General features: G+C 42.4%; 1 protein-coding gene across 4 annotated transcripts; it reads left to right on the plus strand.

Moving 5' to 3' along the window:
* The first annotated feature begins 3,984 nt into the window (after positions 1-3,984).
* MACROH2A1 (macroH2A.1 histone) lies at positions 3,985-51,222 on the plus strand. Of its 4 annotated transcripts, none has more exons than XM_075102890.1 (9): positions 3,985-4,144; positions 12,397-12,597; positions 26,034-26,140; positions 27,649-27,846; positions 30,405-30,515; positions 36,957-37,056; positions 42,568-42,657; positions 45,839-46,013; positions 50,472-51,222. In XM_075102890.1, the coding sequence occupies exons 2-9, from the start codon at positions 12,426-12,428 to the stop codon at positions 50,635-50,637; spliced, it is 1,119 nt and encodes a 372-aa protein (XP_074958991.1). In that variant the 5' UTR covers positions 3,985-4,144; positions 12,397-12,425; the 3' UTR covers positions 50,638-51,222. The 4 variants fall into 4 exon arrangements, with proteins under 4 accessions (XP_074958991.1, XP_074958993.1, XP_074958992.1 ...); XM_075102892.1 differs by lacking the exon at positions 36,957-37,056 and adding an exon at positions 38,553-38,643; XM_075102891.1 differs by having other exon boundaries at positions 30,408-30,515.
* Positions 51,223-71,718: the final 20,496 nt, after the last annotated feature.

Below are 71,718 nucleotides of genomic sequence, written 5' to 3' on the forward strand. Positions count from 1 at the left end.
AAAGAAGTAAATTATCTGTACTAACTTATCTCTCTCTACCAGCCTGGGAAATGAATCCCAGACATCCACTTCTTGTGCTCTGAAAGTGTTAATCTCACCATAACGTATTAGCACCAGTTGGCACTGCTGCTACACAACAACACGCCTGGCGATAATATAGAGTCAACAGTGCCTTGGGAATGTTGAGGCAGGAACAAATAATTGTTTCCCATGTTCAGGAGAGGAGGAATATCCTCACAGTTGTCATGCCTTGAATGTCAAAGCAAAGAATGACTATCTGAAAATGGAATTAATTCTGTTCATCTGCGGTAGATAAAGGCTGAGCGTAAAACAGCAGCTCACTATGACAAAGTCAGCTGTCAGTTTTTGAAGTGCGCTGGAAACGAAACTGCAGTTCTCTGTTTGTATAGATAATGAAGATAAAAAGAGATCATTACGATCAATGGCTCTGACCCTGCGCAAAACAGGTATCAAAACACCCCGTGGTTCCAGCATCAGTTTGTGGTCGATCTCCCTTGCAGAAGCTCCTGATCTGGATGGGCTGATTTTGAATAACGGGGAAGCTGCGTATCTGTGCGCTGGCTGGAAACCAGAGTGAAGTGAAAGAAAAGTAAAGACTGGTCCCACGCACACCCGAGTATTGTAGCGGGGAACTTCTCGATACGGTAACAACCACGGTGGATTACAGCAATCTGCTGGAAGGCCAGTGTCAGCCCTCTGGAAATCACAGTTAACGCTCCGCAGGGACAGATACTAGGTCTGTGGGTTGCATTATGAGCGTGATGAGCACCGAGTGGATTTGATACGAGGTCACTGTGCCCATCTGATGGAGAACACAAGAATGTCAACAGCATTACACACGTTACAGGTACATATATGTGACTGTCACCCGACTGTAAGGAGTTAACTGAAGCATGGATTAGCGGTATAGCCTGCAAAAAAGAGAGGAGGCTAAGCAGCTGAAGGAGGTTCAGATAGCCCCTCCAGAGAAGTAGGTCATGCCTGAGGAATCCGGACTTTCTTTTGACCATGTGAAGGTAGAAGGAAAACAGCAGGGATCTGCTGGCTGGGCACACCACATCCTGAAGAGGTATTTCAGCAAACTGAAGCAACCTAGGACAGGATTGCATCCTGAATATCCAATATAATAAACACACAATGACAAATAAACACACAATGACAAACGAGGTGACGCATTCAGAATTCAGATCGCTATCCCAAAGAGAAAACACTTATCTAAGTTTAAGACGATTACCATCAGCCACAACCCTTCCCACGCTGCTCTGCCCCCTCCCAAGTAATATTTCTTCTCCACCACCTATGCTGCATAAACAAGTTAGGTGTTTATATTCTCAATCACTCAGAACTATCTTCTGCAAATAGTACCCTGAGGTGGCTAAAATTGATTACAGAGTCAGGGTGTCAAAATGAAGTAAGAGTACAAGAATGTAAGAATATGAACTGTTTATATTAATCATAAAGACAGTGGAGCTCTGGAAAGGTGCTTTTTATCATTCTATATATAAATAAATACATCACTAAACTGGCAAAGGGAATAAAACCTAAGCCAAGGTTTGTTTTAGTGAGGTAGTTTATGGAGTGTAGTTTCACAGAGTTTTGTAGCAACGCTCCCTCCCAGACATTCGTGACACACTGTGTGCTTTCAAAATGGGCGCTCTTTGCAGCCCCAGTAGATGTTCAGTGTGATAAATTTGCGCTTTGGTGGGAGGTGAGACAGTCAACATTAACGTTAAAATGATCAACAGCAGTCGCCCTGCTAGCACGCTATTCCATGGACAAATTGTTCAGACCCTCCGCAAACTCTGGCCACCCTCGGTCCAGAAATTCTCACCAATTGTGTGTTGAAGGCTTTCTTCAAAAGCAGAAAATCCAGAGACTCCCTGTAAAAAGCAGACAACATGAATTATGAAGAATTATGAAGTAGAAGAGCATAGAAAGTGACCTATGCTGGTTCCCCAGATAACTCCTTCTATCTGCCCTTGCAGGTCAGCTCCCTTCACCTTGCAGCCTTGTATCAACCCCATTAGACGACGTTGTGGGTTCTTTAAATTCCACGTGGGCCTTTGCAGCTCATCATGTCAACAGAGATATTTGGGGGTTGTTTGGGGTTTTTTTAAATAAAATTTGTGTGGGTGACAGCAAAACGGAGTGGGAAGAGCCAGGCGTTGGAGGACCAGTTCTGCTCGGTGCTCTGCACAGCGCATGGGAAGGTTTGCTGCGTGGGTAGCACTACCCGCAAGGAAAAAGGGAGCGGAGCTCCGCTGTGGCGTGAACACGGAGGAAGCGAAGGTGGGAGGGAGATGGTGTGTGTGGATGGGAACACAGGGAAAGCAGAGCGTGTCCTCAGCTGTGTACCACAAGCCGTGGCAGATGGCCCAGTAAGTACTGTATCCACATCCTTGGGTGAGGGATATCAGGGACTGTAGGGTACTTTACCTAGCAGGGAGTCTTTGTTAGGCAAAACTGCGTGCCTGAATAGCATTCAGGTTACAATTAGCACCCGGGGAGCACAGCCACGCCAAGGATGTCTTTCACCGTGTGCTCTACAGAGAGCTAATGAGAAGTGTCATGGGAGACACAGAGTTTAGCTGCGTTAAAAACCAGACCACGCCTGGCCATTTATATGGATGAGAACACCACAATTATAATGCCTGAGCTTGGCTAGTGGAATTGCACACGACATTGATTTCGTAGGCCACGCGCACCGCAAGCAGCCCCGTGTGTACCATGTCTTCTCGCCCCTTATTTCAGAAACACTTTTTGAAGGGGTGTTTCTCAGCCCAGCCCACGTTTTATACAGGCCGTCCCCACTTCCCTGGTTTTCATTCTTCCTTTAAACCATTTTCTTCCTTCCTGCTTTCTGTTTTGTTTGACAAAGGTACTGTGGGTATGTGCTAATGCTGAGCAAAATAAGCAGCACTGGAGCTCAGGGTGGTGATGAGAAGAGCAGGAGAGAATCTCCTTGCCTCTACTAGCTGTTGGTAGTTGCAATGACACTATGCCACAGCCACCTGCCATAGCTCTAGCCATGAAAGAACAGCAAGGGTCAGTGGGGAAGAGGCCTTGGACTGGCATCCTGCTTTGGGCGCTGGAGACAGGGGGTGCTCTGTTCCAGTGGGAGGAGCAGAAGGGTCTGGGAGCATTGGTAAGTCAGAGGAGTCTTCCACAACATTCCTCTCCAGTTCCTCTAGTCCCACCATTGTAAACACAGAGGCAATCTGTTCCGACTTGTCTGTCCTGCAGCCAAGACCACCTGCGGCAGCTGCCCTCTTCTGCTGGGAGCTGGTCAGGAAGGCAACTCGAAGAAGGGAAGGGAGGAGAAGAGGAAGAGGGAGATGGAGACGGAAGGGGAGAGGTGCACCCTCCATCCGTCAGCTGGGTGGGTGAGCAGGGGGCAGCAGCAACCCGTCTCTCCCAACCCAGCAAGGTGTGCTCAAGGGCATCCACGTCTCCCATGTGGAAATTTCTCTGAAAGCTCCACCTGGGGCCTTTACAAAATGGCAGCAAGCCATTTCTGTGCACCACAAGGAGAGTGGAGTAAGCCTGCATGTCCCGCGCCAGCCATAACAATCCCATCGCTCGTCCTCTTCCCTCCCCAGCCGAGAAGCTGCATTCGGGGGGGAAAGCGGCCCTAACCCCCTGCTTTGCCCTCCCTCCCCGCTGAAGACTGAGGAGCGAAGGCGGCCGTACACAATGGCCTGGCGAGGAGCGGCGAGAGGAGGGCCGGCAGCAGCTGTGGAGGCGGCCGGTGCCAAGGCCCAGCCCCACGCAAGGACGGGGCTCTTCAACAACGCCTCGCCGTGGCGAGGGTCCCCGCCACAGCCGGGGGAAACAGCGGCAGCGGCGGGACCGGGCGGCGCTCCGCCACGGGAGGCCGCGGCGGCCGCCACGCCGCGCGCCGCCGTGAGGGGCGAGGGGCGGGGCCACGCGGGGGGCGGGGGGCGCGCGCGTGGGGCGGGGGGGAGGGATGTGACGTGCCGCGCGGGCGCGCGGGGCATTGTGGGAGTTCGCCGCCAGTCCGTCGAGCCGTTCCCCTCGGCCCCGCGGGCGGAGCGGAGCGGAGGCAGCGGGAGCGGGGCCGCCGCCGGCCCACGGGAGACATCTTGCCGCCGGGGGCCGCGCCGTGAGTCACCGCCGCGGGGGGCTCGCCGTGCGGGGAAAGCGGGGGAGTGGGGTCTGTGAGGGGGTCTGCCGCGGCGGGGTGGCACCGGCGGCCCCGAGCCGGCCGAGGAGGGGGTGTGAGGGAGGTGGGGTCCTGCTTTCCCCCCCCCCCACCACCCCTTTCCCTGAGGGAAAAGCGGGAGCGCGGGCCGCGCCGGGGCGGTCTGTCGGTTCTACCTCTTCTTGTGCCTCGGGTGAGGGCAGGACATCCACCCCGCGCCTCGGCGAAATGGTGGCAGCGGGGTGTTATTTCTATTGAATCTTTGTCGGGGCTGCAATGGGGAGGCTGAAGGAGTGCGGGGGGCGCCCCGCCGGCCCTCGCCCCGGACGGGGGGTCGAGGAAGGGCCGAGCCGCGGTTCCTCACGTCTCTCTGCCTTTACACCCACGCACGGGCTCCTTTTTCCTCTTTCCCACCTCGGGTCATCGGGCAGGAGAAGATAATTTAGGGAGACTGCAAAAAGCGCAAGTGAAAAGCAGCAGAACGCCTTTTCAGTGCGTTTCATTTTGGGATGAAGAAACCGTGGCGTAAAAGTTACCTGCCGCATGCGAATGTCTGAATTAAAAAAAAAAAAAAAAAAGCCAAACGACATTTTTAAAACCGTAAGCAAAGGCTTCCAAGAGCGGTAAAAATAAATATTCCGCTGGAAACGGGGGCCCCTTATTCTTTTAGAACTGTCACTTCTTGTATAGCCTGCAATATGTCTGCCTGCAGGATTTGAGCAACCTATACAGACTGTCTCTGGGTGTGGGTGTTTCTCGTAGGGGACTGCAAGCACTGCAGGACGCAGGTGAATGCAGGTTCCTAAGGCTCAGCACAAGGTATATGACAGGAGCGCCTGGATTTAGACCGAAGACTGACGTGTTTGTGTGTGTAGGAGACAGTAAGGGGAGCAAACTGTTTCTGTAACTTATATCTTCCTATAATCCTTTTGTTTTCTCTGTAATCTTTAAAAGTAAGTTGCAGCCAGTCCATGAATTTGCATCTGAAGCCGGCGGTTGGAACCAGCTGGTATGCAAGTGGGGTGGTGTAAAACTGAGGTTGCTTCATTTGTGTTGATGGAAGGAGACTGGTTGTTGAAATATATTTGGATGAGGCTTGTTATTTATCTCTTGACCATACAAACAAACGACCATTTTTTCCCCAGGACTGTGTGTGGCTGTCACTTAGCAACAGGTCTATAGGGAACTTTACAGATCCACTGCCTCCCCCACTCCTAAGAGCAGAAGAAATAAATGAGCTAAGGAGCAAGTGAGCAATTAATAAAGACAGACCCTGTGTCTCTAGGCACAACGCAGGGTTAAAAGATTTAGGTGGGAACAAGGCAATTACAGTTGCTTTGAAAAATATGTTTTAATGCAGTTGGGTACGAGACATTTTGTATCAAGTGATCCCTCAATAACTCCCTGGTGTGTTATGTGGTTTTGTTTTGGGTTTGTTTTTTTTTAAGTGTTCTGAAAGAAAGGAATCACACTGTTGTTTACTTGGTCGTGGTTGCAGGTTATTCTGCTGTGTTATGTACCATAACCTTTCACAGGGAAATCTAGGCCTTCTGGGTTCCTAAAGAGTTACTTTGTGTGTAAGGCATACCCTTCTGATTGCCAGTTAAAGCAAAATGTTGGCAGTGTAGATCAAGCCATAACTGATTTAAAACTAGTAGTAAGACCAAAATTTGGCCTAATGATAGTAATGTAGGAAGAATGCTTAAGCACTGCTTATAGATCAGCATTAGCAAAAAGAAAAATCCACTACTGCAAACTTCCTCTTAAAATAAATCAGCATGTTTAAATTTGTCCTTAGGAGTTGCCTAGTTCTGCAAGTAAAATTTCAATACACAGCAATGAGCTTTGATCAAAGATATTCTCTTGATAATATAGGTGATGTAGTCACATTCCTGAAGAGTGGTCGAAATACTGCACTTTTAAAGAAATTCAGAAGTATTTTTGTATAACTCTGCCAATCAGGATCAAGGCCTGTTGTCAGTTCCGCATAAAAGATAGTCCTGCCCTAACAAGGTTATAAAGCCGGGATGAAGGAGCAGGAATCTAGAACTGATGCCACAGGAGGAAAAAAGTGTCTCGGGAGAGGGAGTATTGACCCAGCGGGCAGTGCAGCGAGCATTAGTTTTTGTCAGCTCAGTGCTTCCTAGAGGTAAAATCGGAAAAGAAACATGCAGGATTTGTGGAAAGAGTGCAGTACTTGCTCACTTGTCAGGGAAAGAGGCTGTAGGCACAGAAAGAGGTTATAGTTCCTTACCCGGACCCGTCCTAAAGAGAGGATGGGCAGGATTCAGCTCGTGGTCCTTGCTCCAGAAGGAGGGATGCTAGAATTGCACCATTTGTGGCCCTCCAGTGGGTCGAGTTCTTGCACTCCTTTCCCTCAGCCGGATAGCGTCTATTTTAGATTTCGTTCTACATCGTGATTCTGCCTTGGAAGCATCCACGTGAATTCTTTATTGCGTTTTTGCTTTCTTCCAAAAATGTCAAGTGGCAAAGAAGTTTTTAAAACGTTCTTTAAAACAGTTTTTGTGAACATCAAATTCATAAATGGTCCAGTGACTTAAGGTTCTATGTCAGATTTTATGCTTCCTACCTGGTATAGAAAAAGCTATAATGTACAAATGGGCTTGATTCCATCCTAGTACTCCCAGCAGTGGTCAGTGAAGACAATTGTATTTATGTTTTCCTGACTATTGGTGGCAGGATGCCCAGCTAAAACTGTTGTCGTGCTCCCAGTGCTGTTCATAGTGGAGGTTTGCGCATTAAGGGGATACTTGTTTTGGGGTTTCAGACCCCTTGTGGGAGGGAGGGAGGGACTCCTCCCTCATGAATATGGTTATCCTGAATTGGTGAATATTGTGAATACGATCCACCTGAATTCAGGTGAATACAACTGTGCGACAGTACTTTGTTTTGCACCCAGATTTTGTGGAAATGTTGTTCCTCTTTTTCCCATCCTTTACATTGTAGCTACGGGACTTCTAGTCTTGCTAATCTTTAATAGGAAGTACATCTACTGGGCATTCCTAGGTGAGGAATGTTCTCTCAGTTTTCCAAGGGAAAATAAATGTATGTATGGTGGTACCTTTTCAGATGAGAAATTGATGTAGTGCTGGGACAGCTGTTTCACAACTGGTTTCACTCCTCTCTCTGTTTCAGACCACAAGGAGTTACTGCTTTGATAAAACATTTAAGCTAAAATTTGAAATCGCATCAGATCAAATGATAATGGAGTGATTGGCTCTTCTTTTATTACTGTCGTACCTAGAAACCACAGTCACAGACCGAGACACTGTTGTGCTAGGCAAGCGTTATTAGAGACCATTTTATACCGACTGTATAAGCGTGCATCTTAAAATATGCCAAACTAGCTTCTGATTAGCCAAGAACAGAGCAAGTTAGTTGTCAAAGCAAATTCAAATGCACCTTTTCAAAAAGAGTTCAGTGAGCGGCTATTATTATAGTACTTAAATAGATTTAACACAGAATGGCGGCACTTACATTGTTAATCTTTTGAAACAGTGGAAACAAAATAGCATTGCAGTTAATCTCTTGTGATACAAAAAGGAACTTTCCAGCTTCGTCTTTGTACTGGAAAGAAGAGAAAAATAATTACTAAATCTTAGTAATTATCCTATTGTAGTAATGGTCTCCTGGAGTCCACTACACTTACTGATGTGATCATGTAGATCTAAATTTAATCATCTGTTTGCTGAGCGCAGTTAATACACCTATGTAAGCCCGTGATCAGAACAGTCCCTGCCTGACAGCAGCAGCATTCATAGCAATTTAAGTCATTAAGAACCAGTACCTGAAAACTATTAGTAGCAAGGGGGTTTTATTACTACTGTTTGATGAAAGTATCAAATTGAGTGAGCTAATGAAGTACTGGTATTTGGAAATTAGGTATCACTTTACCAGGATGTGCAGGCTGTACTTTCAGAATTATGTGATGTTAAACCTTTCAGAAAAACAGATACCTGTACGCATTTTAGGAAGCTGGTATTTGAAAGTGTGGTTTAGTGGAATATCTGTCTTCACATGGAAAGATACAGCCAACCAGCGTTACGACAGCCAATTTCAAACAGAAAAATGTTAATCATGCTGACTTCATTGCTACACCTTCACATTATTTTGTTTATTAGAAACCGTATTTCTGGCTCGCAAAGACCTGACAGCAGAGGAGCCTTGTAGCTTGAATCTTTACTGTGAGCCAAATTAATATACCATCGAATTCTGACTTCTGTGAATTCTGAGATGTTAGAAAGCGGTATGAATCTTGCGATGGCCTTTAAGGGGTTTTGAAAAGGCAGTGAATCAGGTACTAAATTCTGCAACTAGGGCAATCCGTGTCCAAGCACAGCAGAGCCACTGAAGAATATAGCATTCAGTTTGAATCAAGTCAAAGGTGGACTTAGGTAAGTTGACTCCTCAGTGATATCCCCCGATTATCACAGTGATAACTTTGTGAACCGTCACATTGAAATGAAATCATTTTATTGCCAAATCGTTGAAGACTTTGCAAAGTATTTGGTAAAGTTTCTCAGTAATTCCATTGCAAAGGCAGGAGAGGGGAAAGAAAGGAAGGACTGGCACATTGACTGTGATTTTTTTTTTTTTTTTAAATTATCCTGCTCAAATCTTGTCTGAACTATGGCATGTGATAAGGTTCCCTTTGGTTGCCTCCTTCATCTGTTGTCTAGCAGTGACTCAGCAAACAGCTCTGGTTCATTAATGTTGGCAGCATTCCAGAGTTTCTGGTGTTACAAAGATAAACCATTTGAGAACATGTAAGCCACACGGTTTTCTTTGGTTTTTGATCTGTTGCCATGATCTTCACATTTAACTTCAATGCATTTTTTTTTTTTTGTGGCTGTTGCAAGTGAAATGTCTTTCCCTTCTCTTTTGCTGAGGAGAACTAGGAGTAGAGAAGCCACTTTTGACAGCTCGTTGGGCCATCCCTCAGCTCAAAGGCAGGGCAAACAGGTTCTGCAAAGTAATGAATCCATAATTAAGCCTGAAAAAGGTCTTCCATGGCAGGCTCTCTTTTCTCCCCTTCCAAATTACATGGTTGGCAAAATTGAAAGTGGTACTTGAAACTTAATTGGAATTTCCCTCCCTCCACCCCCAACATCTAAAGATACAGTGATTCACTACATGTTGTAGGAAAGGGATCCTTGAGACAGGAAGCTCTGAAATTTGTCTTTATCACATTTCACCTTTAATACTAAAAGTTCCAGAAGTGCTTGCTGTTTTCAATATGCAAGCCCCAAACCTTTCTGGTTCAGGCAAAATTTCTCCTCACAACTAAACTTAAGCTAGAAAGCTCTTCAACGTACAGTGTAAGGGGGTGAGGTTAATTGTCAAGATAGGTCCAGGGTTATCCTCAGTATTGATGAGAGAAATGTGACCAGGAGTATAAAATAAAGGGGGAAGTTAACATCTAGAATTTGCAGAAGTGATAAAATAAGCTTATTGTGAAAGAAACAAATACTCAATTTTCTATATGGGTAAGTGTTAGATAGGCGCAGATGACAGGAGATTACAAGGTATTAAGTAGAAATAGTATGTTAAAGGGAAGAACATCTTCTGAACGCCAGCTGAAAGAGGTTGGAAACTAACAGCAAAGTGTTTTGCTCAAGGGTGATATGGGGGAGGTTGATTTAGCATGACCGATGACAACTGGCAGTATGTAGCATCGCTTTGGATAGATGATATATATCCAGAGACAGCGACATACAGTACACATTTGTTTCGACATATGAAGGAACCACTTCCCTTATTTCTCTATGAATAGTCATTTTATTGGAACTAAAAATGAAAGGGCAGTGCCCTTTCTCTTTCTGTTACCAGCTACATCGTGGCCATCCATGTGTGTCTTCTATTTGGATTTTTAGTTTGGATGAGCTGTGTCTGCTCCAGGTCCTTCAAAGCCTCTTTGGCAGTAATTTGGTATTGCTCCGTGCTTTACTCATACTTTGATCCAAATGTTACAGCAGCTGATGGCTAGGTGACGCTCTCCCAAAGAAAAAAAACCCAGCATCAGGAAATAAGGATTTCTGTGTTCTCCTCCAGCTATTCTCACTATTCCACAAATTTGTAAGCCAAATGGTTAATAGAAGTTTACTGCTTAAGGCTTGCAGGTTTTGCCTAGAAACATTACGTTTTTCACCATTCACCTATCAGTTACAAACTGAAGGAATTATGGGGGAAGGTAGAAGCGCAGGTATTTCTCATGCCCGCTTCCCCTGGTGTCTGATTCAGTGAACGGCTTAACATGCGAGATTAGACATCTGTAGTGTTGATGAAAGTGGATTATGAGTTATGAAAATAAATTCTAGCAGAAAGTCCGTAGCCAACTCAGAGCCACACCCAGCCTTCCTGCTAACAAAGACAGAGCTAACTAGGTGAGAAAATGCAGTTAAATGGAAGGTTTTCGAAATGGGTTGTGAGCTCCAGTTAGGCAGTTTGTCAAGGCAAGAAAATGGGCTTTTGTCCTCTTTGCAGAATAATAGTTGTTACAGAACTGAGTTCACAGCGGAGGAAAGGAGAAGGAGCCCTTTTGATGGCTTCTCCCTTCCAAAGTTTCTGGCCTGTCTTTTGACATCAGTTTCATAAACCTAGTGTCTTTCATCTGAGCCACTAAAATGGGATTATTTTGTTTACCTTTAACAAGTAGTAAGCCCGTAGCATTTGTTTTAGTTAATGTGCCTTGCAAGTATAGACTCTTTGTGGAATGGAGTGTGGAAGTGGAAAGGAAATGTTTGATACTTGTGTTTCTTCATCCCAAGTCTTCATTTGATAGTTACGTAGCCTAAATCTCAGTGACTCATTGAGATTTAGAAGATTGCAGGGCGTGTCAGAACAGAACAGAAGCTGCAAAACTTAGAAGTGGGGTGGTTAACATGTTTTGCCTAATTCTGAGCTCACTCATTTGTCATGGGTTCAGACATACGGCAAATACAGTTAGGTTCATAGGGACAAGGAGGGAATTCAGAATAAGCGAGAGAAAAACAAAAAGGGAAGCAGAGAAATGGTGTGATGGGAAAACAGGCTTAAAGAGGTTTCATTGTGGAGTATATAAACACAGCAGCGAATTTGCATTTGTATTAAGTAGGATTTGTGCAGCAAGGAAAGAACTAGGATGCACAGAGGTATGTGTATCACTGATGCATATGGCTGGTTTCCCTAGAGTTCAGATGCGCGGGAGGGAGGGGGAGATGGGGACTCTCTCCTTCCCTCTGAGTTAATTTCAAAACCCAGTGCATTGCCTAAACCTTCAAAGATACCTCAAGAGCCTGTAAACCCTCCACCTCTTTGGATTTGTCAGCTTCTATTTACAGCCTGAGCAGAAATCAAAGAGAGAATAAAAAAGTATGTTTGACAGCTGTATCAGCAGTAGGTTTCTTCACTGAGATAAACTGAGATACAATTGTCAGATATCTGCTGGGTGTTCCGACCACTGTAAGGAAAGATGGCAGATTGAAGTTCATCAGATTCCTAGAGGGCATGCTGAAGCAGTACAGTCCTCAATGTGGAGATAGCTGGTTTCCGGTAGATTTAAATCTCAAGGGGTTCATTTCAGATCTTTCTAAAAATAGAATGTTTAGTGTACAGGAGATGTATTTTGCCATGCATAGGCCTTTGTTCTGTGTATTCACACATGCTTGAAAATCTACAAGGTGAATACACTTTTTGAAAGCTTTAGCGGATACAATTTTTCCTAGTTAGCAACATGGTTATTCAGAAGCAAAACAGCCCTACCACAGTTGTTCAAATGCTCACTCCAGAGTTTTTCCTGGAGAGCAGAGGGCTGTGTCAGTCTCCTTGCAGAAAGCATCCTCTGCTTTGATGCAGAAGCTCTATTTTCCATTAGGTAGTTGTCACTCTTTGCTCCATTACAGGAACTGGGTTTAATCTGTTAGGAATTTCAGAAAAGTAATTCCAAAGCAGATTTGTAGGAAATAATTTCTGTCTTATATATTTACTGTATAAAATTATGCCAAGATTACAATGGCACGTGAACATTCTGTGGAACATTACTTTAGGTTCTTGTTGTATATACTCTAAAAAGGCAACTTGTCTGTGTGTTTCAAGCACCCAAACGCATTGCCTACCCCAAAATAGCGATTTGTCTTGAAATGCAGTATATGGTATTATAACATCAGTCCTTATTGATAACCTTTTATCTTTTTTTTATTCCTCCTAATATACAGAGTGCTGTCCCAGACCCAGTGCAGACAAAATGTCCAGCAGGGGTGGAAAGAAGAAGTCGACCAAGACTTCCCGCTCCGCAAAGGCTGGAGTCATATTCCCTGTTGGAAGGATGCTACGTTACATTAAGAAAGGCCACCCGAAGTACAGAATTGGTGTTGGTGCTCCAGTGTACATGGCTGCTGTACTGGAATATCTGACTGGTAGGTTTTGCTGAACAATGTGAAATAGCAACAGTGAGAGTAGTAATACAAACTGAATCTGCACAGGGGAAAAAAAAAAAAACCTCTGATGTGTAGATGACTACAAAAGTTAAAGCTGAAGTGCTCTGCTGATCACACATCTAAGCCAAAATCAAGGTACCCCCACCCCTGCCTCTCAGCTTTGATGGCTTTTGTGCATTCCAGCACTGGATTTGCTTTGACCTCTTGTAAACACTCTTCTTCCCCATAGGCAGTCAGAAGGATTCCAGCTAACATCAATGCCTACAGCCTGGGCCTTCCGTGTTGCAGTCCTGCCTGCTCAGATTTTGTGCCTGATGGCTTTGTTTGGGTTCTGATTGTCTGTTAAGCGTATACATTCCTTTTAAATAGAGAGCTTGTCAGTGTTTACACAGGGCTGAGATCGCTTACAGCATTGTCTAAACATTTTTGTTGAATTTACAGATTATTTTTGAGACTACATATGCTGTTTGCAATTTGTTTAGCTGAGTCTGTGTATAAATGCACACCCTGTTCATCTGCCCTGGATCAACGTAGCTTATTTGCTTACATTGGTAGTCCTTTCTCTCTTATCACATCAGAATGAGAACACCTTAAATAATTATCTCATCCTCACAGTGCCTTCTTGGAGGACAAAGTATTGCTTTTCCACCATTTAGAAAGAAGCTTCAAAGGAAGAAAATGCTTTGCTCAAAGACATACACAACTAGACGTGCAAGTAAAGAACTTCACATAGCAGTTCTCCTCTCAAATGAGACTTAAAACATTGCAGGTTTGCCCCACAAACAAGATTACAAAAGTAGTCTTCTAATGGAAGGTTAACCCCAACTATAATAGTGTCAACTATACAGGCTTTTCACATTATTGGGTTGCTTAAAATTAAACACATCTTAAAAAATTGATAAGAATAAACCACCAGTTCAGTCACATTTGCGTGGCTGGATTGACTTGCAAGGGATCTAGCAAAAAGCACAAGTGCTAGGTGGATTAGTGTTTGGAGACAGATTCTGTGAGCGTGACCAAGGAAAAGCTTGAATTGGATCTCATTTATCATAGCAGTGTTTCTTTTTAAAAGTGCATCTGTTTACGTCGGCGTTCTGGCTGCAGCAGATACAAGCCTTTCAAGGGACAATAGTCTTCAAGCTGTAAGGGTGCGCTGAGTCTCTGAGGAAGAGATGCGCTTCATTCTTTCTTTGACTTAAACACAAAGTAGCAAAGCATGTGGTTTAACTTTGCTGGGAGTATTTACAACTGAAGTGACCTGACTGTTAAGACAATTTTAGATACATCTTATAATGGATATTGACATTGAAGAACCAAAACAGGCTGATTTTTTTTCTGTAAAGCTTCTTCCTCCCTTAAAGATTGGTAATGTTAGGAATAATTAGAGTGCTTGTTTTCTGTGAGGTATTAAGGTATTCATATTACATTACTGAATTTTATCATCCATCAAATATCCTTCTTTTTTTTGTGTTGGTTTTGGTTTTTTTTGTTGTTACTTGTTCCCATTCAGAGTTTTCTTTATTTGGGCCTTTTCTTTAAAAGAATGCTTTTAAACTTCATAGATGGGCTTAAAAAATTTAACATTTCCTTCAGCTAGGTTCCTGCTTACAGCAATAACAACTCAAATAAAATGCTTCTTAGGGTGAAGGGTGCTTTGAATGCTGCCCTTTTAAAGAAACAGAACATTACAGGTGAGCTTAAGGCACTGCTAATGAGCAGCACATGTTACTGGTTAACTGTTTGGTTTAGTGTGTACTGAGGCAGTGATGGTGTAGGCAGCTAAGAATAGGCTGGGGAAATAAAGGTGTTTCTTTAACTGCTGTGCATCCTGGGAAACTGTCTGAGGAGATTAACAACTAAAAAAAGCCCCCAAAAAGTTGTACATGTCGCTTCTCTAGGAGGAAGAAGAAAGGGAGGGAGGGGAAAGAGAGCTAAGGGGAAGTGTACCTTTTTTGTCCCTTTAAATATTTCTAAGCTGCTTTATCCCCCCGCTTCTGAAGAGGACGTAGTCCTACTACCCCGTATCTCAGGGTTTTTTTTCATTCTTATACACAGATGCATCTCAAAAGCACAGATACTCTTTTCTTTCCTTACTGAGTTAGTAATAGTTTTGTGTTTTATGACTGTTTCAGTTCGGTGGGGTTTTTTTCCCCTTCTCTTTCTGCAAGTTTTTCACACTCTATATAGTGTAATTTTTTTAGCCTTTAATGCTCAGTATGTTTTCTGAACTTCAGGTCATTCATTTTTTTTCAGTATAATTCAGAAACACTCCCTTGAAATGGGATGCTTGGAGATTTTTGGTTTGTGTTCTTTTTACCTCTTGGCAGTTGGTACTTCACAAAACCGGAGAAATCCTGACTTCTCTCCGGGAGAGTTTTTAAAGATGCTCATGTCAGCACATGATCTGAGACTCAATCAAAGCATTTCAACCATTTCAAAATAAAAGCAGGAAGATGACATAATAGGAAGGAGACATGTGAAGTGCCATGCTAATAAATTGGCGAAATCAGAAAAGCAATCCTGTGCATTCAGGAAGGAGAGGAAAAATGTAAAATATCAAAAGCAGTTGTAGGAAAGGAGAACTTCAGAAAAGACTAGGAGGGGAAATGGCAGAGATGTGACCTAACAGAGAAGAACCTACTAAGGTTTGAAAACTACTTCATGTGCGCAGAATATGGCACTGACTTTAATCCTTTAGAAAACGAGGTGCTTAATGCTGTTGGCCTTTGCTAAAGTGTAACTCTGATGTAAATCTGAAATGAGCCCCTAATGGGCTCAGATCTGGGATTTTGTTTTGGCTCAATTTGAGATACGAACTTCTGTAGTGCTTCAAGCTTTTCAGACTTGGAGTTCTCTTCTGGATCCATTTGTAGTTGTGACTTTATCCACTTTGTACTTCGAAGGTAACTTACTGTTACCATGTATGTATGGCTACTCATCAGAAGGTAAAATACACATTCTATAATTTCTTGTAGTGTATGGGCCCATTTGTAATTTAAGCCCTTCTCCAGTCTGTGCCTGACAAAGTGCTTTTTCAAACTACATTTTTATTGTTCTGTACTTTTGTATTAGCGTGTTGATACAGGGTACAGCTCCGCTAGCAGGAACACACACTGGTTTAGCACACAGGAATTAGTCTGGCTGCTTCAGCTGCTGTGAACTAAAAACAGTGCATCTTTGCTGTGCTGCTTTTTAGTCTCTTGGCTTCTGACAACTTCTACAGGGGCTGGCTGTAGTACGTCTCTGTGTTGTCTGTTCGAGTACCTTTAAGAATAATAACAAAACTACTGTATTATTAGACATACAATTTGTCTTCTGGTCTTCAGCTAATAAAGTGTTTTTCCTTATCTTATATGTCAATATACTTAACATAAATGGGTTGCAGAGCGAATATTCTCCTTCTCTTAGTCATTCACTAAAGGTTCTTGTTATGTACAAGTAATACTAGAAAATAATTCTCTCATCAGCACACCCAGTGTATGCGGTTTGGTTTCTTAAGCATACCACCTGCTTATACTTTCCTGCTTTTCATCTAAGGAAATAATGTGTAATGTCCGCTGTAAATGGGATGCAAGAGTGTGTTCATGGGTGAATGTGCAGAATGTACCTTTGAGTTTTCGGGGATATACTTCCTTTCTTTACTCTGGAGGAATAGTGTGGATGCTGAAGAACTATAATGCATCGTTCTTCTTTTCCTGCTTTGCAGTAGCAGTTCGTGCAGTGCTGCCTATGTTGCAGGGAGTAGGCAGCATATTTGATTAATTTCTGCTTATGCTGCAGAACTGATTTTAAGCATTATCAACCGCTTTAAGCTGGCAGGAAGTTCAGTGTTAGTAATTCCTTTTGTCTTCTTTCCTTATTTTGGCACTTGGTTTACAGTGGTTCATTGCCTATTTATCTTCCCTAACTGTACTTCAGAAAACTGCAATCTGCTGCTTAATTTCTCCGCAAAGTAGTACATCAAAATCGGCTTATGTTTAAAACAAACAAAGAACTTAGGTCAGTTAGGAGGATGGGCATGGATTCATTTGGGCATTGCAGCCACTCAGATGGAGTTGGATGTTTGCATTTGTCAGAACTGGTCCAGCCATACACATAATCGGATACGTTCCCTGCGGATGTATAGCTTACACAAGTTACAAAATAGTCCAAACTTTTTTACTAACTGAAAAAGATACTCCTTTGCCCTTAAAAAAACCAGAAATCTCTTGAGCATATTTAAAGGCAGCAAGAACCGGGCCTGCAAGTGATTTCTGTTCCCCCTGCCCCCCTTCGTCTTCTCTACATTGTAAATAATTTTCAATTGCTAAAATGTCATAGCAAATGAGGAGAAGGAGAAGTTTATAAAACAGCAGGAGAACAGGAATACAGAAGAAATGAGACTTTGATTTATACTTGTTCTGTACATACTGAAGTAAAGGTAGGAGAAAATGTTAAATGTCTGTTTTCTCCATTACATTTTTTCTCAACTAGATTTTTATTGCCCATTGTGTACTGTTGATCATGTTTTTTTTTTTTTAATGTAAAATAAGCACCTTTTGAATCCCACGGTTAGAATTGCATCTGAGGCATTCTGGTGCTTACCTGAGTTTTTGTTTTCAGGCTTTGTGATGTCACCAGAATCCCTTAATGGAGGTTCATGTGCTGGAGCTCAGTTCGTTGCGTTTTCATCTTGATTAATTTTCGATGTGGAAAACTTTCTTAAGCCAGCTGCTGATTGGCTGCACAATGAAAGTCCTTCCTGAATGCAGTAAGTTTAACTGCCCACTTCAGATGCTCACTTTCTGACGTGCAAGCTGATCAACTTGAACTGCTGTTCACCTCTTGTGTTCTGCTTGCTGCTGAAAATTTTACAGGGTCACAGAGGATAACAATTATTTGCCCTGTTTATCAAAGCAGATGTACTGCTGAACTTCAGCTTGGAAGCAGAGGGGAGCTCAGAGGGCTGCACTAAAAAAGAGTTACGTTAAAGGCAGATTCAGGTTCCAGGCGTTCTGAGACTACCATAAATAACAGTCCTTCGGGAATAATGACATTTAAGAAGATAATTAATTGACAGTATCTTTTCGATACCATTTAAACATGCATTCGCTACCAAGATATATTTCTTCTATTTAAACCAGCAGCTTTAGAAACACGAATCCCTACTACAGTGTTGTGCCACAAACTGTGTCCCAAAAGAGGTTTAAAATAAATTAGGGGCTTGTAGGACCTTGTGCCTTGCTTGAGCAAGCATGAAACTACCTCTTCAGATCCAGTGTGGTTTTAATATGGATTAATACTGGACCTAAAACACAGCAGGGCTGTTTATGGCAATAGCCTCACAAGCAGAGACCTTTGAAAATATCAGCGTAGCGAAGCTCCTTTATAACAGTCCTCTCTTACGTAAGACTTGTGTCATGTTGGTCATGTTTGTAAGAGCAGTGAGATTGTCAGAATTTAAAATTGCTATATTTGTAACAAGTGCCTCTTCAGCTATAAAACTTGGCGTTGTTACTAATTGAATGATGAATTTTCTTTCTAAACATATAAATGCATCAATCTGCTTCAAATGTATATAAATGAAGACTTTTCTTTCACTGGTAAGCCCTTCCTTGGCTCCAACCCTGTAAACACTTACATATGTGACTCTCTCATCTTGCAGTCCCATAAAGTTCAATGGATCTCCAAGTTACAAAAGCTAAGTCAATACAAAATTACTTCCCTGATTAGGGTCCTGATGTATTCTTCAAGCTACACAGATCAGGTGTGGTGAAAAGCAATAAAAGCTAAAGCATGTTCTCATAACACCAGCCCTAACAGTGAATACCAATATGTCAATATAGGCACTTATTTCAGAGGGGTAAATGCATCAGAATTTGCATTGTGACGTGCACGTTATTGCCTTAATGTACAAAGTGCTGGGCTGGGTTGGTTTGTTTCTTACATCACGGTCAGCAAATTATTTTTCTTCCTTGAAAATGTTAAATTTTCATTGTATTTTTATATTCTTAGATACAAGAATTAAACACTTTTCTTCTAGTAACAGGCGTTAAATCTGTTTATTTGGCTAAGCTGCAACAAAGTAATGACTTCTGTGAATTGCTGTTCAATGTAATATTGGTATCACCCTCTGTTTTGAAGTGTTTTAAGTGAAGTGTAAAACAAAAATATGGTTGGTTTTTGCTACACAGGTTTTTTTTTCCCTACCCTTACCTTTGTCTTAAATTGTATCTCTTATTGAGAAGGACAAAAGAATCTATAAAGCTGAAGTCTTTTCTTCTTTGGCCCTTTATTCTTGGAACTGACAGTGGTAGCACAAATAGCTAGAAAGCAGGAAGATGTCCTACCTTTCTAGAGTAGCGTGCAGTTTCTTTCCTCATCATTAAGTATTGTAAGCATGATTTTTTTTTCCCCTTTTCTTTTTTCCATAAGGATTATTTAAGAATGCCTGAGTTGAGATCATGCTAAGTGTTTGGTCTTCAGTCTTTTTTCCACGCTACGTTTATCCCTGAATTTCTTCTGAGGATGAAATTCTATGTGGATTCTTAGGTGCAGTCAGATGAAATCCTCCATCCTCAATGTAAACTTCCTTGGGGAAAAATAAATTTAGGGGGAATACAATGAAATACAATATTTAAAACAAACAGGAGGTACTTTTCCTCCAAATTGCAAAAATGCCTGTAATGTAGCGTGCCTTGTTGTTGCAGATGTTATGGATACCAAAAACGGATACCAAACCATTCTGAATGGTTTCAGAAAACAATTAGACACATCCATAGAAATAAAATCCATTGGCGGACTAAACAGGGTGGCATTTCTAAGTTGGGAAACTATTCAGCTGCACATAGCTGAAAGCAGAGGGAATGTTCTAGAAAAATAGTACTTTAAGTTTGCCTGTTCATTTAATCCTCCTGAGCATCTGCTCTTGGGCACTGGCTGGGGACAGTCAGGCTAGATGTGTTTTTTTCTTCCAATGAAGGTAGAGCGAGTCTGTACATTCACCCAAAGTAATAGAATTTTTACATGCTTTGTTCTCCAGACGACTATATAGTCATTCCTATACTGCTTCTGTAAAGTAATGAGGAAAAACATTTGTAAATATTTTTTCTTCTAAATAACGACAGTTGTGTTTATCTGCAGATACTTGTATTTATTATGGCTTCCTTTGCTAACTTGATACAGAAAGACTTGGTGTGGGGGAAAGACTCTGAGACAACAGCAATTTAATGAGTCATAATATTTTCAGTAATAAACATTGAGTCCCACTTCCCTTCCTGTCTGAGGCAGTATCTAATAAAACCATTATCGCCATCTGCCAGATCACGTTGAAACGAGTGTGCTACAAAAATAAGTGTGCAACATGTATGGATTGCATCGGCTTTGGTCATTGTTTAGTGAAGTCTTTGGCACTGAGTTGTATTTCTTGTTCCTTTTTGTAGCGGCACGAGTACGGACACCCTTGATGCACATACCCATTTCCTCTTTCAGGCTCACTTCAGTAAAATCCAAAATTTCAATATGAAGTCCTCGCCTCTTTTTGTTAATAACGTTATAAATTTTCACTGAGTTTCAGTAGACGATTGGCATCTGCCACTTCTTTAATGTTTGGAAATGCAAGTTCCTAACATGTGCCTGCAAAGGTCAAAGACTAAACTAGGACCAAGTCTTAAGGCATGAGTGGTCTCCTGTACTATGTAACAGCCAGACCAAAGAGTATGTGCTGCACTTGATCAGGTAACGTCTGGCAGCAGTTACATTAATCATGTTCGAGTGCATTTCTAAAACATATGTAAACTGTTAGGAGTAACAGCAAAGTGTAAAGTGCTGTGTAGAGGAAGCTCCACTGAAAAAGAAAAAAGGTTAATTTGAGTGAGATCAGGATTCTTTAAGTCAGTGGAGAAGAAATGGGCTATCGCTTTTTAAATTAGTGCTCGGCGTGTGACGGTTGTAATAAATAACATTTGGGTTGAAATTTGCTTTCAGATTGCCCTGAAAAGTAGGCTCACATACCTTGAACAGATCAAGGGTTAACAAAAAATTTTAAAAGTTAGGAAGTTAAATAACATGGGATCTCTTACAAAAAAGATAATGGATGGTATTAAAGTGTAGACAAAAGCTGAAAAGAAGTGTGAGTCAGATCAGAAGGCTCTAAGTGGAAGTGGCTTTTGTGGCCTGAACTTGAGTTTGTATAAACAGCAGTCTGTCATCTGCCTCACAGAAATGCAAAACTTGGAGTAACTTGGCCACGTTAAGAGTTTCTCCTGTAAGGGGCCTAGTTGTGATACAGCTCAGACACTAAAGACTGAAAGGTTTGGGTTTTTTATCGCATCCTAAGAGAATGATTGCCCTCTTGAGGGTTGAGGTTTCATCAAGGCTAGTTCGAAGCAGTAAAATTTCTTGACTCGACTTTCACTGCATCAAATTTCCATGACTTTGAACCAAGGCTGAGAACTGTTTTACTGGAATGCACGAGGGGGAAAGTGGTGTTAAATGATTCTACCTTCGCTCTCACAACTGCAGATTCCAGGGGGATTGGGTGGAATACACAGAGAGAAGAATGCAGGAAACTCTTTTAACAGTCTTAGCTGATTGGGGTTGATTGGGTTAAAACCTTCCGGAATCATGTAAAATGATTCTGAAGTCAATAAAATGCTGATGGAAGGATGATTAATTTAAAGTACAATAAACAGACTCCTTGTCATGTAGTTGGCTCTGTAGCAAATACATGTTTTCTCAGTGGAATTGTATCAACATTCATTTTTCTTCGATGTCTCAATTTTCTTTTGAGGAGGGGCTTCAAAATTTTTTAGAAATATCTGGCTTGTTCCTGTTGGAACTTGCGTGTTCAGAAATTGGCCTCATGTCAACACATCACCTGTTAGTTGTTAAGAGTTTAATTTTCAAAGCTATGATTTCATTTCCCTGAAGAGAAGGTGGACAAAGGGGTTCGATGCAACGGCAGTGTTTTAGCTTGAGCTGTAAACCAAAAAGAAAAAAAAAACCAAACCAAAACCCCCAACATTTTGGGGATGAACTCAGACCAAATTGAATTGAGTATTTACATTTAGAAAGTATTATATCCTGAAATGCATTACAAGCTAAAGGCCTTGTGATTTAGGCTTTAAAGGAGTTTTATTCAGTAATGACCAGTAATATTTTGTTTGAAAAGTAGGATCAATGAACCAGAGCATTCTCCAGCAGTGGGAGAAGAATGCATTTGCTTTTGTTTCCATCCAGGTCTGCAGTTGCTACTGTGTCTGCTTTGTTTTGCTCTCATAGTAATTTGTTTCATTTTAACCTTGTGTTAAAATTAACCTTGTGTTCTTGTTCCAAAATTTGCAAGTGTTGTGAAACACCAGAGCAACAGATTCAAGGCAGAGCAGTCCCACTGTGAAACGGGGAAATGCAAATAATGAAATTGGGAACTTAGTGAGATGGCCAAGAGAAGACCAGAGATCGGAGTCTCTGCAAGTTAAGGATGCGGAACTGGCCCTGAAAACTTGCTTCAGGATGAGGTTTCTGTGGAGAATTCGAACACTTCTTGGTTGCGTTTGAGTAGGAAATGCCTTGAGAACAACTTTTCCTGTGGTCTTATCTCAGGCTTAAGTACAAAGATATACAACCTGTTTTCTTTTCTCCTTTAAAAATATTTAACTGAACTTTTAAAAACCTCAGCAGAAGAAAAGCAGTTTTGGTTCAAGTGCTGAGAACAGGCTTAGACCAGTTTTCACTACCCGTATCCATTTGCCTAGTTCTAAATATTACAAAGGATTTTTTTCAGTGGATATAAATGAGAACTACCTTTACGGTAAATTTTAAGATAAAATTTCTTAACTTTTAGGACTTTCTCTTCCCACTTTAACCTTCTACTTTAATGATGACTGAAAAGAAGGAAACTATTAATCATAACTATGCCTTTTAAATCAAAGTAATTCTTTTTTTCTTTCCTAATTACATACTTCTCTCAGCTTTTTTTCACTGGATTGTTTTATATCTGCAGTTAAAGTAATACATGTTGTTTTGCTTTTTTTTTTGTTGGAAATTATTCAAAAGCACAGAAATAGGAATTTATGCAAATACAAAGAGTATCTCTTTATATTAACCTCAGATTTCTATATGTAGTAATTGAAGAATTATACCTTCAAAAGTTTATAATACTGAATAAATTGTATATTTTCCTCATTTTAAAAAATCAGATATTTTGGTGTTCAGTACTTCTGTGAAGTGTGTCTCAGAGTTGCCTTTTGCCTGAGTGGTGGTAGTGTAATTATTCTCTAGGGGGGAAATGCCTTGAGTAAATATATGAAAGGAATGGAATAGACATTATGCAACTTACATCCTTTCTGTGAGGCCTCATTTTTGTAAAGTGTTCTTGTTCTGGTCTTCTGGTGGGATAAATACAAGCTGAGTGAATCCTGATGTCATGGAAGCTCTTAACACTTTCTTTTGCCTCAACACTTACAAGCAGAGCTTTCTCTTTTGACCCTGTTTGGTTGCAGGAGTTGATTTTTGAATGTCTATTTTTTCCCACCATCAGAAGATTATCGTTAATGAAGCAGAACTCTTCAATGACTCAAACCTTTGAGCCTGGTAGAATGGCACTTCCAAAGATGGGTCTGACCTAAGAATTCACATCTAATCTGAATTTTAAATGCCTTTTCCCACCTACGACTCTTTCCAGCTCCACACCTAAATCCAGAGTGATTATTCTGGCAAGTTGAGTCAGCCTCCCTTATAGAGAGAGCTAGATTTCCATCTAATTTAAAATTGGTTTAAAACATGGATGAAACACCATTTAAATCTTTAGTATTAAAGTAGCACAAAACAGATGTGAAAGTAAAGCTGGCTGCAAGCAAAATCCAGGCAAGTAATCCGGATCCCATCCGGATCCAGAAGGTCTTCATTTCTAGCATTTGTAAGTGCTCTGGTCTGTTGGGTTTGGATTAGGTTTGTCTCTGTCAGTGCTAAATCAAAAAATTGTTGCCTATATTGGCTTCAGCTCGAATACCTCCTAATTTTCTGTTTTTAAATAGGGGAGAGTCCCCCTTTGACCAGACTTGTGTGCATAGCTGATTTTTGCCATTCTCTGTGCTGTGGGTCTCTGCGTGCACAAGCAATGCGTGGTTATTATCGAAGAGCTGAGAAGGCGGCCAGAAGAAAAATTCCACCCTCCTCCTCCTCCTCCTCTCTCCCTCTCCCCAAGATCCTCTTTTGCGGTCCTCAACGCCAGTGCAAAGCGTTCTGTTCCTGAAAAGGAAGTGGGGTACCTCAACTTCCCTAAAGGACCATTAGAAAACTGTAATTTCAAAATGAGTTTCCTGTCCAAGGAAGAGGGCTTAGCACTTAGAAGAACAGTTCTCCACTGTACAAGGCAGACATTTGAGTTTTATGAGGAACAAATAAAACATTCCTCTATGCTTTACAGGCATAACACTTTCTAAGACTCTTTAGTTACAAAATGACCTGTCTGCATAGTTACACTGATCGGTTGCAGAGAATAACACGGCCCAACTGTTTAGCAGTGCCTGATGCAGTAAAGAAGCGGAGGTGGGGAAGCAGAGGCAAACCTAAAAGTAGTCTGCTGTTTGCAGCAAATCCTTCCCAAGCTTTTCAGCCAGTAATAAAGTCTGAGATACAAACAAAACAATTCCTGATCTAGAGGGGTGGAGATGCTGGCATTGTTACAGTGAGACAGAATCTTGCTGAGGTCAGCGGGGATGCGCAGGGTGTAACCGAGAGCGCAGCTTGTCTGTTGGAGGTGATGCAGGTCTTCTGTCACAACAGGCAGCTGTATGCAGTCCTGAACGCGAGCTAAACCTCACGTGTGAGCTGTGGCTTTTGAGAAGTATGTGAAAAGGATTATGCCAGCTTAACTGAGTTCTTTGGAGGTGTGGAAAGCATAGTCAGGTTGACCTTACCCCGCTAATCCTTCTTTAAAAATAAATTAAAGCAATTGTTGTCAGCATGAAACCTTGAGTTACTTTTGGGGGCTTAGACTTAATATTCTATCTTGCCCTATAATAAAGTTAATTGTGCGCTTTGAAGAACACAAACAGTGAAAGCCTACCAAAATCCTCGATGAAGCTTAACTGTAGAACATCCAGAAGCAGCTGTAAGTTTTCCAGTAAGTGTCAGAACTAGCTTATTAGGGGACTTACGGTGAAAAATAATTGAAGAATCATGTTAAATTCAGCTTAATGAAAAGCCATAGTATTACTTAAGATTTACTATGTGTTATGGTAAAGGCATGTGGTCACGTGAGCTTTGATTTTAGTCTCTTTCATTTCCAGATTAATGTCTTAATTCAGTTCAGTTTGCCTCTGAAGCCAGCTTATGGGAGAGTTTTCGCGGTATAGTCAGTTGTTAAATGCGAAATCAGTCTCATACCCTATCCTAGTGTTAAATGTTAATACGTTAGTGTGTAATAGATGTTAAAAAGGCATTTTCATTTTCTTTTTTTCTCTTTTTCTCCACACATTACCAGGTTTGCAAAAGGAAATATACCAGAAGCAATAGTGAAACAGTCTGTACAGAGGGAACTGAAAGGTTATGTATAATGGCAACAGCAAGAGCACATAATTGCAAAGTCAGATAAAACGTGCTTTGTCATTTTCTTAATTGTTCCCCGGGCTTTAATTGCATTCTTTGCCTGAGGCTTGTTGAGTTGAAGACGGATAGGTTAGCAGGTAAACGCTCTAGCCTTTCACTTCCTAAGTCCTTGCAAGGGAGCAAGTTAATCTTTCCTAATTCCGATAAGAGCCATCTTATGCACAGCTCTTAAACGTATTTTGTTGGGACTGGAAGTTTCTTCTAAGGAGATAATTTAGTGGGAGCAAACAAACATGATTCATCAATTACTTTTTGTGGACAGAAACAACTTCTCAAAGAGAGGAAAAAAAATCATTAAGTCAGTGTAGCAGCAGAGTTTGTATTTTTAGTGTCCTGACTTGGATGTGTGCTTACATGCTTCTGTAATGTTAAAAATGAGAAGTTGAGCATAGCGTCTTTTCCAGTAATAAAAAAGTAGAAGTGTTGCAAGCCAGAACTCACATTTATGACAGGTTTGAGGGAAAAAACACTGTAGCATTTGTACATCTAGTACTCCATCACCTGACAGGAGATTGATCCTAGGAGGTGAACACAGATTAGCCTTGAGAAGAACACTGAAAAGTCGAGAATCTAGGGGAACTGCTTTACAAGGACAAAAACGTAAATAATGCTTAGACCAGAGGACTTCAAGTGTGCATTTGCCCTTCAGTGATTAGAGATATAAAAAGAAAATTATAATTTTAGGGTTAGATGTCTGCTGAGAGTATTCAGCGGTTAGGAACAACATGTTATAGCTCAGATCTCTTTTTGCATGGATGCTAAATAACACATTGATTTTTCTTAATGATCACAATGTAATTAAAAGGGGCTTACTTCTTCCCCAGCGGAAATTCTTGAATTGGCTGGAAATGCAGCAAGAGACAATAAGAAGGGTCGAGTCACTCCTAGACACATCCTGTTGGCTGTAGCAAATGATGAAGAATTAAATCAGGTAAGAAAAAGCTCCATCGTGTGAGGGCCAGGATTTCCTTTAGGGCTTTTAAAATTGTCTTTCTGTAGAGCTGAATTGTAACTCAGGAGCTTGGCTTATTGAGTAGCCCGCCAGGAAACGGCTCGTTCGCTCACTAGCACGCTGCCTGTGTAACTAACTAGAGCACTCAGCTTAATTTGGTGTTTCAGGACTCTTAAAATGTGTTAAAAATGCAAAGGAGATGTCATATGACATTTGCTCGCACTGCTGCAACTGCTTCTGTTAGAGTGGGGCATTGTCATAAACTCTACAGAGACATGGGGAAAATCTGGTAGATGCTTTTGTTTGTTTGTTTTCCCCACGAAGCAGCTTAGGACTCAGCGGGACCTGTCCTGTTCCCATTGACATCTGTCATTTTGACCACAGAATTAAGAGGGTCTGGAAATCTTGCAAGTCTGTCCCCTTTGCAGATTTAGACATGTCTTTAACTTAGCCAAAAAATATTTGGGCATCATTATTATTACAGCGTTGTGGTGTCAGCCAGAGGCGCTGGCTAGCATTAATGTCCCTTTGTGCGATGTGCTGTAAAAACACATCTGAAAAGATACTTTTCCAAACCTGTGTGTCATGATGGAGCAGGAAAAAAAAATAATCCCCAAATCAACCTCCTTCTGGCTTTGTCTGAAATTTGATCCTACTTTCCATTCATCATCCCTTTGTGAGTGTGAAGCCTCCCTGAGTTGTGGTTGGGGAGCAGCAAACACGAATCAGAAGGTGGGAGTACCTGAGGGACTTTGATGTCACCGTTTGTGTCCTCCCGAGTGGTGAATTAGTCCCAGTTAGATGTATAAAAAGTTACAAGTGGTTTTAAATACAGAACATGATATATTTCACCTCTGCTTTTAAAGGCTTGAATGAACTGCACACTTTTGAATAGTGATCTGCTTTTCTTCAACTACATAAAGATTTTTTTGAAGAAAGACTTCCAGGTATAGAGATTTGTATAAATGTTACCCTCATTTGAAGTTTCTTTTTCTTAAAAAAAGAAAAAAAAAAATCTGTTTTAAAAAATGCCTTTTCAAGAAAATTCAACAACTGGGACATATATTACGTTCTCCACAGTGTGGTACCCATTGCAGTCCTGTACCACAGACTTTGGGGTCCCATCCCTCATGCAAGCTGCCCTGCAAAGCTCTCATGTCCGTGGCCGGGGCCGTCCTGTTTTCCAGTAGCTGGGTAACAGTCTTCATGGCACGGCTTCGCGGAAACAGAACTTGTGTGAGCCCGAGAGATTGGAAGTAACGAGCATATATGCAAGAAGAATACGTAGTCCCTTTATAGTTAACATTTAGTACATGATCAACTTCATTTCATACATTTCCTGTCTCTCTTTAAAGATAATGGTTTGAGAAACATACAAGAACCAGTTAAAACCCAAGGCAATGTACAAAGTTTGCAGTAAGTGCCGTTGTCTGTTCATTGGTGAGTAAATGCTGAAATGTGTCGTTTACAACTTTTATTTTGATTAGCTATTGAAAGGGGTCACCATAGCCAGTGGTGGAGTGTTACCCAATATTCACCCAGAGCTGTTGGCAAAGAAGCGGGGATCAAAAGGAAAACTGGAAGCCATCATCACTCCTCCTCCAGCAAAGAAGGCAAAGTCTCCATCACAGAAAAAAACTGTATCAAAGAAAACAGGCGGCAAGAAAGGGGCAAGGAAATCCAAGGTAGAGTAATCTGTTTATTTTAAACCCAAACAAGCTTGCTAGCGGTAGCCAGAGGGAGCGTCGCGCAGGGCAGGCTTTCTGTTCCACGTGTTGCTAACAATAGTGATTGCAGTAGCGGCACAAGCAAAGGCTGGAGGAGGAGCGCTGCCCTCTCCCTAGCGCGGCTGGAGGTCTGAAGGCCCTCGCAAGTGGCAGAGTCTGCAGGGCAGGCAGGCAAGCTGTAAATGCTCTGTTCTAACAGCTGTTAGGCGGGCACAGGCTGGAGGCACCACGAGGCAGAAGGGGGTGGAGGGGGGCTATGCTGGTTATGCCTTGCTGGTGAGCAAGGGAGACCTTATGTAGCAACTGTTGGGGTAGCTTTGCTGTGACTGTGCAGGTGCCTGCATTGGGCTAGGCACAGTAAACTTGCTTGTACTTTGTTCAAGGATTGATATTTGTCTGCAGGAAACGGGGAATCTGGCTATTTTTTTCAGAAGTGAAGTCACCCTAAAGCAGCATCTTGCAAATTTAAGTATTGCAGAAAAACAGCCTAAGTCACTTGCGCTGGACTAATGTCCCCAGCCATTAGCATGTCAGAGTCCTGTTTCCAAGTGTTGTATTTTTCTGTTCTGTGCTGGGGTTTTTTAATAGGTTTTGGTTTGTTCCAGCTTAGTATAAGATTCCTCTTCGTTGATTTGATGAAATCCAAAGAGTGTGAAATACTCTTTCTGAAATAGGATGCAATTTTGCTAGACCAGGTAACTGAGCCTCTTGCAGCATCAGAGAAACTGTGTTATGGCGACATAGAATTTCTTTGGCTGAGTTAAAGACCCACAAACGTCACCCTCTGTTCTTAGTATGTTATAGATGAGACACTTCCACGTGTAGATTTGTTCTTTTACATTCCTAGTAATTAATTAAACTCATTTGAAATGAAGTGTGGAGGTGAGGGGAAGAATGAGAGGACCAAGATATGATTTTTCTTATACTGGGAAACTAAGAATAACATTGGTTTTTAAGTTAAAGAGAACATTCTTTCATTCCTTTTTTTAAATTTCACTTTGTAGGAGTAGGGAGTCTTTCTAATGGTGTGTGTAACCAAGGATCTTTTTTTTTTTTAATTCAAAACAACTACGGTCAAGCAATAGGTTATGAAAGTAGGAAGAAAAGTGCATTAATTTCACGTGAACTGGGCAATGCACGTGAAAAGTCACCTTCTGGGTCAAACAAAGCTTCTGTATTCATTCTGCATGTCTGTTATTGTTTATTTGGTCACTCTTCTGATTATTTCACTTGTTTTTCAAACTGTTGAATATAGTTTTCTCTCTTAGAACACCTAGTAGCTGGCATTTCAAGTGCAGTGCTTCTAATAACCATGCACTAATAATTTCCCTAAATCTGGAATTTTTCTTCCCCTACTTGATTACAAAAGCAGGAAGTCTGTTGTGGGGTTCTGTTTTTCTTCCACACAATAAACTGTATTGTCTGCTTACTCTGTTGGTATTTGGCTAACAGTAAACTCCTGGGGAATTGAAATAGGACCCATGAAAATCTAATTTTCAAAACATTTGTGTAAAGTAAAGCGTGGTTACAGCTTCTAGAAGCACCAGTATACCCTTGCATCAAAGCCATTATAGTTGCTCAGCCACAGATTTAGTTTATATACTTTGGAAAGGGACAATAGGAGAACAGTGGCTTGCTTAATATTCCCGGTGTGCTTTTTAGCTTCAGCATAGGAATTGCTGAGGCACCAAATATTTATATCAGATCATGAGTAATGATTTCATTGGAAAGATGAAATGATTTTTTGGCACCAAATGGGTTTATAACCACAGCAGTCAATTCACTGTCTTCATGAAGCAACCTTTTCAAAATGTTCCCAATTCTCATTTTCATTCATTCCTGAAACCTATCATTTTACTTCAGTAATACAGTTGAAAAAAAAAAGAAGGAATGGTGATTGAGGGGAACTCCTTCTCCCCCTACAGTTTTACTGGAGATAAAGGAAGGTGATCATGTTAAACAAGACAGAGAAAATTGTTCAGCCCATTTCCTACTACTAGGCAGGTGGAAAGTAGATGTGTTGTTCTGACACTGGCTCTAAGGACAGCCAGATTTTACAGCAGTATTTCTAAAAAAGAAGTTTGTGAAATATGGGAGCACCTCCCTCCGAAGAGGCAAAATTTGAACTCTCACAAGTCCATTTTTACCTTAGAATGAATGTCTGCCCGCACATATAGATACGTACATTATCTTTTTGCACACAAGCTATTAGAAACCCTTTAAAAGTTGGGGTATTTTTTCCTGCAGCATTTAAGACAGCTGTCATCTGAATTGTGCATGGTCATAGGCAAGGACAGGCTTGTGTAGATACACAGACGTTGAGGTCATTTTTCCTATTGATTCCTTCAGCTGTAATCAGTCACTTCAGTTAGGCTAAAGGATAAAATCCTAACGCCAGTGTTTGCACTAGCATTTTATTGCCTGGTAAGCATTTATGGCATGTCATATATCTTCCTGTTATTCGATGGTGGTGTTCTCTCAGCCTTGAGTTAACTAATTAACTGTATTTTTGGAAGAAGAAGCAGGGAGAAGTGAGCAAATCAGCCAGTGCTGACAGTACAACAGAGGGAACTCCGGCAGATGGCTTCACAGTCCTGTCCACCAAAAGTCTGTTCCTTGGCCAGAAGGTATGCTCCTGCATTGTTATAAATGAATACCTATTTTCCAGTGCTGCTTAGGGAATACCCCCTCCCACCACCCCCCTTTCCCCACACCGTCTAGGTACAATGGACATTTCCCCACTGAGCACTTGAGGAGGCGTATGATACTAGTTTTTGAGCAAAGAAGTTCTCTGAAACAACTTCTAGAACTTTTTAAAAATACGTAAATGAGTCTTCATATGGCTACATAATTAAATACTCATATAGAAAGAAAGCCTGTGTGCTTGTAATCTATCTTGCCTTATTCATAAACAGCATAATCGTTACAGCTAAGCTTCTGCCAAAGATGAAATTATTCTAAGAATAAAACATTTTTTTCCAGTGGGCAGCCCACTTCATTGCTCGTGTAAATGATTTACAGGTTTTTATCAAAACCTATTTTAGACATTTGTTCCTAATAGTGGTTTTATGTTTTGTTCTGCTTTGTTACTTACAAAAGTCAATGCTGTGTAATAATGAATGATGCTTTTATGAAAAGCTAGAAGTCAACGATCCTTTTTTCCCTGTGAATATGCTTTGGGACATGGGGTGGCTTAATACAAATACATACCTGCTTAGAGAGAGGATCCACTTAAAGAGACAATTCATTAAATTAATTCGGTCTTTTATTTTGAAACCTGCCTTTAGTTCGTGATACAAAATTTTGTTAAGTAAAACTGCATCTTTCTTCTATCATTCAGTAATCAGATCATTGTGTTCTAAGTCATAAGAGATGAGCCATTGTCCATTGTGGAATGTATCTCCTCTGACTCATTTTTATTTCATACTGAGGTTGTTCTCCATTTATCCTTCCACAGTTTGTTTGCAAACTTTAAAATGCATGAGAGTAACTTTATTTTTCGCAAAACTTTTAATTTTCCACATTTAATTTTACAGCTAGAGCTATATTGTTGGTTTGGTAGGGTTTTTTGTTATTTGACTACTACCAGGGGGGTGGTTTTGAACATATTTTAAAAAGTATTTTGATGACTAAATTAGAATCCAAAGTTTATAAACTACATTACTGTTTCAATAAAGCAAGTAATGTCAGATTTTCAGACCTGATTTTGAACTCCTTTTAGTTACCGTGGGAAGCCTGTAATAAGACCTAGTGTTGTGGTCCAACAAACTGACCCAGCAGATCAGTGAGGCTTTGCTGTGGGGCTCAGTGGAAGAGAATCAGGAACTCCAGGACTGCTTTAAGCTGTGGTGAGCAAAGCCAGTGTCTGTTGCAGAGCTTTCCAGTGAGTACCTTGTACTGGGAAATGGACTTTCTGGCTTTCTCATTCACTTGGAGTGCAGCCCCCTGAAAAATTACTGGTGGGACATGTCCATCCCCATCCTGGTTACCCTGCTGACGAGAGGGGCCAGGTGTTAGCCTTTATCTGTAACACAGTACACAAAATTAAAAGCAGATTAAAAGGAAAACGAAAACCCCATTTGTCTGCTGTGAGGGAACACTCCAAATGAAATGGATTCTTTGTGAGGGGTAGAGAATGCAGAAGTGCTGTCGATGGGTCTAGCACAGATTATATTTTGCTTTTGATTCCCAGTGGAACTGTCTTCAGAGGCAGTAAATGGTTAGTGTAAAAATCTAAGAGAAGTAGGCTATGTCTAACAAACATAAGACTTTTCTGTATCCTGTTATGGGTGAGTTAAAAATGAAATTCTTACCTCATTTGAGCTGATAATATATTAATGTCTTTGTTCTGATTTACCCCCAAAATAGCACATTTAGACCAACCTAAATTCTATTAAGCATTTGTGTTAAGACTGATAACGTGGAAAGCTTAAAATGCAAAACACCTTTGCACTGTTGTGATCAAAGAGATTTTATTTAGCATAAAAACAACAAAAAACCATATTATGCTGCCTTATTCCTAGAAATATTTTCAGACCATTCCCCAGAAGTTATTTTCAAAACATATATTTTTTCAAAATTATCAAATAATTTTAACTTTCTTGTGATTAAAAAAAGGCAAATATAAAACTTTAGATCATGGAATCGGCGGGACTGGAATGTGCCCTCTCCCGTAAGCTCGAGGTGTGTTTTGCATGGGCCAGGATGCTCCTGGTGCGACAGGATGTCTGCTGCTGCGTGCAGGTTTAGCAGCCTGCGATCTCATTGGTGGTGGTGGTTGTTAGTTATTTAGGTGACACACGGAAGCCTCAAATAATTGCTATTTATTTTGGAAATTTACAAATTAAATGCACCAATTATCTATAAAAACTCCAGCGACTATGAATCAGTTAAATGCTTCTGCTTAGCCATTTCTACATGCAATTGCTGTTTAAAAAGATATTGATTTTTAAAAAAATATTTATTGAAGTTTAAGTCTGAATATTAACAGAAAAAAACCCTGTTTTGTTATAGTTGTCTTAAATTAGTACCACATGGTATTCATAATCATAATGCACTAAGAATTTTCTTCAGTAGCGATGCTGGACAGTCGCGTTGCTGGACAGTCCGATTCCTTAGACTTCTGCATGTTGCTTTTTTTCAAAGAGTGTGAGAGCAGAAGGTGTTTGCCTGTGCGGAGGAGGGCCTTTCTTCCATTCAGCACAGCCTCACTCTCCTTAAACAGCATTTCAAGGGAAGTAGGAATCTGCTGGTCTCTTGGGTAGGGAGGACGGTGTGCTTAGGTGGTTCAGCTGGAGGCCTGGAAACTGTGACTCCTGGCTTCTGGCTTTGGCTGATTCAGAGACACTGGACATCACCCCTTTTCTCTCTGTTGCCTTCCCCATTTGTGAAATGGAGATAAAGTTACACTCTTCACGTGGATGGTAGGAAAGCTTAATATGTTAAAATATTTTGAGCTTTTCCATTTGAAAATCAAAAATATTAGTGTTAATCACAGTTGTTTGATTTTTCTTGGATTTGTACATACAGGTTTTCAATATACTTTCATGTTCTGTGTGTTCTTAATAAACTACAGTGCAAACACAGAAACCTGAGACCGAAAAACACAAACAAAAAATTGGTGTCTTTTGAATCTCCTGTGACATCCTTGAACCACCTTTACAAGTCTCCTTGGTCTGCAAAACCACTACCTGCTACGTCAGGAAATAATTTACTAGATGCAGAGAGGAAGAAAATAATCCTGTTTTTAGTATCATGTAACTCATGTTTAACAGGAAAAATCTTTTTCTTGGCTCCATGTTTGCAGAAGCAAAAGGGAAGGGTTTTATTTGCAAGAACGGTTCTTCATCCTTCTAATATTCCCAGATTCAATTACCGAAAACACAAATGAGAACGTTGCAAACCTGGGTATTGTTCAGTTTTCAGAGTCCTGTAATTGCATTGAATCTTTAGGTAACGGCTGACACTCAGCTAGAAATTCGTAGAGGTCAGGAAGTGACCAAGAACCCTTCAGAACCCAAGAACCCTGCAGAAGTGTATTAGTGCTACACTAATTAAGTATTAAAATCTAGTTAATATGTCAATGATTGCACATCCTACGAGTGACATCCCAGTGGAAACGTGGTATTCAGCACATTAACTAGTTTGGCTTTTCCTGGGGCAATTATGGAGTAGGTAGAGGCAAAGTTGTAAGGCCTCAAGCCTAAGCGTTAGGATTTGGACTTTCAGAGAGACCTCAGCTTGTTTGCAACAGGCGTCTTCAGTTCTCTGTATGAAACTCATACTAGAAAAAGTTCCAAGACTTTAAAGGTAATTTTGTCTGAAATAAGAAATGCAAGGCTTGGCTCAGAAAATACTCATGGATGTGCTAAGTGCCATCTGCATTTTATCTAACTAACATTTAATTTAAATGTTACCTGAAGTTATGTCCATTCTTTGTTGCACATGTATATGCAAGTTGTGCCTGTTTGTTTTTTTAAAGTGGCCCTTTACGGGATCACTTCTTCTAATACATGCTTCATACTATTGGGTAGTAAAATTGAGCAATTACTCATTGGAGGATTTAACTCTACGGGAAAACTTCTGGGTTTTTTTTTAATTGTTTTTGGCTATCAGATAGCTAACAGTGCACTGAACAGCAAATCCAAAGTTTAGCGGAATAATACTTAGCTCCCAACACATGCTGTCATTGGTGGCATCTTTTTAAGCATTTTGTTGTTGCTGTTAAATTGAAACTTTAATTACCAGCTGGTTGCTCTGTAAATTCCATATATGAGTAGGCACAGAGATAGATTAAGGTCTGAAACCAAAATGGTCTGCAGCCAATAGATCTGGGGTAAAAGACTCTGGGATCAGAGTCACCTATCAAATGACCAAAATATGCTTAGGATCATACTAAAATCCCCACAAAACAGTCTTTTGGTGTGTGCATGTGTTTTGTTGGTTTTTTAATTTCAAAATTCATAAAGTTTCTTTAACATTTTGGTTTGATTTGATTTCACTTTTTTTTTTTTAAACAGCAGTTGCTTGTAGTCAAACTCAAGACTCAAACTCAAGTATGAATAACTCACCACGTGGGAAGTATTAAAGGATTCGAAGCTATTTGGAAAGCAAGCCTTCTTAGATTTTATTACAAATTCCCAAACAGACCCGTACTTAAAACAGGGCTGAATTACGCTCATTTTTAGCCAAAATCACCTATTTTGGGGGGGAACATGATTTACTCAAGCAACATATGCAAATTATACGAATTGCAGGCTTTTCAAAAGAGAACAAGGTCAATTCATATAATCAGGTGAATGAAATGGAAATAGGTTTTCATAAAAATTAGGTATATGGATGTCGGCCTCCTTAAATGACACTTGTATCAGTGACGTGGATCGGCTCATATTCCCTATTAATAAACTGACATAGGCAAGGTGAAGATTGGAAGCGTTAAGTTTACAGAGTGCGGATTACAAACCAAGAGACAAAATTAAGTTATCGACGAGATAAATTGCCATGCCTGATTGTATATGTTATGCTTCATAGGTTGAACCCAGCTGGTTCTGAATTAGAAGGAAAGCCAGGCTCAACAGCAGCTGGCTTCAGGACTTGCCTAAATGAATGAGAACTTTCTCTTTCATAGCTGCTTTCTGTATTGCCTAATCAGCTACTGAAACGATCATTTTAAATGCATCTTGCAGATAAAAGCCTAATTTATGATGTAGATAATGTATTTCCCCATACAAAAGAGTCTGGAAAATTGTGTGCACTTTTAAAAAATACTAGTTTTGAAGTACTTAAAATACTTAAGTTTTCGCAGTAGTAAACGTGGTGCCTGCGACATCTGACTTCCCCACACGGGCTACGAAGCCGCGTTACAAAGCCCTGGTTATAAGCCTCCTCCCATTCCTGTCAGCGTGCTGCAGTTTTGACTTTTGCTGAGTTCGGCACCCGCATCAAATTGCCTCAGGTTACGGAGTTGTTTCTGTGGTGCGGGTCCCATACTCTGCCGGGACACCTGAGCTGTCAGTAGTAAGGAAACGGTGCTACCCCTTCACACCACTAAGCACTTCCAAAAAAACCTCCTCACTAGAACGGCGTGGCAGGATCGGTTTGTTACTGGTCTTTTCATTGACTTCTGATTTGAGATACTAGTTTGTAAGTCTTGCTCCAAATGCGTTGCTGGAAGTTGAAATGTGCACTTCCTCATGTTCCCTTAATTCTTTTTATTCTTTTAAGAGCACTTAGTGCAGATGGGAGGCTAATCTCTAGATACCTGTGCTAACTTCCTCACCTTACTGTATGCCCCTGAGAAAACCCTTCAGATTTTGTAGCGACTCAGACAGCAGTTGAGAAGCGTGCTTTAAATGTGTTAATGAGAGGAGTTAATGGGCATTGGTGGGTGGGGTTAAAATCTCTATGTTCATAAATGTCAAAAGGAAGTACAGCAAATAAAGTAAAACCTAGAAGCAAGTCGCACGTAACAGTGCCTGCTTACGGTACTTCAGCAGCCGTTCACAAAGGCAGCAGAGCTGCGCAAGTGAGAAGTGAAGTGCCTGCGATGCAGAATGGGGTGACCGCTAGTAAGGAAAGGACAGGAAAGGTGGCCCCTGCTAGGATGGAGGAGTCGCTGCAGACAAGCGTGTGCTTTCTCAAAGATATGCTCTGGTTTGCTGGCTTAAAGAAGGAGGAGCAGCATCTTTTATCCAGTTTCGGTGCTGACCGGCCATGGCACACTCCTGTAATCGATGCTTAAGAAATGGTTAGGGTGTCCCTCACCTATGCTTCGAGGAGAAACAAATGCCCTCTTACAATACCAAAATAAGAATCCCAAATAGCGGTCAGCATAAAGCCAAAATAGAGCTTGTTAGTAGGTACATTCGTGCCCTTCCAGTGTGAACAATGTTTGAGTCTTGTGTTTGAATTTTTTTTGATAATAACCCCCCTTTATGACCTGCCTTTTATTTTGCATATTTGTTTGCAGTGATGCTATCTCCATCTGTGTTGCAAAGCTCACTTTTCTGCAGCTTCTCTGTGATTTCCCAGCTGTCCTGTTATTTCCCACCTCATGCTTTTCTTTTCAGCTGAACCTTATTCACAGTGAAATCAGTAATTTAGCCGGCTTCGAGGTGGAGGCCATTATCAATCCTACCAATGCTGACATTGACCTTAAAGATGACCTAGGTAAATGGGGCATGGGTTGACACAACTAACGGTCACATGGAAATTATGGAACCCAGAATTTACTCTCTAGGGCTTCATCCATTTAATAAGAGCAGAAATTCAAATCTCGCAGGTTCTGTTTTGTTGAAGAACTACATTCAAAAGACATTTTCACCAAATCTGAATACTTGCAGCTATTGCTAGTCTTCACATTGGTTTCAGTTAAAACAAATCATTTAAATTCTTTTCCATAATGATCATATGTGACTGTTAGCTATTTTGGGGGGTTTCTTATTTGGATACTTTGAGGACTAAAATACTTTTTTGTCAGGTTGTTTTCAAAATAAGCAGTTTCTCCATTCTAACTGCAATCTCGTGTTTTTTCTGATACTCAGAGTAGGCATTAAATTTTGAAAGAGAGGCGATTAAATAATTAGCTATCCCCCAGTCTTTCCTACCTTGATTTCACGTTTAATTCAGTCAAATAATTGGTTTCCATTATGCTTCAATTACTCCCTGTCACTTTCACATTCAGCTGAAAACAAATACTGATATTGTACCAACAATGAATGTGTAGGTACTATCACGGATGGTGCCTCGCTTTTATAGCTTCTGTCTTGTTCCAGATTAGAGGGGAAAAAATTATACAAAAAAAATCCTTCAACAGAAGTCTGTTCTTCAGCATCAGTAAAAGAAAAATTAACTTTATGCATTCTGTACTGCATTCCCTTCTTATTTGAGTACACCTGCTGCTGTCTTTTTGATAAACTTCCTTAATGGAATACAGCCCATAATTCTTCTACTACTGCATTTCCCGTGGGAATGTACACAAGTAATTTAACCAGAAAAAGATTTAAGAAGGCTAATTTTTAAATCAGCCTTTCTCAGAACTATGTATATTTTTACAAGTGTCTCAGCCATTCCAACACAGAAAATATGCCTTATCTTTAAAATACAAGAACGATGATTTATATTTTTAAAGCAAAATCAGTACAACCCTGTCTGCAAAGACACGGTTTCCTCCCTATGAAGGAGGCTGTCATTTTTAGAAACCGAATGATGCATCGCTATACCTATGAAGATTAGTGCCTGTCAGCTTATTGATGCTGACAAAATGGAGAAACTAATTATTTTGTTTGGCTTGATGATCCTGAATTTCTTTTTTTAAACAGATTCCATATTTTAGTGTCATGCTCTGTGGGGAACTGGTTGTTCTAGGTTTCTGCAAAGTGAAATGGGGTGTTAGCTGGTTTTAAAACTTTGGAAATGATCTCATGTGATTGCTCTGACTTGCCATTTTAACATTTATTTGATCATGTCATACTCAATATTCCTCCTCCTGTTCCCTACACCCCTTTCTCTACATACACCTGCACACACAACTCAGCATACTCCTTTGGCGCAAGGTTTGGAGATGTAAAGGTAGGAAAATATGGACGTTGGTACATGTGTAAATGTAGAGCCTGTGCTGGGTCTCTGTCCAACGTGGTTGATATACATCTGTTTACCTGTTGTAGTTGCAAGTTGTACAGGCTGACATTGCCACGATCGACAGTGATGCTGTCGTTCACCCGACAAACTCTGACTTCTACACCGGTGGTGAAGTAGGTAATGGAAAGTTCAGTGCTGCGGAGTTTGTATGTGTGTGCATGGTCAATCAGCAGCCACAAGCTTGTTGTAGCTATGCAGATTTGCATTCATTTCTCACTTCCAGCAGTCCTGACTGATAACGAAAAGAAATGAATAATTGCAAACTCAGTAGGCATTTTTGATTTTTATCGCCAAATCAGACTTTCAGAAGTAACAATGGAATGCACCACCAAAATTTGAAGTGCAGGAACAGGACGTTCAATGCAGGCATGAGACCACGGAGAACGAATTGCCGCATTGTTTGTTTGACATGTTAAATGCCTGTTTTGAATATAGCTTGAGCCTTGATCTTTAGATTTCTAACCAGTTCCAGTACACCCTCTCCATGCCAAGTTTCAGATGTTCACATCTGACATGCTGGGTCTAGCCCATCTGTGTTTTCCAAACTCTAAAGATTGGTTAGTTTTTTCCTATTTTACCTTACGGGCCAATTACCGTCACAGCCCAGCTCAACGGTCCTCATGCCCACAAGCACATGGCTAGTGATGCCCCGTATGTTTTCCAGGCGATCGGTCATCTAAGCTACACCATTGAGAGAAGGCATGATAGAAAACAGGACAGACATCTTAATTCAGTGTCTTAAGTGTCCCCCGAGTAACTCTTATCTCAGTAACACCCCTCTCTGCGCACAGTATTTTGAAGGATTTTGTGAAAGGGTAGCAGTGCTTTAACTGAACTGCCGTGGTAATTTGAGAAGGCAAATCAGAATTTGGGCTGAACACAGAAGTTGCTGGTAGGGGTGGTGACCCACCACGCTTAAAAGTCTCGTGATGCCAACCTCTGTTCTGCATCTCGCCTTAACCTCATCGTCGCTATGCGAGTGGTCTCCCTCCGTGCCCGAGGCCCTGTTTCGGTACTGGCTCGGAGGGACACGCGTCCCGCTGCAGAGCTGGCGTGACCTACAACACCTGCTTTTTCGGAAGGGGCTACTTGCTCAGTAACACGCAGGCAAGTGTAGCTCTGTATAGCCTGTTGGAGCAGGAACAGCTGTGACTTGGCTGGCTAAACATTATGCAGAGACATTAAAACAAAAGTGTCATAAGACCCTGTATCTGAAGAATATGCTTCTAAAGTCTGTCAGACTCATTTAGCTAATGTGCTTGTCTCCTACCCTTTGACAAAGAAATGCTTTGCTACCCTACAAAGAAAATTGTGTCTCGAAGCTGCACTGCTCATTCCTTAGTGTAGGTTCCTGTTGCCTCTGACTGCTGTAAGAAAGAATAGAAGTGCACAAATGCTTAGCTTCCGATGATTAACTTTTACCCATCTAAATTTTTGGTTTTATTTATTTTTGTTGGGTTTTTTTTTTTTTTTTCCCTAACAATTTAAATGTACTGGGGGCTTACCCGGAGAATTTTAGAGCCTAAATTTCTGCTAACGCTGTTTTCAACACTGATACCAATGCCTGCTTGGAAAGCATGAGATAATGATCTTATTCTCATGGGAGTGACACATATTTATGCCTGTGAGCAAATAAGCTACTAACCTTGGAGCTGTGAAGCAAGACTTCCATCAAGAAACTTGCTAACGTAGTGGAAAATGGTTAAATACAGTATGTCCTTTCCCAGATGAAGCTAATATACAACATAGCTCTGAAATATAATTTCAATCTAAACCCTCACTATTAATCAGAAGAACATAATTGAGGGGTAAATGCAGAAAACCTCACTGATTCGTACCGAATACTACTTTTGCTCTTCTTTGTACCAGATCTGCAAGAGGAGAGCTCAGTGAAATAAACCGACGGGGTTGTTCTTCGCTCTTAATTATAAATTAATTCCCAGTAGAACGGAAAAAGCTGATCCTTCTGGATTGAATTAAACCAAACTAGGCTAAATTCCATTAAATCTACAACAGCTTTGCAATGGCAAAGAAATGACCTACTTAATAGATCTTTTCTGTTCCTGGGTTCTGCACAAGGCTTAATTATGTTTTCCCTTGAAACAAGAGAAATTAAGGATTATGAATGTCATGGGTTTTAGGACTGATCCGAGTACATGACTCGAGGCAAATAAAAGTTGAATACATACAAATATAAATAGGAATGATATGGCAATACATACAACAAGAATATAACTAGGATGGAAGACTCTTTCTTTCCTTCCCCATCCCTTCTCTGTCAGGATGATTTCGTAAGAGCGTGGTGCCAGCCACGACTGCTAGACTGCTTCGGCAACGGGCACGGTGTGTCCCGCTGTCTGGCACGTCACTGCCTTCGGAGGGCGGCGCGTTCCAAGCACCTCAGTGCTGGGGCAGGTCTCCTTTCCTGGCACGCTCTCCTAAAACACCTTGCTGCTACCAGTAAAGCCGTTACGGTCTTTTCTAAGAGATTTGTAAGATGGTGCCTTCCACTCAGTTGCACAGGGACAGGTAACTTTGAGTTTCAGAAAATTCTTAGTGAGGAGTTTGTCGGCATAAACTTAGACCGAAGTGTTTACATAAAAAAGCTTAAATAAGCACAAAGAGCAAATTACGCTCTGACCTACGCAGTCTGACCTTGCAGTCCGGCTTTTGGCAAGCGCCCATTGTGAATTGGTTATGAAAAAGGCAAAAGAAAAGGCATATATTTTTTAATTGTCCTCAGCTTTTGTACCCCAAAAGCAATAAACTGCTAATAGCAAAATAGAGGCGGGGTCACAGAGTCAGTTTTAGAATGAACAATCAAATGCATTGTTTTCAACTTCTAATCTTCATTTTGGAAGATATTTAGCAATGGTGTCAAAACAAAAGCATCTTGTAGCCCTCTTAGTCCTTAGAGCTCTGGCCCTGTTTAGTAAACTGAGTCTTGGAGGAGGGGCTCTGCTTCCTTGAGCATACAGTATGTGCACTTCCATCAGAAAATGCGTTTTTTCTTTCTTCATCGGTGAAAGTAAGGGGTTTCACCAAATAAATGTCTAGATCATTAGAGATCCTAGTTCTGAATTTTTGGAAATCAGTTTTCAAAGTAATATCTCAAATCAGAGCTTTTATGATATCACTGCTTTTTACTTATCTACCTTTATAATTAAAATGCACAGTGAGAAATTATGTGGGATGCTTATGTAGTTAGGAAAATGCTTTCTTGGGCTGTTTTTTTTTTTAATATATATATTAATATTTAAAACTAGAGCTGCAAAATAAGATCTAAACCATTTAGTGATGGACTGCCTTTGTAAACAGCATACCTTTTGGTTGCCCTGAAACACCGCACAGCTCTTCTCCTCCCAGAATGACTTTGTCCAGCTCCTTAGCTGTAGTTAGAGAAGTTCATTGGAGGAATATGTTCCTTAGAGATTCTCCTTATTTCTGAGGCTCTTCCTCTTGGTTAAAGGTGGCTCAACAAGCTGGGCAGTTACCAAGTAAAGCAGCCCGCTGCACTCACGAGACTGTTTCATTCCTGGTGCCACCTGTTGGGGTCAGGGACCAAGATCAGGTGAGTTTCAAATTCTTATTGTGGCAAATGGCTCTTTAAAACAATTTGTAAGAGAGAGGGGAAATGAATCTTAGGGGAAGGAATTGTGGACCTTCAACCGCTCTTGAGCTAGCGCATTCTTCTGGAACATTTCACACTAACGGATGCTCATGATAAGGAAGGAGGTAGGGATGTCATGTCAGATGCTTTGACTTTAAAATCGGAGTCTGAGAATGTTAGCAAGGAATACCGATGTGAGCTTTTTGGGTTGTTAGGGTTGTCTTTTTTGGTTTTTTCTTTTTGTTGTTGTTGTTGTTGTTTTTAATGACTAGCTAATTCTGAAGTCCCAAAAGGTTTAGATCTTACTTTGCAGTCCCCAAAAAATGTTTGGGCAGAAAACTCTAGAATGATGTAATAAAAAAAAATGACGAGTCACATGTCTGCTGTGGAAACCTGGCATCAGAGGAGTAAAATAACAATTCTCTGTTCAGGGAGCACTTTGGAAAAGAAAGGCGGCAAGGAGTTTGTGGAAGCTGTCATTGAGCTTCGCAAAAAGAACGGGCCGTTGGACATAGCTGGAGGTGAGGTTCTGCGCTTCGGAAACCTGCAAACAAAGCACTGCGGGCACCGGCTGCGGCCTTCGTTGCAGGCGGCCGGCCGAGCTCCTTTGAGCACAACGCTTGGGTTCATGCTGTCTGCAGACGGCTTTTATGGGTTATGTGATATTTATATTCTCCAAAGATGAAATACGCACGTTGCATCTTAAGTAACCTTTACCAAAGCATCTGGGAAACGGTGTAGCGATGTAATATTGCAAGCAAAATCGGTCTGTTTGCAGGTACGCGCATACACGAGGAACGTTGATTATTAAGGGCACGGTTCAGAAAAGCAATTAACTGGATGCCTATTTTTCAGAGTAGTTGAGTCCAGCTCTGTTAAACATCTGCTTTGCTGAAGTGCCGCTGACTTTCACTGAACTTAAGCACATGCTTAAAGTTAAGCATCTGCTTGGGGACTTTGTTTAATCAGTGCCAAAATCTTCACTATAAAAGCTTACGACTTTTTGATGCCTAGTTATCAAAATTTATGTAATATCTGAGAAAAATCTACTATATGAGTAATAAAGTTTGGTAATGACGATATATAATTTTACACCATCTGTGAAATTGCTGATACATGTTGTTCATATAGAAGGCTGATTCTGCCATCTGTGTTTATCCTATAAAAATAAATACAGTGTGCACAGTTTTGTAAACGAATTCTGACTGAAGCTGAAGGGGAGATGTAAGACTTCAGCTCTGACAGGAAAAATTACAACTGTTTACTTCTGGTGCTTAATAGGGTGGGTTTTTTTATCCTCTTGCTTTTTAAAATTTTTAATAAGTTTTTCTTGGAATTCTTGATCTGCAAAAATATGTACAATCAATTTCTCACTTTTTTTTTTTCCTCTCTGCTTATTTCCGTGCTGTATTCTTTATCAGCCCAGACCACACTGCTTACAGCTAGATTGCAAGTTGGAGAGAAAAGGTGTTTTTCTCAGCCATGGGTGCATCCCTCAGATTTGAGGGCTGCTTGGCAGCCTTTACCCCGTGGGGAGCTCTGCGCTACACTGGCAGAAACTGGCTGCTAGGGACTTGTTGGAGGACTGTAGCGAAGAATTGGTACACATCAATTTCTCAATCATATCAAAATCCGGCTTTCAGATTTCTCAATTGTGCGGGTATCCCTTTAACCTACCAGTAGCCAGGATCCTTGCCTGGAATATAACAGTAACTAGCACTGTCCCTGGGTCTGTCTTTTTCTACAGCAAAAGCATAACTTCCCCTTTCCGAGCATTTGTGTTTGAAGTAAGGGACAGCCACTCTTGGTAATTAACAGTTGTCCTCAACAGAATTTTAATGAGTTAATTAATGACTACCCTAGAAAACACTCCTTGAGAAGTATTAAAGTTGGTGATGGGTATCAATACAGTATTTTATTCTTTCAGGATGAAGATATTATCCACATTTCACATCTGACTAGAGATATGTCAGCTGCTTTTAATAGATTTTTGTTGGATTTATGATGTATTCTGAATCTGCCAACATTTGAGTTGCACATTATGACAAATTAGCATTGCCTAACACTGAGGTTATTCCACATGTTGGGAACCTACAAACCCAGAAGAACATAAATGCTTGTGCTTCCATTGTCCTTCAAAACGTACTCTTCTGATCAGCCTCCGGTCAGAATGCCCTGTGACAAAGTCGATTTTCTCTTTCCTGCAGCAGCTACAGGATAGTATCCATATGTGATGGTTCTGCTCCAAGAGTTATTTCTACTATACTTAAATAACAAAATACCTCATAAATATTGCAGAATGGGGTAGAGGATTTCTGGCCTCTAAGAACCTTTACAAACCCAATTCTTTAATTACTTTTTTTTAATTACTGGATTTTTATTATTGTTTTTGATGAGATAAGCTGCCATTTTATACCTACACTTTTGTGGCTGCGTATGGTTATACCCCAGAGCGTGCGTGTTAGGGGGCTGACTCTATGAAGCTTCAGTGTATGCTCTCATGAGATTTTGACTAGTTGTTCTTCTTCCCTCAGCTTGTGGTTAGGGTGGTTTTCTTCCCTCTTTTTTTTTTTTTTTTTTTTTTTTTTAAAAAAAAAAAACCCAAACCAAGGTTACAAGTTTTTAATTGCAACCACAGACCTGTGGGTTCAGAAATGGCAGGGATCCTCTTACCCATTTTCTGGCAGGCAGAGCACAGTCTCTTGTTGCTCTGTGATGGGAAGTGGTGAACCCAGAATTCTCCTGCTGAGAGAAGGCCTCTTGCCTGGAGAATCCTTGGCTGCCAGTAGTTTGTAGGCAGGCCACATCCTCTCAGGCTCCCCACGGCCGTGGTAGTATCGTGGTCATAACATACATTTAACATGGTAAAAATGCTTCTCTGTTTCTTTGTACATACAAGGCCTTGCCTGTGGGTATATAAACGGTGTGAATCAAACATTGTAAATCTATAGATGCATCCTGGCCACCAAGAATGGGTGAAAGTGATAAAGTCAACCTGGCGTTGTTTAAGTGGTACTGGATGACCCCCACACAAAAGAGCTCGAATGAGGCCAGTCTTGAAATTGCACAAAACGTCACCTTCGCAGTTACTCAGAAACAAAGCTGGAAATACAGCAAAAATCTTAATTCACCTCTTTTCTATCCTTCCTTACCCGTTTGCAGAGCACTAACAGCTCTGAACTGATCCAGTCTGGGCTGCGGCGTGATCAGAAGGTAGCTAAACAAACTGTGTATTTAGCAGGAGTAGCTGACATAACTCCAGAGTCGTAACTCCACATGACTGTCTAGCATCCTGCTACTTACTGTAGCTCTGCGATAAACTGAACCAGGGCAAGAGCATCCCTTGAACGGGTTTGCGTTCGAACAGATCACTTGCCTTTCTCCTTACGCATTACGCAAGTTTGCACAGTCCCCAGTATAAATGTGTTTCCTTTGATGTCAGCCGTGAATTCTTACTCTCTCTGAAATAAGCTCTATTATAGCTGTGATTTATAAATTACCACAGCAAAGTGCAGCTGGAAATGGAAAATACAAAGTCTCTGTAATCATGTTGTTATATTTTAAGGCTGTGTGATTTGTAATCTAAACCATTCACGGGGGCTAAAGGAATGTCTGTCAATTGTTTGCTATTTTAATCACATGTGCACTTTTTTAATCCTAAGGAAAGGAAAGCAATTATGTTTCACTTTCGGTTCTTGCTAGCTGTTGTCAGCGCTGGCCATGGATTGCCCGCGAAATTTGTGATCCACTGTAATAGCCCAGGTTGGGGCTCAGACAAATGCGAGGAGCTGCTGGAAAAGACAGTGAAGAACTGCTTGGCTCTGGCCGATGAAAAGAAGCTGAAATCCATTGCGTTCCCTTCAATTGGCAGTGGCAGGTAAGGCGCTCAGACAAACCCAACGCCAAACAGGTCATGTTTTCCAAGTGCTGTCTCATATGTTCGGGTCCCTGCCCATGTACCAAACCCATCGCTACAATGCTGACTTTATTCTGGTTCGTTTAGATCAGTTCCCTGAATGAAATGTTTCTTCTAGGTTTGTTCAAGCTGGGCATGGAGCCTGCAGTATTCTCCTGAACATAGTTCAACTTTGGCAGGTCTAGTAGTGATCCCTGCAGGATCTTAAAGTGTGCAAATAGTTAAAGAGCATAAACCAAACTTTTTAAGAGGATATTAAAAGACGTTTTCAGACTATCAACTTGTTCATATAAATTGGGGATGTGGAGGAGAACAGGAAGAGGAGGGATACCTAGTTTTAGTTCATAATTAAATTTACTGAATACATGTCTTAGAATGGCCAGAGGACATGGCTTAGCGTTCGTTTAAGTAGCAAACCTGAAGTGGAATTCTCGGGATTTGCAGAGTCACTTAAAGCTTTCACCCAAAATCGTAAGCTGAATTCCATGCAGTTTACATCATGGGACTCTTTCAGAAAAAAAAATTAAAACATAAAAAGGCCTTAAAAGCCTTTGCCAAGGTTTTTGAAAGCCAAAGTCTAAAGTTAAGGTCCTTTGGCTTTGTACAGATGCTCAGCGCCTTTGAATGCTGGATCACATTTTTAAGAGTCTAAATACGGACCACGCTTTTAATCTGAGGCTCTTGGGTTTGGGGTGGGGAGGGAGGTTTGGAACACTTGGCCCTAATGATGGCTCAGCATGAAGACCAAGGGCCAAACCTAGGCTGAATTACACAGTTGTGTATTTAACCCTGAGCAGCTGCCCCTTTTGAATTTGTCATGAAAGAAGTTGGCCGATGCACAGCAAGAATATTCTTCCCATTGTGCCGTGTTGCAACACTGGATTAATTCCTGCATATCCTGTGGGTTAGGGCAGGAAACGCTATTTGAGCTTTTGGGTGAATGACAATAAAGAAATAGAAGTTCCACTAGGATAATAAATTTAAGCGACTTGCATCAGACAAAGCTCCAAATAAGGTTAAATTTGCATGGGTGTCATTTTAAGGAGGTAACATGAACAAACCTTGTGGAACGGTAGAGAAATACAGCGGAGGGTTCACGCTAACCTGTTGATTTTGCTGCCAGGTTCACAGGCTAGTCAGGGCAAAGACAAGTTCTGAATTGCTCTTTAGGAGAAGCCGTGACCCTCCATGGGCTGTAGCATGTCTGTGGAATCGGTCACGTAGGTGCCTAAAGCGAGGCTACGTAAAGTGTCCTCCGCAGCGCACTTTCTCTTCCGGGTAGCTCCCAGCGAAGAACCATTCCCAGCCCTTGTCACGAAGCAGGTGATTGGTGTTGGAAGGTGGTGAAACCCTGAATAATCATGAGATTCACATTCTGTTATGAGATCTGGTTACTGAGAGGCAAGGCCTGTGGCTAAGTTCTCAGCTTGGCACATGCACGTCATCCTGACTCGAGCCAGCTGAAGTGGTGCTTTTAAAAGATGGAGAGGAATCAAGAGGCCTTGAGAATTATATGAGGTTGTGTATTTTCTCTTTTTTTCTCTTAATTAGAGGTATTCAAGCATAAATGAGTTTTGGAGAGAACAGAATATATTCTGACAATGCTCTTTACTTGTTTTTACGAAGTCAGAAGCGTTAAAAAAAAAATAAAAGTAAAGCTTTTAAAGACAACAAATGCCAAAGACACCACATGTCCGCAGCTATTCTAGTACAGACATCTGTCAAGCAGACATCACCCAATAAACCCACATAAACAGTTTCATTCTCTTTTATAGTTGAGGAATGGGATTACATGAGGGCAGTTCAAATAAATCACGGGGGGAAATAAAATAGCATGCTTGTAGCACTCAGCGGGCCAGATGCTCAGCCTGAGCCAACTTGTGGAGAGCACAAGCTGGGTGCCGTACAGAGGTAGCCTGGAGTTCAGTCTGGTAGGGCCAGGAGGAGAACAGGGAAAGGAGAGTTAGGGATTGAACGTACAATCATCCTCGGAGCAGGGATTTCATTCTGAGGCTCTGACTTTGATCTGAATTGACATGAGCGTGGCTAAAGTCTCAAACTGCCTTTTCACAAGAATTTAACTCAGACCAGCAGATTGAGGCAAGAGGCTTCTGTTTCCTGCAGCCCACACGTGGCCGTTGGGTCAGCACCTTTCTTCTGATTTTTTTCTACTCTCTCTCTTTTGGGAGAGTGGTCCTAAACAATTTACTTTAATCGGCTTCCCTTTGTGCATGCCTCCCTTTGACCGGGCTGCTCTTGTTTCGTTTGCCCGGTCGTGGCCACCTTGCTGGAGCACTACTGAAGTGGAAGCTGTGCTCAGAGGCCCCTGTGAGCACTTCAGAAGCGGTGTATACCCTGATTTTGATGCTGGCCTGCATGACAATTCCTGCTCAGGAGCAAAATTACCCAAAGATCTGTTCAATATATGCCAGATGCAGCATTCCTCAGTAACTAGCAAGTGATCAGATGTGGAGGCATGCTGAGTCTGTGTCTTTTTCTCTATGTCAGCTGACAGTGGGAAGTAGCTCCCATGTCAAAACTGTGCTTTCAGTTGATTAACTTGTCACGCAGCTGATTCTCCCCGATCAGCTCATTTGGCTTTGGAAGAACACAAGGTTTTTTCACAATGCTTTTTGCCTTTTTTTTTTTTTTTTCCCTTCTTCACTAAAAGAAAAAATTGGGCATTTTCAGAAAAGAAAAAAAACAGCGTGAGCTATTTCATGTCACCATTTTTGAAATATCACAAGCATTATCTTCAGGCAGCACTGCCACAGAATTGCTCTAGGAGTATATTTTCTGGTAAGGTAATGTGCAGTGAGCGGGCCACGGCACAGGCGGTTGCCTTCCTCATTTTGCATCTTGCAGCATGTAATGAGAGGGAGAGTACCACGGTGTTTTATTGCCAGAGTTCGGTGCTTCAGTGAGCGAATGCTAAGGGATGTTACGCCTGTCAGCGCCAGAGGTGAATTTAGCCCAGCTCCTTCAGATTGCTGAGGAAACTCCTGAGGAACTCGGCCATCTCCATAATCTGTGAATTATTAGTGGTATCAATAGTTCACACTTCATAACAGGGAGTATCGACCACTATGTATCTGTAAGTGCACGTCAGGTGACGAGGTGACGTTCAACGGGCTCCTGCAAGTTCTGTTGGGGCCCTGCTCGTAGCAGAGCGATCACGTCCCGTCACTTCTGGCCGATGACTGCGATGCGCTTCCCTGTGGCTCGGGGAGCGCTCAGACTTCGGCTGGGGTGAAACCACAGCCTGGGTGGGTAGCCGTGCTCCAGGGGAAATGCTGCAGCGAGGCTTAGGCCACACTTGGAGTAGTTACCGGGTGTAATTTCAGGAGTTTGCCATGAGCTGTAAGACTCGCAGTTCAGGCTATGGCTTTGTTCAGACCGTTCTACTTGTGCTTGACCTGTTTTAAGATCAGATGAAACTTTTAGATAAGGGCTGCTAGATAAAAATGTGAAAAACGCGTAAGAAGGGTTCCCAGATTAGGCACTGGGCTTTGAAATTCAGCCATGCACGGTTTCATCAGCTGAGAAGGCAGCAAGGTTTGTTCTGTTTGTCTGTGGCTTCTCCAGAAGGAGGAGGCAGGAGCCCCCCCTTTAGGCTTTGCTAGAGGAGTAGGAAGGCCTCTGGTTCTTAGGTCTCTCTGGTTGATACCAAGCAGATCTCTGTCTTTCAAGATATTTTTCTTAGGGCTGTACTTACATTGAATCAGCCTGTAATTAAAAAGGATAGAAGCAGTGTCGGAAGTGCTGCTGAGCTTGGCTTAGAAGAGTCATCAAGTCCCTTAAGTCTGTGCCCAGCCCTGACGCAGCTACTTTGGCTTCCCAAGCCCAGTACAGTTAGACTGACCCCGTCTGGACAAGGCTCGCCGTGACCCAGGAGCACAGGCTCGCTCACCGCCGCTCAGCCTGCTTCCCTTTTTCTGCCACGTTTGACGGGGTCAGGGCGTTGCCAGTGCTGTTTGTCACCACCAAACCGCCTGGATCAAGTTCTCTCGCCCTTTTTACTTTTCTTTAACGGCTGGTTTGCTTTCAGGACGGGTTTGACGCTGCAACTCTTGACATATACGCTGCTTTCCTGACCGCTTCAGGCTGCCTGGCTGTGGATTTACTTGTCTGTTAGATGAGAATAATTGACCCGTCAGCTATCGTACAGTTCAACCCAGGAATGCGTGTGGACTCTGTATTCATATTTTGGGAATGCTTCTCTTCTCTTCGAACATTTAAAGTCTTGCCTAAACAAACGAGTTTGTAGCTTCTACTTCACACTGTAAACACTGGCGTTGTAGCTTTATTTACGGCGCTGCGGTAGCGAAAAGACTGAGCCTTCCCTGCGAGGTTTTACCATCGCAAGCTTGTTCAGTGGGTCTTGATTTGCTTGCTTTGTTTTTCTGTCTCTCCTCCTAGAAACGGCTTCCCAAAGCAAACGGCTGCGCAGCTGATCCTGAAAGCCATCTCCAGCTATTTTGTGTCAACAATGTCCTCTTCAATCAAGACGGTGTACTTCGTGCTCTTCGACAGTGAGAGTATAGGGATCTACGTGCAGGAAATGGCCAAACTAGATGCCAACTAAGCCTAGAAAGCTACAGTACCAGCCCCCTCTTCTGCCCATCGTCCTCCCCGAATACTTAACTCGTCGTGAAGCAGAGCATCCCTTATTTTAAATTTTGCTCATCTAGGGGAATAAAGGTGGGGTTTTTGTTGTTCTTTTGTTTCGTTTGGGGGGGTGGGGGGGTGGGTTTGTTCGTTTTGTTTTTACTTTCTCAAATGTTTTATGTTGGCACTGATAGTTGGCATTACTGCTGTTAATGCACTGTATACCAGGCATCGTCTGAACTTAGTGTAATCTAGGAGATTTTATAGTTTTATTTTAATGAAGTATGGATTGAAGCAGAAAGCCGTTAGGAGTATGTAGTCTTTTACTTGTGAAAGAAACAGGCCGACCCTATTTTGTAACTGTGTTGTGGTGCTTTATCAATACATCGAGTGGCGTTCCTTTCATTTTTTAAAAGAACAGATGCTATAAACCTAATTTGTGTTTGTTTATTGTCTTAATGATAAATCCGGAAGAAAAAAAAATACAGAAACCCTGCTGTCCTTAATTATATTTACAATTTTGAAATTGTGTGAATTGATTTAGTAAAATGTTTGAACTGTTGCTCTTAGTGTACTTTAATTTTTCCCATAAGCCTTCATTTTCTGACCTCCAACAAGTTGGCCTGGCGAGGGATGGTAAAACACCAGACCCGGGCCGGTGGCCTGGAAAGGCGTGTGGGGACGCTGGGTCTCCCACCCGCGCCCGGGGACGCCCGCCAGCGGATCCTTTTGCAGCGAGCATCCAGGCTTTCCAGTTGGTGCTTCACATCTTCCTGTTCAGAATGGGACTTAATTGGCTGTTTATTTTGGGAGGTTGAAGCCCTTTAGATCAAGCAAGGCCTAGGATTTTTTTGAACTAGTTCCAGTCATTTAATATTGCCCTGTTTGAAGCCATTTTCTGTTTTTTCCAAATATTTATGAGCCCGGTTTGTATTGGTTGCCGTATCACTCGCACAGCCGAAACCCATACCGACATAAACCTTTACAGAAGCCACTTGGTTTTGTACTTTGAGAAAGACGAGGTTATGGGTTCAAAAGCTATTGCAGATGAGGGCTCGCTCTGCAGAGGAAGCTCCCCCTTTGAAGTCTTTGGCCTACTTTCTAGCATACGTTTTCCATCCCTGTTGCTTTGCTGAGGAAAGTGTACTTCGCAGCCACGCTGGCCTGATCCAGGGCAACGAGCAGACCAAATCTGACAGGCTTTTCAGTAAGCTCAGGGCTACCAAGCATTAAAAAAGTGTAGCTTAAGCTCCTGCAAGAGTTTGCCTCTCTGTGCAGAAGTCTGGACACGTGCAGCTTTCAAGCCGGCTGCTGTAGGGGGCCAGCAGCAGCAAAACCAGAAGACAGAATTTAAAATAAGTGTTACTGTGAATGCATACATGAAGTTAAAAGGAGGAAAAAGTAATTTTGTGCTTCAAATCCGTAAGGGCTTTGGTCGTACTACGGGCTCAAACTTAGTTTTGAAACTGCCAGAATGCATCTGGTATCGTGCGTCGGAGACGGGCTTTCGGGCGGCAGTAAATGAAAGAAGGGGCAGTACTTCAGCGTTTAATCGTGAAGTGTGTCTTACTGCAGTGGCTTCGATTCTTACAGTTAAAGAAAACCGAAACTGCACTTTCCACAAATCTCACTAGGTGTCACTGAAAGGATTGAAAAACGGAAAAACCCGTGAATAAGCAGGTACCTGGGGAAGTGATTTCATGTGAGAAAGGCCTCATTTTTTCAGCACAGAAGGAATGTCTGCCACAGAAGGACTGTGCACATCAAAACGAGCCTGCACAGTACAGCTTCTTGCTCGCTTTGCACTGCAGGATTTTTACCAAACTGGATAAAGTTTCACTTTTTTTAAAGTCTCAAAATTTTAGTGTCAGCAACAGGAAAAAAATACATTTGTCCACAAATATTTTTAAAGCAGTTAAAAGTGCAGCCTCCAGTAGCATTTAATGAACCTTTTCCACTGTTACAACGTGCTGGGAGAGCCAGCTTTTGTCTTTACAACTAGAAAATCCCAAAGCAAACTGTACTGTAGTTCACATCCCACAGACTTGCTTCTTCGGGCCTCGCGTCTCACCCGCTTATTCAGCCGCTGCCCCCATAATCGGCTCCGCTGATTCCGCCGGCGTTGCTTGCGAAGCGCCCTTTGCTTTGGTCAGCCAGGTCCTTTCGCACCCGATAAGAATCTGCGCTCTGGGCACCGCGTCCCAGCGTGACCGAAAACAGTTACTGAGGATTTTTTCACATCGCCTTGAACAAGCAAAGCTCTCCACTTCCCATGGAAATCTCCCTTCTCATTCCAACCCGTAACTGCGGGTCGTGTTTTGCCCCTGGGTAAAATCATTTGCAGAGTTGCAGCTGGTCTCGTGGGGGCATCGCTGTATCCTCCTGGACAAATACCAGAGCATCCTCCTTCCTTATTCATTCGAAAGCCTGGAAACCCTCAGTGTGTTTAGAGAATGCCGCGACTGTCGCTTTGACCCCGCCTGTTCCGCGAGTGACCTCGAGCCGCTGCACAGCTCGTGTAGCCGGGCGAGCCTGCCCGGCGGCCTGAGCCCGTCCCTGACACCGCCCGGCCTCTCGCCGCTCGCCGCAGCCTGAAGAATTCCACGCTGGGGCCCTGACACCCAGCAGGCTCTGTTGAGGAAGCCAGAGAGCCCCGAGCAAGCTGGAACTTGGTCTCACGGGGCAGCCCGAGTAGGTTACGGTGTATATTCAAGAACCCACAGAGTAACTTGTCGGGTTGCATTAATAACAAGGAAAACAGGAGAAGAAATTCCTGCTAACACGTGCACTGCGGGCAGGGCAACGTGACTTTGGGAATCGCCCTAGTGTTTTGCTTCTTGCAGCAGAATGTGCAAGTTCCGTTTACAAAAAATTTAACCCGTCACACTTCGGGAAGGCCACGTATGGAAAACCTCAGTGAAAGTGCCTTTGCAGCCTGTTCTTTTACTGGTAAGCCCATTATGGATCTTATCTGAAAGCAAGGGTTAAAACAGACATTCTCCCTTTAACCATTTCACCATTTTAAAAGGTTAAAAGCATTTTGTGGCCAATAGCATTTTCAATTCACTATTTCAATCCTCTCTCCACTGATACTCTGCTTTTAGTCCACTGACTCCACCGTAGAAAGTTCATTGCAGCGCTGTCCCTTAGGTTGCATCAAGTTGTGCAACCATAGAAGTTCCCTCTGATTTTTACAGCCTATCATCCTCACGAAGTGTTTCTCATCTAAGTAAGTCAGCCTGTAGGATTTGCTGAGCTGGTATAATTACCCTACCCCGCTCAGGGTCGGGTTGCCAGGCTGGGTTACAGCTGCAATTAGCTGTTGACAGAAGTGCTACCGTGCCCCAGAGAGGAAGTAAGCAAAAATGCAAGGTTGGGGGTCATTTCCCATCTTCCCACCCCCCCAAGAGGTTTATAACCACGGTGTAGCTCCTCTGCCTCTTGGACTTCAGGAAACGGATATTCCATTTTTTTTTTAATCCTGAAAAATGGGAGCAATGAATAACAACATTTGTATAACCTTTACTTTTCTAAAACAACTTGGGAAGGGCAGGTTATTTGCTAACAGCAATGCGGCTGCGTCTCCTGGAGGATCAGTGCACCGATGGACAGGTTAGACTTTCAGTCTCGCGTTACATTCCGCTGAAATCAGCCCTCCGTGCTTCACAATTAATTTAAGATTCGGTAACAAATCCTGCTGCGCTTCCTTCAGCTCCCTTCTGGATCCAGCGTTTCAGCGAATTCAGAGACACGCCGCCCTGCAAGAGGGACCGGGGCGTGAGTAGGAGCGAGGTGGCCAAGCAAGGCCAAACCCTGACAGGAGGTAGAGAAATACGGTTAAGACTTTCCCCGTTCTGATTCCTGTTTGCTGCCTGGGCGCCCCATCGCCCCCCGCTTTCTGACAAGCAACGGGCAGGATTGCGCCGCCAGCCCTCGCGTTTGGCTCAGAGGTCTTAGGTCTTCCACTGGACGTTGTCGTCGGTGTTTAAACTTCTAGGATGATTAAGAACAAATAATTGTTCTAATTGTTTAAGATTAATAAATTATGGATTTGTTTTGAAATATAATCTAATTTTAGATGAATAAACCTTAAACCACCTAGAAACCAACTACTAAGGCAGCTGCCTGCGTACTAAACACGGTCCCTCCCCACCCTCGTACTTTGCTGCCGTTCAGACGGTGCTGACCACCAGTGGGTACCGAGTTCAAACCATCGCTTCCACCTGAAAAGTCCAAGAGCCTCCCCCCGCCCGCATCCCGGCCCCGAAGGCAGTGGCCGTCTTTGCCCCTCGTGGTTACAGCTGTGCTCTGAAGCTCATCTGCTGGGAAAAGCCAGCCCTGCTGGCAAGGTCACACTGAAGAGGGCCCATTTTCTGGCCTTTAAGACACGCCAATATTTCACAGCACTTTACAGAGAGGTCACCTGCTGACAACCCTGGGTTTCCTCACAATGCCTCATTTAGCTGGTTATTTCCAGATTATGTTGGATTTCCATTTGCTACACGTACATTTTCAAAGAGGCACCTGCAGCTTGCCATCTTTAAGTGGTGGCATAACCTCAAACGTCAGCTACCAGACACACGGGATGCTACTTTCCAAGCCCACATTCGGTTCCTCCTGCCCTATTTTTCCCCAGGTATCGATCATCCTTCCTACAGCTGTTAGCACTCCGATCATCTATTGAACGATCTCCCTCCTCTGCTGCAAATCGAGGGGCATTGCGTAGGCTCCCCCTTAGCTACCACACCGCAGAACCGCGGTGTGCGGCGTGGTGATGAGCGCACCCCTGGCACAGTGTCAGAACATCCGTTCCCCAGAGATTTGTCACAAACAAATCCTTCCGTGATTTCTTCATAATTATTAAATGTCATTCAAGGGCTCATTAGGAGCAGCATCAACATAATTGTAAGCATAATATGAATATGTAGAAAGATAGGTATTGATAGCCAGGTAGGAGAGCTTGTAATCTTTCAGCCTCCAAATGTACTAAGGAAGAGTCAGCAAAGTGTCTGTTTTTGTACAAGTGCAGGAAGGACCCGAATCAGGCTCATTAGGTATGACCAAAGCACCTTTAGAAATGCCTTTTTCAGTAAAAACAGGAATCAGGAACCTTTCTATTTGTAAACTCTCCAAAACACAGAGTGCATACATCCAATAAAGGGAAAACACCACCACAGAGAAACCACAGGTACCACGTGCAGGCTGGAACAGCATTAGCCAAACAGGCAAAAGTCTGCAGAAAAATAAGGCTATTTTCCAGCATCCCGTAACACCGAGTTTTTGTGATCCTGGCTGAAACTAGGGTTTCTAGCCTGAGAAACAGCATTGGCCGGAGCTGCAGGTGCCCGGGTACTGGAAGATCAGGTCTGTAGCCTGTGGTAACTAGGCACACGCTCTGCTCTACGATGGTTTTACAGAGGACAGTAATACCTCAAGTTGTAACAGCAACTCCGAGGAAGCAGCATAATTGATAGGCCTGAAGAGTGCAGGTAAGTAGAAGGATTGTATTTATATCCCTGGCGTGAAACCCGACGGGAACCGGGCTATTGCACACTGGCTAAAGTGCTTGAAAATTGCCACCGATTCCTTTTTGTGTCGAGTTCATCAGAGATTTAGCTCATTCCTCCATAGAATCCTACTTAATGCCTGCACAACTCATGTTTAACCATTATCACTAGCAACCCGCTCGTAAATGCTCCTTCCTTGTCTGATTCCACGGGCAGGAATCAAGGGCAGATGATACCGCCGCTTCCTAATACAAAGGAAGGAGCGACAACGTTTCACAGCGTAGCCTGCGAAATCCAGCGAAAGTCTTCCCCACTTCTTCACCAGCCTGGTTAACAGAAGAAATTTGATATTTTTGTACCTTGAAATGACTAGCCTTCTTAGGCTTAGGAGAATAAATTAAAGTTGAGCCAAAGTATGCCTCAGCTGCAGCGATGGGCAGATTGATTTGCTTTCCATCTGGGAGATTAAATTCCACTGCCAAAAAAATGGCACCAGCATAATTAGCTGTCAGTCAAGTTGCAAAGAGACAGACTATGTGGGATAATTGAAAGCCCTGCAGCTTCTCATTACATACTACAGTAGCCCTATTTGCAAATTTCCACCTTGAGAAGGTTCTCCGAACACGGTCAGGATTGTATTATTCCTCCTGGCACATTCTTCTGAAGTGAAACAGGAGCGTTGTGCGGGGATGGATTAATTTTAAGTAACTTTTGCTTAACCTCGGTTGGTTATAATGTATTTGTCAACAGCCCCTGACAGCTTCACTAGGCTTTAATTGCAAGCAAACCCAAACAGCTAGAAGGAAATAGTAGGTCTTCAACTCCGGTTATGCCCAGGAGACACCTTTATAGGCATAAAAATCACCTCCTTCCTTTTTTTCTTTCTTTTCTCTCCATGAACTATCCCTCCCTCGTGAATTCTCTTATTCAGCAAATTGTAATTCATAATGAACCTATCACTATGCGATATTACAAACATGTATGTTTCATAAAATAATCAACTCTCCCTCCCCATTTCACGTGGCTTGCGCGTGCTTCAGCAACTGCTGGGTGCACAGGAAAGTCTGGGAGAGACAGGTAGCTCTGACGAAGGGCCCAAGCCTTGCTGAAGGCTCTGGGGTCATCTCAGCAACGGGGCAAGGGGCAAAGAGGGCCCTAAGAGTAAGGCACATCACAGCTTTCATCCTAAAACCATAGGCAACATGTAAACCACATTTTTCTTCTGAGTATAACAGGAGGCAGCACTGACTGCAGCCTTCTTTCAGGGCGCGATGTACTTTCTGTCACTCTTCCCCGCTAGCTTCCTTGCTCACCGAGAAAACAGAGAGAATCAGGTCCATCGCACCCGCTGATTCCCCAGCTTTTAACAAGAAACAATTGCTGCCAGCTCTGGCTGAGCGCCCGGGCCGTCGCTCGCTGCCCAGGGGAGGCGGCAGCTCTGGCACTTACAGCTGGGCGTTCGGGACTAACTGTGCTTTTATTTCTCCGAGGCGGGAGGGGATGGGGGAGATTCCAGGGCTTCTCCTGCTTTTGGCAGCTTCAAAGTCCTCCAAACCAGAAAAGTTACTGCTTCCCACAGAAGAGGGAGCCAGTGTCACACCTCCCACATGGCTCCAAAAACCTGAGCTAATAAAGCCTGGCCTACTATACTAATAACTCTTCTTAAACCAGAGCTTTCATTATAAAGTGTAATTTATGTTCACCTTTAAGAGCACAAAAACCTGAGCCCCTCGTACAGACACAGATTTGCCTCTTGCCCCCCCCACCCCGGCAACACTTCCTTGAAGCTGGGAGTGTTTTCAGACCTGACAGGACTCACTGGTGTGAACTGGGAGCCAAACTGGGAATGGAACAGGTGGTTTGTAAAATGGCTAAATCCGAAGTAACTACCTTGCTGGTGCTGTAGAAGACTGGCTTGGCACAAAGGAGCAAGACAGAAACTGCAGAAAACGGTGTGAAAGTAATTCTGATCATTCAGGCTCCATCAGAAATCTAACCACCCCAATCCACTCCGACATCTAGAGGGAGCAAGCCAGGACTTAGTGCGCAGCCAGGTCTCACGCTGGCTTATCCTCACGTATGTCAGGAAAGGGAAAACTGCCCCTCTTCACGTGCACAATGCCCCTTTATGATTTATTACACAGTCCTCCTTTTTTGCCTCAATTACTCACTTCAAAAGGGGGTGGAAATGGGACATTCCTAGCCCTAATACTAAATGCATGTAGTCAATAAAAAAGAAAAAATGCTGAAGAATGTTTAAAGGGAGGGTGCTTAAGTTATTGCAGCCCTTGGGAGCATTAATGTATGTGCCAACAAGTTACTGTATGTGGCTTTAACATGCTTATTTATTCTGCTGCGCAATAAAACTCTGTCTTAAATAGTGCCAAAACCTGTTTGCCATGGCAACCCCTCATCACACATGTGTTCCAGTAGTTCTTACAAGCACCTTCTTAAAGAGAAATACACAGCAGGATGAATGGCTTGTGACCTTCGGGGCATTTTACAAAGTTTTAAGCACCCAAGTAAATATTACTTTGGACTGAAATATTTCTTCCAGGTATTTTTTTTCTTTTTGAGTAAGTCTTTAAGCAGTGAAGCAAAGCTTGTTCCTTGCTCACAGCTCTCCAAGTGGAGCTGTAATGACTTGGACAAAGCACAGAGCCTGGTTTTTACCTGGCAGGTCTCAGGTGTTCCCGGTTGACTGGGGGAACATGGTAGGAATCAGCTGGTCTTCTATAGTTTCAAGTGCGCTGCAGCTGTTTCTGGTGTAATTAGTCATCCTTTGTACTGGCACAGGAAAATAGATGTTTTGCCTCCTCCCATCCACCCTGTTTGCTCAGTCTAGCCACTGGCCTTTAAATCCCAGTGTGCACGTGTCTGTAATAAAGCCACACAATGCTAAAGTTCCTTTTGCCAGTTCTGCAGGTCCCCGGCCCGGGAAAGGGTTTGATTCAGTGCTCTTTTTCCCCTGCTTAATTTACTGCCTTAAAACTGTAGAGACAAGCTCATTTCCCACAGCACGGGGAGGTGATCCATGGATCCTAGCGGCAAATTGCACTAAGCGGAGGAGGAACGGGTTAGCCTGCCAAACCATCCTTCAGCTACAGGACTCTGGGGTGTGGGAATCCCTGCAGGAATGCAGGTTCCTCGCATTGCTCCCCTCTTTGCTGTCTGACTGTGATCTCTCAGCTAGCCACAGCACTAAATGGAGGAGCAGCGCCACTACCTTTCCAGGCACAAACTCCCAGTGGCTCAACAAGCAAAGCCTGACTGAGAGTGGGCATCTTTTTTATTATTATTGGCTGTTTGCTCTGCCAATGCAGCTGTTGAGCACAAGCAGCAGTAGTGGAAGGAGCAGCTGGGCAGGTTCTGCCCAAGGAGTGGGGTTGCTTCTAGGAAGTCTTAATTGCCAGGAGTTACCCCACGTGCCCTTCCCTCCTGCCTTCCTTCTCACTGGCTTCCCGCTCCTTTCCTTCCCTTTGCATTGCAAAGAACGTTATTTTATATTTCCCAAACTCATCACAGGTCTGTACGCGATGATGCTACACCTTCACTCCCGGGTTTGGAGAGGGCAGGGCTGGGTCTGCAGCTCAGAACTCCGCAAGCTCACAGCCTCAAAAGCCCTCTCAGCCCCCAAGGAGCATCCTCAGGAGATGGCCACCGTCGCTGGAGGCACTGCCTGGGTGTCAGCCCACACCTGGGACATCCCTGAGGACAGGCCCACCTCACTGGACTCTACTAATAAGGTGCAGGGGGAAAGTAGAGGTATTTTAGTCCTCTGGCATCATAACAAATTTCTCCATGAGAAATTTTAGTTTAATCCTTACAGAAAGAAATCTCTGAACATTATCAGCCTCTCCTGAGCCATGCACTTTCCCGAGAGCTGACAAACTCCCCTCACTCCATCGCCCACCTAAATCCCTGTCCCGGGCCCTGCTGCAGACTGCGGTGGGAGGGAGAGGGCTGGTCCCAGCAAGGCAGAGGGAGCATTACCAGGAACGGTTGTGGAAACATTCCTTCTTGTAGCCAGGTCCAGGGAAAAGATCTCTCCAGCACCCGGGAGAGAAATCCTAGAAAGCACCAAAACCCAGTTGTTTTAAAAATAAATAGATGTACATAAAGCAAGGAAAGAAAACAGTGTATTCTTAATGCGCCATTATTAACGGTGCTCAGTAAGGGATTTTCTGCTTTGCTGGAGCATGTAACAGGCTTAAGTAAGAATCCCTATCAGAATATAAGTTTGTAATTATGCAGATAACATTTTGTTCTTGCAATGACAACATAAACGCTCACAAACTGCACTGGTTACACATTTCTATACACAACAGAGATGTCTCCCAGCCTGCACTTCAACAAAGACCACAAGCATGTCACCTTGACAAACTACTAACTCTAAGACTCCAGGCATTTAACAGTGTTGTCCTGTTGTTTTTAGTGAGGTTTTCAGCTACCGGCTCCTGGCACGATTCCTGAAGCGGTTGTGCCAGGGCTGAGTGCTGCTTTCCTGGCCCTGTGCTATTAGTTAACCATTTCAGCACTAGCTCAGGTGCATCCTCTTGACGTGAAGTGAAGCCTGTAGAAAGAGAGCTGTCCTGGAGACTGTTTTCAAGCACCATGGTTTTGCTCTTCATCTCCCAAAACAACAAAACCACCCCTAGAAAACCATGTGGACGAAGTATCCTGCTTCTTTTTTCTTTCTTTTTCTCAGTGACCGATCATGTTTGTGATCTCAATGACCAACACGGAATATAAACACAGCAGTGCCTGCAAATGTAAGTGACAGGACATAACACAAAATTTCCAAATGCAGAGAAATAAAATGTAACAGCCCTGTACAGTAAATGATTCCTTCTGGTAAACTGAGACCTGCTTCTGTGCTATGGCAGCAAATGTGGGTTTTACTACTCTGGCAGCAGGATCGATCCCTTCCACAGCAAGGGTTGTAAACAGATACGTTCGTTGCTGGAGAGCTGATATTGGATCAACTCTGTGTGAGCTAAAATTTGTGCTGAAATGTCCTATTATTGACACTTCTGTCATGTCTTACAGCTTCATAAATCCCGACTGGAAAACATCTTGATATTATACTGGTGTCATCAGTTTAGAAGACCATATAAAGTTCAGTTTATTGAGCTGCAATTTTGCAGTGCATTTGCAAAATTCAGAAAATATGTTAATGTGTTATTTCTCCTAAAAGCAGGCACTGAAAACACACACTGATCTACTTGTGCATGTGTTTACAATTATTTCTGTACATTACTGTGTCCAAAGAGCTGTTCAAAAAATTTCCAAGCTCGTGTGTATATGTTTAGTTTTACTCAAGTTCCCATAAATGCATAAGAAATCTCTGCTGCCTAGAGACTTTTGAAAACATAGTTTTAACTGGAATCAAATATCACGAGTGATACCTATTACTGCATCCTACTCGCCTCTTCCATTATAACTTGGAGGCATCGCAATCCTTGTGTCATTACATAGCGCTGGAGGCATGAAAAATCTCCAGGCCGATTAGCATCTTAAAATTTCTCACACTAAAGCACCTAATCCATCGGAAAGGACTGTTAGGTCTCGGCTGATCATTCATTTGTCTCATTGAAACCCTATGACTCCATTTTAAGAGCTTTTTTATAGACTCGTATAAAGGAGAAAGTGAACTTTTTAACATGTTTGCACTCCACTAAGTCAATACACATAAAAAGAAGTACAACTGGGGTTCCTACATGGATATATGGCCCAGAAGTGCTAAGCTGGTAAAGAGGTACAGCTACTAGTTAGGCAAGAGATTCACTTTTCGATTTCCTATTCTTCATTTTGCTAACTTCTTCCTAGAGAAGCGAGGAGCATCCAAGAATGTGACAGTAGGATGAGCCAGATCCCAGACTCTCCAGGCAGATGTTTCACCAGTAAATTCATATGTAAATTTTTTCCCCTAAATCATTGTCTTGGAATAGTCCATGTTACTCTGGTTTTCATTTTGCTGTTGCTTATCTGTCCTCCAAATACCAGTCCAAAACCAACAGCGTTTAGCAGGATTCCCACAGCACTGTCATTACTGCCTCTATGCGACCTTACATGCAACTTAAAAATAACAAGTAGCCCCTGTCCCAGCAAGTTGATATTGGAGCACTTTGCCCAGTTACCTGGTAGGTTGGTCACAGAACAGGGTAAGGATTAAGGGTATATTTCACCTACACGGAGGCCAGGTGCGCTCAGCCATCCTGCCGCCTACATATCTAACAATAGATTGTGAAGCACGGTGCAGCATTTGCCATCCCATTTACTGTGTGCTTTCCAGAGCATCATCTTCTCCCCATCATCTCTGGTATTTGTCCAGATCCTTCCCACATCAATGCGAAGAGCTGAATCATTTGAGAGAGAATTAAATCTAGTTCTCTCCATTGGTGTTGTTGGAGGCACCTGGCCTCCATCTCCGATGCCCGTGAGATGGAAAGGGAAACTTAGAAGAGGCAAGACAAAGAATTTCAGCAGCTGCAAGATGCAGCAAACGAAAGGAACATGTTTTTAAATAGAAACCATCAGTACGAATACAACTGTCAACTGTGCTTTGCCCAAAAAGTGAATTTTTATTAAGCTCTGTAAAAGCTTCTAAAACTGAAGCTTTAAAAGCATTTTTCTGTTTAAAATGAAAGTTTAAAATGGCAGAGCTTTATTGAAAGCTAATGTTAAAGCAAGAGTTTTGCCAAGAGAATCACTGAGATGAATACTGTTATTATCTTTTAAACATCTACATCTTCAACAGCCTTTCAAAAACTATCTGAGGTAGTATGCTCAGGATGTCCCGGCCAGAAGGTTAACGAAACAGCAGCAGCAAGCCTTTCCCACAGATGATTACCTCCTTCATAGTCTGTAACTTCCAAAATGTCCCCATCACTGACAAAGTTTAAGAAAAAAGGTTTAATCCAAAGTTAATGACATTGGTATAGTACCACTGATCGCTCAGTTTGCGGGAACCCGAGTGGCATTTGGGAAGTAACGCAAGAAATACAGAAAACTCAAAGGGCAGCCTGAGGCCATTATCTCAGGCCACATAAATCAATGCGGTTCTTCACTGTCTTTAGATCTGAAGTACATTTTGCTTCCTGAAAATCTAGAGCTGAGCTATGCAGCCAGGAGGTGGGGTCTGAAAGGTGGTGGCAGTGCAGTCAAGTGATGGACTTGTCAAGACATATAATTTGGACAGAAAAGGTAAAGACAAAATCTCAGGCCTTTAGTCATCCTTCACAACGGTTAATCCTCCATCGTTATAGTTCCTGGTGGCTGTCATCCACTAAAACCACAGGGCCAGGCTTTGCAGGGTGTCCAGCAGGCAGGAGAGAAAGGATCACAGAGGATCTGGTACAAAGACGACACTTCCTGCATTTCCAGCTTCCTCAGCAAAACAGTGACCTTATCCACAAGCCAGTGGGAAATCAGCCAAAAACCTTCAGACACTCCTTGGTAAGGACCTCTCTGGTACTGCCTTCATAGGCCCAGCCACTTCCCCACCCCCAACTATGTTTTAAGAAAATAAAGAAATCCAGGCCTTGAGTTGGTACTTCCTACAGGTTCAAAGCATACAGACTCATCTTCTCTTTCTAGAGTTGAGACATCGTGCTGTGTTTTCTGCATGGTTTCTTCCAGCTCTCGTTCACACCTCATCATCCTCCCTTGGCTATTGATAGCCCTGTGCAAATGAGCCTAGACTAAAGCAGGGGTCCTGGGACTTTCCTGGGCACATTTCACCAAGCTTTCCTGCCACCTTCTCTTCTCCAGCCCTTCTTATAATGATCTCCCTTTTAATCTTGGCACATTTGGGATCAGACGCGATTCCAACATTAGATCAAGAGCATAATTTGGCCTTGACAAGGAGCTGACTTTTGCTAGGACTGGTTGGAAGAGTTCAAGACAAAGTAATTTTGAACTGCAGAAGAACTGGGAAGAGAAGCAGCAAAATAGGAATAAACAGTGGGAGGAACACACAGAAATGAAAGAATGAACAAGGAGGAAGAAAACAGGAAATTATTAAAAAATAAAGGAAAGAAAATCCAGAGGGATGTGTACAACAATTCAGAAAGTCCAGTTTTATTAAAAAAAAAAATCAGCTAACGCAATCAAAGGAGAAGTAGTGAGTTGTCATGGAGGGTGTTTCAGCTAAAGCCTTCAAGTTGTTCTTTTTTTCTTGAAAAGTATACACATTGGCCCAAGCCATCTGAAGGGCGGTGAAAGCCACAGAATCCCCAGCCATCACCAAGTATCATTTTTTCCTAAAAATACTGTTTTAGGCTGTTATTTATTTGACCAAAAAGTTGAGAACATTTAAACCAAAGGGAAGCGCAGGATAGAGAAAATGCTTATTAAAAACAGCCTCAGGTTATATGTATAGTTTGATACTGTGTTTCTAAGGCTATATAGCAATACTTCAACTCTTTCAATAGAGTCGGGTTATGCTGCCTGGCAAAACACCCTGGACAAAGGCGCTGTTTCCATAGAGGAGATTTTCTGATCTTGCTCTTCTCAGACTCTAACAGAATAACTTATGTTTTCTTTGGATCACCCTACACTTTACTTACACCTGAAGACAGCAAGAATTGCCACATCCTATCCACTCACCTGCAAGAAAAAAAAGGAAATTTATTCCAAGGAGGGGTGGGCTTTACTCTCTAAGCAAGAGTTTATGCCTACCCCGACTGCTTGAAAAGGGCTATCCCTGGGGGCTTATTTGAAAGGTTTTGCTTTCAAAATATGGGTGCAAAAGACACCAGTCACGATGATGCTCTCAGAAACGAGGGCAGAAATTTATGTTGTCCTCTTCTCACTGCAGAGTCAGAAAGAAATGCCCTAGAAATTCCTGTTTTATTACCATAAGAGTTCAAGGGAAGAGGTGTATCAAGGCAAGCAGACCTGCAGCTGCTGGATCAAGAGAAACATGTACACAGCAAGAGAAAAAATATTCATTGATATGCCTAAAATTTGAGGGAACCCAACTCATCGCCCTGCTCCACAGGTTCTACGCAAGTAACATATTATCATATCCATACCTGTATTAAGAGAATGCCTATTAAAATAACCCACAGAATTAGGTATTTATATAGTTTGATAAACTTGGACCTTAACTTCTTGATGGCAACATTTCCATTTTGTAAAATAGGGATATAAACACAACTCTTGCCTCTCAGAAAAAAAACCAAGGCATATTACTTACTCTCCTCTGCCTGGAGGGGACACCTGGGAACCATCAAACCCATTGCTGAGCTACACCAACCAGCAGACAAGATTTTCTGGGCATGGGCAAATTTGCTGTGGAAGACTGGAGGTGGACATTGCCCAGCCTTAGAAACTGAATAACAGACACTGTGAGAGCAATAGTAAGGCAGACTCCCAGTGCCTACTATATCATGTTCGAACATACTGAAATCAGCTGTCAGATATAAAAGGGGGTTGAGAGCATTGGCATGCAGAGCAGGTTCTCCAACTCTGTACCAAGCTAAAATTTTGCAGAGAAATCTTGATTTATACAACCATGTAGTGCTGGATTGGCCTCATAGCCCAGGGATTAAGGGAATCTTGAAATAATTGCAAGTTCTTTTATAAGTGGGAATATTTTTTTGATTTCCCTGCCCTCTCTCCTCCCCAAAAAATGTTTTGGAAGCTTCTGCTTCCACAGGATCTGCAGACCCTTCCAACAGGGGGGTAATTAGCTTCTGATCCCCAAAGTTTTAAAAAGGATGTCAAAAATAGGACATCAAGCTCTTTGGGTGAATGACTACAGGGTGGCAAGCCATACGTAAGCAAAACGTTGAAGTGTTCCTACTGTTACCCTAACTCCTAACGTGCTTTGGAAGACCCGGTGGAGCTTCAGTTATGATGGGCAATTCACAACAACTGAAATGTGTCATATCCAAAGTAAAATCTGTGACACAACTAACAGCCTAAGCAACAAATATAATATTTGCCCATGTGTTACGAGTTTTAACACATGGAATAGCATAAAGTAAGAATTTTAAATGCTTTAGAGTTTGACTTTATTACCTCACTCAGTGCCTTGCTAACTAGGCATGATTTTAATCAACCAACTGTCCTAATTTAGTTGCAGCAGAATTGACTTCTAGGGCATGGTGGGAAATACAGGTCACTGCCACATTACATTTATTCAAGGAACAGCATTCCTGGAGTGCTTGTAATTCTAAATGGCTTTGTTTCAGAAACAACAGATAGTGTAATTTTATCCAGCCCTGATGATAGTCTTGAGATCCACTTCACCACATTTCTCACAATGGCCGGATTCTCAGAGATCCGAGTTTCTAAGCTGTTCATTTCAGCAAGATCACCATGACTCTGCTCCCATCTTGCAGAAAGGTTGGAAGAGAAAGCCATCCTGAAGACAGCTCTTGGGCCACAATACTTGGACCTGTCCATACTGAGACAGTTGGTCAAAATATCTCTAACTTCCCTTAACTTTTGATGGCAGTTTTCAAGCAGCTCTTCCCCCCACACCCCTTTATTAAGACAACCTGTTTCTTTTTAATTAAAAAAAAAAAGCCAGTGCCCTCCTGAGAGGTAGACAAAAGGGAAGGGGAACTACAGCCAAGTGAACAGGACCCACTCTCTGATACACAGTTTGTGCATGGTTAATGGATGTTGGGCATTAATATTTCTTACCCTTTTGTCTGTGTTCACTGTAATAGAAACCCCTGTCTAGACTGAGTGGCTACTACAAGTAATCCCAGTAATATCCAGTAAAATCACTCTGAAATGCGATAGCTATAGTTATCAAGGAGCACCAGGATTAACTTGATTGATTGAACAATGGACTTCTGGTTTTTAACATGATCTATATGTGTCCCAAAAAATCAAAAACTATACATACGGTTGTAAACCCTTCAATGCAGGGCAACTTATCACAGTCTGTAAATGTACTGACACACCCTAAAAGGAGAAAGATTAGTGCTGCTCCAAAATGAAAGGATAAATAGCAATGGCCATAAAGAAATACTTTCACTTAACCAGCTTCTGCAAGGACAGGACATATCAGCCTCTCTACTGGCAGAGAGTGAACAAACAACACATACTTGGATCAACCTTTCCTTAAAAGTCCTTCATTTGTGATGTATTTTCAGGAGAGACTTTTGCAGTAAGCCCAACCAAGAAAGCCATCTTCTCTTCCCAGGGTGGCCTCTGCAGTCTCTTAGTATTCTTCTACTTCAAACTACTTCATCGAACAAGGGGAGCTAGGTTCTACCAAGAGGTATGAGATTGCATTGAATCCATTTACTGACTCTAAATGAGCAGTAAAACTTCTAGGCCCAGGCGTAGAGCATCATCTACTTCTGTTATGAGCACATGATGGTTTTCTTGCTAACCTCGGCCTCCAATACCTTTGCTTCAAGCCGAGATAATCTGTGGTGTGTATGGCTGATCTTTCTGAAGACTGATTCACATCAGTCAGAGGTACAAGACCTGGATCCAGAACTCCTGCATTCATTTCCAGCTCTGCTCATGGTCCTCTTTATGAATTTGATCAAACCTTTGGGTTCTTTGTATGGGCTGGTACAAGTCTGGAAATGAGAAAAACGTTTCTACCTAGCACAAAGGAGCTAACATTCAATAATTAAATTCATGGTTAGGTAGAAGATGAACCACTTCTCAAACTAGGAAAGCATCAAGCTTTGTAAATGTTACTTGATAAATCAGTTTCATCTAAGGAATCACCACCCATAAAGCTGAATTCTATCTCTACAGTTTATAATTGATTCCCACTAAGTTGAAAGATAATTATCTTGACTCTGCAGCAGCACCCAGCTCTAAGAAAGGTGACATAAATATGTAGTTACTAAGAATTTTAGTACAGTGACATTCTCTCTAGGAATAGCTTTTGGAATGGCTCAGCAGGGAGGTGGGCTTTTTTGTTTCTGCTCACCTGTGGTGTACTGATAGACAGCATGCTTGCAAAGGGATGGAAAACTACTAACCTTAGCAAATTCTTCTGATGTTCAAGTTATTTCTGCTCCAATTGTACAATGACACAAAACATTCAGTCACCTAAATTTCAAGCTTTCACCTCATGCTGCAGTAAAGAAGGAAGCTTTCTTCCCAAGCAGCTCTGCCTTCCTTTTTATAATACACCTGTGACTCACATTTCCTTTGGTTCCTGCATTAAAATGGCAGAACAGGTGGCCCAGGTTTGTTTGAAAAAAAAACAATTAAAAGAGCTCTCACTATATTGCCACTTGTGAAGTAGCTCATACTTACTCACCTGGGATTAGCCCACTGCAGCAAGGCTGCTTGTTCCCTTTGTTTCTGTAAGTAATCCAATTTGAGCAGGGCAGCGCAGGAAAAAGAGCTCCACAGAAAGTCCCTCATTCATTATTTTTTGTATTTTTTTTTGGTGGAAGCTTTTTTATTTCTGGAAGCTGGGGCAGTACCCACTGCCCAGCTTTCCTCAAATGCTGACCAAATCCAACATTTAAAATGAGCAAGAGGTCAATGACTTAAATTGCTTCCACTGCACTGGCTTCTACGGAGCGGTGACAATTTCTGAGGTGACTGGTGTCTAGCAAAACACGGTTAAAGAGCTCGCTGTGCTGACCTGACATTGAACCTTTCGTTAAGCCATTCTCAGTGCAGGAAAATATTTATTTTAATACAGCCTTGCAGAACTCATCCCAGTCCAGGCACTCAGATTAAGACCAAATGTGTTGAGCTTGCATTAGGTGAAGTTATGAGAGATCTGTATTTGGCGTTTTATCTAACTTCTTTTGTAGATGCTAGTGATGCCGAAATGGCACAAAATAAAAGAATTGTGATAATAATAGCACTCACAGCATCTTGCAGGTTCTGTTGGGGACTTCGTAAAGGGGATAGCCCTATCCTGTGTCAAATATTGGTTTCAAAGGATTATGTAACACAAGTCTCCCTGAATCCTAAGAAATTCCTTTTACAAGGAAATTCATGAGTCTCTCCTGGCTGGCTGAGCAAGCTTTGGCTTACATGAGTTCCCCGCGCATCGCAGGCCCTGCAGATGTGTCTAGGCCTTGCTCAGTATCAGCACTAACCATCCCAACAGCCAGAGGGAGGTGGAGGAGGGATCCTTTCCATGATCCTCTCCCCAGAAGAAACGGGAAAGATGTTGAGCTGTGGAGAGTTGAGAGTGGACATGCACCTCTAAGCATGACCCAGATCTGATCTTGGAAATCCTGAAATATGATAGAAGGGGCCATCTGACCAGTACCAAGACCTTAGTGTGAGATGTACAGTAAGACACCAATGAAACACGCTCATACGTTTCTGATTTTCACTGCATTAATAGCTATTTCAACAGCAGTGAAAGAACTGAAATCTCCTGGGGTTAGACATTGATGAAACCATTAAAGAGTTTTCTCACCAAAATTTCTAAGTAATCCATGTTCTCATGGTAACAGCAAAATCCCTGTTAAAATATAGTTGCAAATATCCTGTTTCTTTTTATTGCTGAGCTGATATATCAGACTTGGGATATGAGATATATGATATTTCCATTACAACCATAATGTCTCCTTGGGACCTATATGGTGTCACTGTGTATTACCAGACTTCAAGAGTGATCCTGAATACAGGGATTTTATTTACTAAAATATCACGTATACCAGTTCCTGATCCATCTATTGTAATACTAAGAAAATGAACACTAATGAAAAACAAAAGCTAATTCCAATATTTTAAAGCCCAAATGTAAATTTCATACTTAGGAAGTGTAATAGGGAAAAACAGGGGGAAAAAGTGTGAAATCAAAAGTTCTTTTATCTGAACACAATCACAAAAGAAACGCCAGATGAATAGCGTGAGGTTTTATTAGTGTCCCTGGGCTTGTTTCTGCAACTGTGTGAAAGAAACTTTTATAAATGAGGCATTATTTGAAGACGCCCCCCAGTTCTCATACAATTTTCCAAAAGCGTAACGATATATCACTAATACAGAAACTGAGATCTGCCACAGTATTATCTATCCGATCTATTTGGAAGTTGCTTGAGACGCAAGGAAGGGTGGTGAGATGCAGATGTTATCAATTAACCAAAGAAGTTAACAAAACAACTTCAAACCGCAACAGTTGTTCCAGCTGAGAATTCTGAAGTTTGAAGTGGGTATTTAGCTGTTGCTGTGTGCTCACTTCTTTTGTATGCGCTGATAGGAAGCCAGTCAGACCACAGCTGTGAAATCCCAGCTTTGGGAACCAGATCCTCCCCATCAAATCCAAGGGGTAGGAGGCAAGACTTGCATTGCAAGGGATGCCCGGTCCCGAGGAATAAACCACAACTAAAATGCAACAGGTCTTGTAAAATAGTTATTGATAAACAAAGTGAGTGATAAAGAAAAGTGAACGCACTTCTGTCAGTGGCAAAACCAGTAGTGATACAAAGGTAATGTGAATTGCTACTAAAAAGAACTCCCCCAAATCACAACAAATAAGGCAAATGTGTGAGAAAGGATGATCAAATCTAGAAATAGAGAGGAAATTTGCTTGTTCTGTGCCCTGAAATGCCACCACCTCACTGTGGTGCAGTTGCACAAGAGTATGTGGGTTTTTGCAAACACTTCTTCATCTCCAGACTCTGCTGAATCCTTGGCACTGTCCATTGACCACTAGCTAGAACAGCCAAACTACAGCAGAAGAAAAATCAGGGATTTGTATTTGCTGCTGTCAAAACAGTAGCAGATGTCCAGAGCACAGGAGAGACTGAAGTCTTTCCTTCCCTACTGCAGCTGCTGGACTGCCAGCCCTGGCTGCTCCATGGCTTATTTAGTGCAACCTCTGACCACCTGAGCAGGCCCGTTATGTCCAACTAAACCTGGACCTGAAAGCCAGCCTACAGATACATCCAGGGGAATGAACATGACTGTGCTTTCAGCCCCTGAAGGCACTGCAGGTTCAGGAGCAGCCTGAGGATACTGCAGGATGTAAGGGCAGTGTCTAAAGCCTGCAGGTACAAGCAGAGCCTGTGGTGCTTTCGGTGGAGCATACGTGAGCTGAGCAGAAGCTGCTTATCACCTCCGTGAGTAAAACTGTAAAACTCATCCAGACTGCATGTTCTGACCTACTTCTGCAAAAGTGAAAGCAGAGTCTAGGAAACAAGTAAGGTCAAGATAAATACAGCTTGCCTGCAAAGGCATGAGGTCTTGATTGTGACAAAGCTTCTGGTGATGTCCATGGCCCAGAATCTTGGGTGGGATACAGAAACATAGAATCATAGAATCATTAAGGTTGGAAAAGACCTCTAGGATCATCAAGTCCAACAGCCAACCCAACACTACCAGGCTTCCTAAACCATGCCCTGAAGTGCCACGTCTACATGTTTTTTAAATACCTCCAGGGATGGTGACTCCCCCACCTCTCTGGGCAGCCTCTGCCAGTGCCTGACCACTCTGTCAGTGAAGAAATTTTTCCTAATATCCAATCTAAACCTCCCCTGATGCAGCTTGAAGATGTTTCCTCTCATTCTATTGCTAATAACTTGGGAGAAGAGACCAGTCCCCACCTCACTACAGCCTCCTTTCAGGTAGTTATAGAAAGCAATAAG

Source organism: Phalacrocorax aristotelis, chromosome 8 (assembly GCF_949628215.1).
Source record: "Phalacrocorax aristotelis chromosome 8, bGulAri2.1, whole genome shotgun sequence".
Lineage (NCBI taxonomy): Eukaryota > Metazoa > Chordata > Aves > Suliformes > Phalacrocoracidae > Phalacrocorax > Phalacrocorax aristotelis.

Bases quoted from the DNA above. Each gene is read 5' to 3' on its own strand.
- MACROH2A1 (XM_075102890.1), top strand. From the start codon at position 12,426: ATGTCCAGCAGGGGTGGAAAGAAGAAGTCGACCAAGACTTCCCGCTCC. The intron at 26,141-27,648 runs GTAAGAAAAAGC...TATTTTGATTAG, and splicing joins ATGATGAAGAATTAAATCAG to CTATTGAAAGGGGTCACCAT. The intron at 30,516-36,956 runs GTATGCTCCTGC...TTTTCTTTTCAG, and splicing joins GTCTGTTCCTTGGCCAGAAG to CTGAACCTTATTCACAGTGA.